At 57.8% G+C, this 66,650-nt stretch overlaps 4 protein-coding genes across 5 annotated transcripts in view; 3 read left to right on the plus strand and 1 right to left on the minus strand.

Annotated features, from left to right (window-relative positions):
• Positions 1–1,135: 1,135 nt before the first annotated feature.
• On the minus strand, positions 1,136–15,821 carry NYAP1 (neuronal tyrosine phosphorylated phosphoinositide-3-kinase adaptor 1). 2 transcript variants are annotated; one of them, XM_032237827.1, is made up of 7 exons: positions 15,629–15,821; positions 14,996–15,248; positions 7,306–7,598; positions 4,080–5,333; positions 3,556–3,765; positions 3,065–3,174; positions 1,136–2,299 (listed from the first exon to the last, which is right to left on the minus strand). In XM_032237827.1, exons 2-7 carry the CDS (start codon positions 15,193–15,195, stop codon positions 2,039–2,041), a joined length of 2,328 nt encoding a protein of 775 aa, XP_032093718.1. In that variant the 5' UTR covers positions 15,196–15,248; positions 15,629–15,821; the 3' UTR covers positions 1,136–2,038. The 2 variants fall into 2 exon arrangements, with proteins under 2 accessions (XP_032093718.1, XP_032093719.1); XM_032237828.1 differs by having other exon boundaries at positions 14,996–15,251; positions 15,629–15,713.
• A 1,281-nt stretch (positions 15,822–17,102) lies between these two features.
• On the plus strand, positions 17,103–28,832 carry TSC22D4 (TSC22 domain family member 4). Its single transcript, XM_032237830.1, has 4 exons — positions 17,103–18,998; positions 19,815–19,978; positions 26,433–26,484; positions 28,051–28,832. The coding sequence occupies exons 1-4, from the start codon at positions 18,225–18,227 to the stop codon at positions 28,249–28,251; spliced, it is 1,191 nt and encodes a 396-aa protein (XP_032093721.1). The 5' UTR covers positions 17,103–18,224; the 3' UTR covers positions 28,252–28,832.
• Positions 28,833–42,686: 13,854 nt separating this feature from the next.
• On the plus strand, positions 42,687–43,853 carry LOC116523032 (stress-associated endoplasmic reticulum protein 2-like). The gene is made up of 3 exons (XM_032238188.1): positions 42,687–42,819; positions 43,118–43,190; positions 43,405–43,853. Exons 1-3 carry the CDS (start codon positions 42,736–42,738, stop codon positions 43,443–43,445), a joined length of 198 nt encoding a protein of 65 aa, XP_032094079.1. The 5' UTR covers positions 42,687–42,735; the 3' UTR covers positions 43,446–43,853.
• A 2,355-nt stretch (positions 43,854–46,208) lies between these two features.
• The window catches only part of SRRT (serrate, RNA effector molecule), a 22,242-nt gene continuing 1,800 nt past the window's right edge, over positions 46,209–66,650 (plus strand). The window contains exons 1-17 of the mRNA XM_032235429.1: positions 46,209–46,315; positions 48,984–49,115; positions 51,584–51,712; positions 52,180–52,326; positions 56,105–56,293; positions 60,580–60,749; positions 60,985–61,163; positions 61,691–61,786; positions 62,174–62,285; positions 62,371–62,537; positions 62,630–62,691; positions 63,902–63,980; positions 64,112–64,303; positions 64,705–64,875; positions 64,973–65,126; positions 66,031–66,224; positions 66,334–66,490. Coding sequence (XP_032091320.1) covers positions 48,997–49,115; positions 51,584–51,712; positions 52,180–52,326; positions 56,105–56,293; positions 60,580–60,749; positions 60,985–61,163; positions 61,691–61,786; positions 62,174–62,285; positions 62,371–62,537; positions 62,630–62,691; positions 63,902–63,980; positions 64,112–64,303; positions 64,705–64,875; positions 64,973–65,126; positions 66,031–66,224; positions 66,334–66,490 — 2,317 coding nt within the window. The 5' untranslated portion in view covers positions 46,209–46,315; positions 48,984–48,996. The remainder of the gene's footprint in view (positions 46,316–48,983; positions 49,116–51,583; positions 51,713–52,179; positions 52,327–56,104; positions 56,294–60,579; positions 60,750–60,984; positions 61,164–61,690; positions 61,787–62,173; positions 62,286–62,370; positions 62,538–62,629; positions 62,692–63,901; positions 63,981–64,111; positions 64,304–64,704; positions 64,876–64,972; positions 65,127–66,030; positions 66,225–66,333; positions 66,491–66,650) is intronic.

Genomic DNA, 66,650 nt, shown 5'->3' on the forward strand with positions numbered 1-66,650 from the left:
CCTTCCGGCTCGGTTCCGATTCTGACACCCAGCCCGGGTGGCACAGGGAACGAAGCATGGGCGGGCACCAGAGCAGATGGGAGGCTGTGCCCGCAGCGTGGCATGAACTGGGAAGGCCTCGCCGAGCAGCTGAAAGGATGGAAGACCACTGACCGGTCGCCGTTAGCAACGCCAAATGCAGGCAGGGAGGAGGCTGACCGGTGGCTTCTCCCCCCCCCTTCCTCGACTCTGGAACGGGGCAAGACGGGCCTAGAGAAAGCGGGGTTCCCACCCATATGTGGGTGAGGGGCTGAGCACATGTACATTGAGCATAGAATGGGGGTTTGGCACAAGTTTAAACCATGGTCTACCCTGTGTTTGACCTGCTAGGACCCCTCCAGAGTCCCCGCGTCTCCCAGAAGCCGGAAGAGAGATCCTTTCTCAAGTTTGGTGAACTTTTAAAACGGGTGGACTTCAACTCCCAGAATCCCCCCAGCCAGCAACGCTGGGGCAATTAAGAACCACAAACTTCCTGCGAAAGGACAGGGAGTTAATTCACCCACCTCGCTTGTCTTTCGACAACCGCAAAACCCTCACTCCGTAATTAACAACTGCAACAAACTCTTGCCCCCCCCCCTGCCCAAAATCAGATCCAATCCTTATTTCCCTTCAAACTTTCTACTTTTTTCCGGATGGGGGGGAAATCATTGGTTTCGGGACAAACCGGCTAGTAAAAATGGAAAAAGACTAACGGCAAATTGTCGTCTCCAGCAGAGAGGAGTTGATCCCCCGTTGGTCCCCCCTCTGAAAGGGAAGCGACTCCGGAGTGGGAGGGGGGGGGGCATTTTATTTATCTGCTAACTGCTTTGCCACACACACCCACGCGCCCCCTCCCCAATTTTGCTTTTCCATCGGTTTTGAGAGTTTGGGAAATGGCGTTTTAGGATCCGGTCGCAGGCCCAGAAACAGCTGTTGGGCTGGATCTGGAAGAGGGCCGACTTTAGGACTGAGTTTTGCTAAGAAGGGGACCTTCGGAGCTTTCTTAAGAGCGCACAGGAAGTCCTGGAGTTACGACGGTTTTTTCACGGACCGCTCACCAAGTTGAAAGGCAAGTGAGGGGGGGGGCGTTTTTTTTAACGACCGTTGCAGAATTTCCACACGGTCAAAATTCGAACGCTTGGCAAACTGACTCCTATTTATGACGGCGTCCCGGGGTCACGTGACCCCCCTCCCTCTTGCCACCTTCCGACAAGCCAAGTCCATGGGGGAAGCCGGATTTGCTTAACGACCAAATGAGCAACTTGTCAACTGCACTGATTCCCTCAACGGCCGTGTCAAGAACGATGGTCGTCCAAGGAGGCAGAATTCACTCAACAACCGTCTTGCTTGGCAACAAGAAATTTTGGGCTCAATGGTAGCCGTAGGTCGAGAACTACGTTGACTCGGGAATGATTCCTCCGCTCTCATCCACCGGTTTCTCTTTCCCATTCTTTCTCTCTCTCTCTCCGTCTCTCTCTGAGTTCTGGCAGAAGAAGAACTCGGCCCCCTCGAGTCTCCACATCCACACGGCTTCGAAAATGGAAGGATTTGCAGGCCTTGAACGGGGGGGGGGGGCCTCCAAAATTGGCACACAGCCCTTTTCCCATGGGCGTTTTGTTTCAGGGGTGGAAGAAAAACCGGCGTGGGTGGGTGGGGGGCTGTAGCTTTTGGCCCAGAAGGACACCTTAGCCCCTGTACTGCGCCCCCCCCCCCCGCGAAGACCGGTCAGAGATGGTCCACCAGTCGCTCGGCACCAACACTGCGGGCAGTGGTGCTTCCGGCGTGCCCGGCCTCTGATGCCCAGGTGCCCCCTGGCGTGGAGGCGAGGGGCTTCTCCCCCTGCCGTGAAAGAAACGTGGGTCCCCCTCCCGGCGTCCTTCCAGCTGCCGTGCGGGAGGGGCAGCCCCCCCCAGTCTCCGGAGGGTCCCCAGCGGGAGACACGCGGCCGGCGGTCAGCCCTGCCACCCGTCGGGCTCGGCCGGCACAAGGCACCAGTTCTCGGGGCTCAGCCCCTGCCCGCTCAGATGGCCGTGTCCCAGAGCACCGTCTGCTGGCGGCGGCAGGGCGGCGTGCCCGACTTGCGGCTCTCCGTGCTCCTCCGCCAGCTGGGCAGGATGGGCATGCTCTCCTGCTTGCAGAGGCTGCGCTCGGGGGGCCGGTGCCGGGCTTTGATCTCCTTGCAGAGGCAGCGTTTGCGCTCGATCACCTCCAGCAGCTTCCCGTCCCTCTCCCGCGAGCCCTGCAGAGCCTCCGGCGGGGGAAGCGGGGCGTAGGGCAAGGCCTGCAAAGAGGAGGGGGGGGCGGTTAGGAGCCCGCTCGGAACGCCCTGCCAGCCTGCGTGGCCTTTGCCACCCCACCCACCCACCATCGGCTTCCGGTCGGGCATCGGGGCCTCCCTCGCAGGGGGGAAATCTGGCAGGAATCGGGCAGGAAGGCTGCGGGCACACGCCACAGGAAGCGGGTTGGCGACTGAAACCAGCCCAGCCGGCAAAACCTGCTTTCAGAAACAAGTGGGGGGATCTATGTGGCCCTGGACACACACACACCCCGAGACCGGGTCCACCAGGGCGGCCGATGCCCCTTCCCCCATCCTTTGCCCCCTCGGGCACCTGCTCGATGGCTACTCTTCTGCCGGCATCTCCCTGACCCAACTAGGGAACGTCATCCGTGTCGGATGATGTCCATCAATTATCGTGACACTGATGAAGTCCGCTAGTTGGGTAATAAAATGTCTGTGAAAAACACGACCAAGGCCAGAGAGCACCAAGGAGACCCTCAATTCTCCTCCTGGCACTGAGGACCTTCCCGTGTGGTGCCCTGAAACCTCTGCAAGGAAACCCCCCTATCCGAGAGACCCCCCCACCCCTCCCTCCCCACAGCGGACCTCCTGGGCTTCCACATCATTTCCCATCCCTGAGATAATGGAGCTTCTGCAAGTCATTCCTGCCTCCCGGCGGCTTGTCCCATGGCGCTGGGTGGGCTCTCCCCTCCGCCCTGAGCAAAGCCTCCCCCAGGAGCCCCTCCCCTTTCTCCCCCCCCCACCTACCGGGCTGCCTGGGTCCCTGGAGTGGCTGCAGAGCCTCTGCGTGTGGGTCACAGCCTGCCGGACGCCCGAGGTGGAGGCCGAGCGGCCCAGGAGGTAACCGCCAGTGAGATCTGGGCAGGGGGTGGAAGGAAGAGACCGGCCAGTCCTTTTGCCCAGCTGAAATCCCACCCCCACAAGAGCCAGGCTGTAGGCAGGAAGCGCCCCCCCCTTCCCCCATAAAGCAGAATCCTCCCACGGTCTGCCCTCCGGCCCCTTCAGCAAAGAGGGGAACAGCAGAGGGAGAGAGAGAGAGAGAAGGGGGGAATGTGTGTGTGTGTGTTGCCTGCTGCAGTCCTCCTTCCCCGGAGGGTCAGTGGCCTCTTGGCAGCTGCATTAGGGAACCCCCCCCCCTGCAGCCCCCAACCAGCCAGAGACCTACGGGGGATCCCCTGCCCCTCCCCACTGGCCAAGAAGGAAGACCCACCCCCCTCCAAGCTCCACGGCTCACTCACCTCCGTTGCGGTGACAGGCAGGGAAGGTTTGGCAGGGGATGGGCAGGTTGGTCCTGCTGCCGCCGGGCGTCTTGGCTGCCAGGCACTCCAGAGGGGGCGCACGGACCGGGATGCTGGACTGTGGGTGGGCGGGCACAACCTTCTCCTCCTTCTCCAGTTTGGGCTGAGCCGCTTCGCTGCCCTCCCACGTCTGGGGTCCGTCTGGGGGCTCTGCGAGGGCAGGAAACGGACAGGCAGAGGAGGGGGCACCGGCAGAATGCCCAGCTCAGCCCCCCCTCCCCATGCCCTGCCAGAATGATGGGGCACAAGGACAGAAATTGCCCCCCGATAAATCAGCAGACAAACCCCTCGGAAACGCCAAGTGGGAGAAGACCCCTCCCCGCAAATTCCACCCTTCAACCCCCCCCTCTTCCTGATCAGCCCCCAGTTCATGCCCCTGTCAAGGCCAAAGCCCCTTCCCCCCACCACCCTGGGCCTCTCTGTCTCCTTCCACCCTGGCCCCCAGGACCCTCGCCCACCCTTACTGTCGGCCTCCTTCCCCTTCCGCAGGCCGGCCCTCCTGTGCAGCATCCAGCCGAAGGCCTCGTCCTCTGCGGCCGGCCGGGGGCCGCACTCCTCCCCGGCCACCACCTGGTGGATGCTGGCGAAGGCCCTGTCCCGCAGCTGGATTTTCACGGCCGAGGAGGCCTTGGTGCCCAGGCTCTTGATGCTCTCGTAGGCCGGGGGGCGCTTCAGCCCCGCGCAAGGCGCCGGGTAAGTCCAGACCATGCCCAGCGGGGGCGGCTCGGGCAACGAGGAAATGCGCTGCACCTGCCGGCAAGCGGGCAAGGGGGCCGCCCGGCTGCACAGCATGCCCTGCAGCACCGCGATCTCCTCGGCCTTCGGCTCGGAGGGCGCCGTGTGGGTGGTGACCTTGACCGCCGAGTAGACCATGGTGTAGGAGACGGCCGGCTTGTCTTTCCCCGGCAGCCCGGAGGAGGCGGAGGCCGCTGGCGGGGCCGGGGTGGGGGGCGGCTTCGCGGAGGGGCAGATCATGCTGTGAGAGGCGGGCAGGTCCTTCTCCGTCTTGCTCTGCCCGGCCGGCTGTGGGGGCAGCGGCGTGGAGTGGCTGCGAGCCCGTCCGGAAGGCGCCAGGGCCGGGTTCTCGCCCCCCCGCTGCTGGTGATGGCTGGGCACCTGGGGGGTCATGGGGGCCGAGGGGGTGTCCTTGGGGTGGCACAGGACGGGCAGCTTGGAGCCGTCGGGGGCTTTATATCCCTTCTTGCCCTGGGGGAAGGCCAGCAGGGGGGCCCGGTGCTGCAGGAGGTTGGGGAAGGGGGGCGGGATCTCGCAGGGGGAGGTCTTGCTGCCGGGCGCGGCCTTCGCGGCCTCCTTCTTAGGCGGCCGATGCCCGGGGAAGGCCAGGGCTCCGTTGGGGCGGGGCTCCCCCCCTTCCTCGGTCAGCGGGTACTTCATTTCTTCGTAAATGGCCTCGCTCTCGTCCGAGTCCTCCTCCGCAGCCGTGACTCCTTGCGAGGGAGGCCCGGGGCCCCGGAAAATGTCCCCCACCATCTCGATATAGACCGGCTCGTCCTCCTCGGCATCGGAGCCCTTGGCCTGGCTGTGCGACCCGGGCCGGCCGTAGCGCTGCAGGCCGCCCGCTGGAGCAGGACCCGGGAGGCGCCCGGAGTAGGTCTCGTCGAAGGAGACGGAGAGATGCGTGTTGGGGCTGCGTTTCGGCTTCTGTGGAGGGACCTTGCGGGCGGCCTCTCGGCTCTCCACCCCGGCCTTCGGGCCCCCTGGCGGAGAAAGGGAGGAGAGGATGGCAAAAGGCCCCCTTCCACACCCACCCAGGAGCCTGGATGAGGACCCCCCCCCTTTCCCCGAGAGATCAGAAGCCCATCTCTCAGTGTGACAGGATAAGAGAGCTGGAAGGGACCCGGGAGGCCTTCTAGTCCATCCCCCTGCTCAAGCGAGAGACCCCACACCATTCCGGGCAAATGGCTGTCCAGTCTCTTCTCAAGAGTCTCCAGTGATGGAGGGAAACCGTCCCTCCCACGGATTAATTGATCAGGTATTATAGAAAAACAAGAGCTGCGAGGGACCCTGGAGGCCTTCTAGTCCATCCCCCTGCTCAAGCAGGAGACTTTAAACCATTCAGAGAAGTGCCTGCCCAGTCTCATCTTGGAAACCTCCAGTGACGGAGCACCCACGACTTCTGGAGGCAAGGAGTTCCCCTGGTTAATTGTCCTCACTGTACCCAGGAAGTTTCTCCTTAGTTCCCCGTTGCTTCTCTCCCTGATTAGTTTCCACCCGTCGCTCCCTGCCTCGTTTTCTGGTGCTTTGGAAAATAAATCGGCCCCCTCCTCTTTGTGGCAGCCCCTCAAATATTGGGAGAGAGCCGTTGTATCCCCCTTCGGTCCTTCTTTTCCTTAAGGGAGATGACCTCAATTCCTGCAACTGTGTTCCTGCCTGCAGACCCCCCCCCCAATTATCTTGCTTGCTCTTCTCTGCACCAACTTCCGTGTGGCCCTAAATCCTGACCCCTCCGAAAGTCAGGCCACTGACCACTTTCTCTCCTCCCTCATTTGCCCCACTCCGATTTCCTTGGGGGAGGAGGTGCACGTTGCCCCCCCATCTTCCCTCTTGCAGGGTTTTGAACAAGCCTTACAATTATTCTAAGATCAATTTATTTTATTCTACTCTTATTTCTCCACACACACACACACCCCCCATCAAAACCCAACGACTGGGAGCAAGAAACGGAACCCCATTAAAGAATAGAAGTGAGACCACTCATTTCGAAGGTCACGGGGGCAAAAGTGGTCACCCCCTCCCCAAGAAGGGGAGAGGCCAGGGCTGGCAAAGCTTTTCGGCACCCAGTGCCCAAACTAGAACGGGCATGCATGTGTGCCCGCCAGAGTGCCAGAAACCCAAAGACCGGCTGGTTGGCACACATGTGCCTGGTTTTTTTAAACCATTTTTCAGGGCGTTTTCAGGCTTATCTGGGGGCCGTTTCCAGGCCAAAAATGACCTGAAAACAACCGGAAAATGGCTTAAAATTCAGTGTTTCTCAACCTTGGCGACTTTAAGTCCTGTGGACTTCAACTCCCAGAATTCCCCAGCCAGCGCAGATGCGCTGGCTGGGGAATTCTGGGAGTTGAAGTCCACAGGACTTCAAGTCGCCAAGGTTGAGAAACACTGGCTTAAATGATCCAATAATGCCCCCCCCCCATGACCCAAAAATACCCCCCAAACAGCCTGTTTTTTTGGTCATTTTTCAAGCTGTTTTCCAGCCGTTCTGGTGCCCGCAAATACCAGCTGGCGACAGAGAGGGATCCGTGTGCCATAGAGTAGCCGTCCCAAGGACAGGCCCATAGAACCAGGGTGGTTTCAAAGGACGGGAGAGTGGGGCTCATCTGGATCAGGGGGGGACACACCTGGTTCCATAGGGCAGCCCCATACGTGGCTCCGTTTCCCCAAAGGATGGGGGTCCCCTCCCGGACACATCAGGTGTTATGAGGCCAGGTGCCTGAGACCCAGGAGCGAAACGGGAACCAACACAACTTTTGTGGAGCATGGGTTCAAGGGCCATGCCCACTCCTGCATTCTGGACCAGTTGAAGCTTCTGGCTAGTCTTCAAGGGTGGCCCCACGAAGAACACATTGCAGTAGTCAAGCCGCAAGGAGAGCCCCCCCCCTCTGCCACGAGGCCAAGCTTCTCTCAAATCCCTCCCCCCCCCTCTGAAATGCGTCCGAAGCGCCATCTCACCTCCTTTCTTGCTTCCCATCAGCTCCAGGGCGCTTCGGGCCTCCGTGCTGAGCTTCGTACTGGGGTGACGCTTGGGCTTGGCGGGCGGCTTGCGAGATCCCACCACCCCCTCGGCGGGGCCTCTGTCCACACTGCCCACCGAGTGGCAGGAGAGGGAGCGGGGCGCCATGCTGCTGGCACAAGGGTGCGGGGCGTGCTCCTGGGAGGCGGGCATGGTCATGAAGCCCATCCTGAAATGCCGGCGGAAGGAGGCCACGTCGCGCACTTTCCCCACGCTGGTCTCCTTGGCTGACCTGCAAGGGGGGGGGGAGGAGAGGAGGGTTAGGGGGGGCCACGTTTGCCTCCCGGACTGTTGGCGCTGAAGGGACTCTCTAGTCCGCCAATCCTGGCAACTTTGTGTCCCAGAAGAGCGGCTGGGGAATTCTGGGAATTGAAGTCCAGAAGTCACCAAGGTTGGATGCTCCTGTCGTAAACAAAGATGGCGTCTGTTTGGGCTTCCCCAGGGGATCAACCCTCCTGGATCTCAAGCGGGGGGGAAGCTGAGTTTGTGCAAATTGCACACCAAGGCTCTGATTCTCCCCACATCCCCTGAGTCTGGAGCCCAGACCCCCCAGCATTGGAATCCGTCTCCCGCACCCTCTCATTCCCCGCATGGCAGCCATGAGAAATACGCTCTGGCGTCTCGGCCTGCAGCTGGCAAAGCCTTGGGGGCAACCGCTCAGCCCTCCCCAGAGAGGCTGCTGCCCCCCCCCCAGCCCCACTTCTCCTTGGCACGGGCGAGGGGAGAAGTCTCCGCCGCTCCCTTCTGCAGAGACAGCGAGCCTCGCCAAGTGGCCAGTCTGGCACCCCCCAGAGTCCCATCGGAGCCAGGCGGGAAGGAAGGGAAGGCGGCTTCGGACATCCCCCTCTCCCTTGGGGCAGGCGGGAGAAAGAGGAAGGGGCTGCACAGGATCAGCTCCTCCCCTCCTGTGGGCCACCAAACCTGCCCCCCATCCCCCCCGACTCCCTGGCCTGGGATCCCACAAGACACACAAAGTGGGTTAACACGGCAGGAGGGCCGCACGCCAAAGACACACAAGGCCTGAACAGCCACAAAACATTCCTGCTTAGCACGATGCCTCCCTCCCTCTCCGAGCATCTTAAGTCGGCTTTCTCATCTGGTACCCCTGTGAAGAAGAAGAAGAAGCCCCCCACCCCCCGGGATCAGCCCCACAAGAGGCCCCCCGTCAGTGGCTGGCGTGGGGCCGGCTTTCTCGCCCGCACCACCACCGGGCCACGCAGTGCCCCTTCCCTTCCCGTGGTCCTCCCTGCCCCTCCCAGCTGGCAGGTTTGGAAATCTGTCCTCCTGTCCCCCATCCCTCCCCAGGCTTTATTCGCAGGAGTGAAGGGTCTGGGTACCAAAAGAAGAAGGATGCAGCAGGATGCTGGCGGATGGCCCAGCCGTTTCCATGGAAACTGTGTCTGGGTGACCTGCAGGAGAGCCGGCAACATCAGTCTGTTAACCCCTTGGGTGCTGCCAGCTAGGAAGGGAGGGGGGGGGAAGAGAGCGAGGGGCTCCCGTTCCTTCCCCCCCAGCCTTGGAAAGCATCCCCGAAAACCGAAGACGCGGCAAACACACAACAATGGAGTCCCGTCTCTCTCCTTCTCTCTCCTCCTCTCTCAATCTTGGCAGTTTCAAGATGGGTGGACTTCAACTCCCAGAATTCCCCACCAAGAAAGATCTAGACCAGTGTTTCTCAACCTTGGCAACTTGAAGATGTCCGGACTTCAACTCCCAGAATTCCCCAGCCAGCGAATGCTGGCTGGGGAATTCTGGGAGTTGAAGTCCGGACATCTTCAAGTTGCCAAGGTTGAGAAACACTGATGTAGACCGAAAGTGCGAAGGGGAGGGTCCTGTGTCCCAGGACCAGTAAGAGTGGCACAGGAGAGGCTGCCCAGAGGGCCCCAAGCCTTGCGTTGGCACACCACGCATGTTGAACCACCGGCACCCAACCCCTGATGGGCATCCTCCCCCATGAGGAGCCCCCCAAGCCACACCGTGCTCCGTGACGTTGTGGGAAATGCCTGGAAGTCAATGGAGGACGCCTGATGCTTTGGGGTGCCCCCCACCCCTGAAAGACAGACCCACAAGGAGGCCCCGTGGAGGGATCCTTCCCTGGGAGCTTCCGATGCTGTTCCCGTCTGCCAGGAGCCCAAATGGGGGCTGCTTTGGAGCAGAGACCCTTCCCTGCCCTTCGGCTTTCCAGTGGCAAGCCATCCCGGGGGTCTTCAGCCCACCTTCTGCAGGAGGGGCCCTGGGAAGCCTGCAGCGGATTGCTGATTCCCAGCGCTTCCTTGACCCGACACCAACCATCCCCATTTAGAGAGCCGAGGTGGCGCAGTGGTTAAATGCAGCACTGCAGGCTACTTCAGCTGACTGCTATCTGCAGTTCGGCGGTTCAAATCTCACCGGCTCAGGGTTGACTCAGCCTTCCATCCTTCCGAGGTGGGTGAAATGAGGACCCAGACTGTGGGGGCGATATGCTGACTCTGTAAACCGCTTAGAGGGGGCTGAAAGCCCTATGAAGCGGTATATAAGTCTAACCGCTATTGCTATTTAGAGGTTGGTTGGCCCTCTATCAGGCGTGGCTTCAGATGGGTGGACTTCAACTCCCAGCGCTCCCCAACCAGCGCTGAGTAACTTGAGTAAGACTGGTATAGTTGGCAGTAGCAAAAGCCCTTCAGCTTCGGTGCCCCTTCGCAGCCCTCTCTAAGCGGTTTGCAGAGTCTCGCCCCCAACAATCCGGCTCCTCATTTTTACTGACTTCAGAAGGACGGAAGGCTGAGCCCACCTTCAGCCAGTCAGGATCGAACTGCTGGCAGTTGGCAGAATTAGCCCGCAATACTGTATTCTAGGCACTGCGCCATTACGGCTTCCTTCCTTCTCCTCATTTCCATTCCTTCCTTCTCATCTTCCTTCCTTCCTTCCTTCCTCCATCTCCCCTTCCCAAGGAATAGCCCTTAGACCTATATACCACTTCACGGTGCTTTCCAGCTCTCTCTAAGCGGTTTGCAGAGTCAGCCTCTCGCCCCCAACAATCCAGGTCCTCATTTGACCCACTTCGGAAGGACGGAAGGCTGAGCCCACCTTGAGCCGGTCAGGATCGAACTGCTGGCAGTGGGCAGAGTCAGCCCGCAATACTGTATTCTAGGCACTGCGCCATTATGGCTTCCTTCCTTCTCATTTCCATTCCTTCCTTCTCATCTTCCTTCCTTCCTTCCTTCCTTCATCTTCCCTTCCCAAGGAATAGACTTATATACCGCTTCACGGTGCTTTCCAGCCCTCTCTAAGCAGAGTCAGCCTCTCGCCCCCAACAATCGAGGTCCTCATTTTACCTCGGAAAGACGGAAGGCTGAGCCCATCTTGAGCCGGTCAGGATCGAACTGCTGGCAGTGGGCAGAGTCAGCTTGCAATGCTGCGTTCTAACCACTGCGCCACCACGTCTCTTTGGTCAATTAATCTTTCATTAGTGAATCCTGCTACGACTATGCTTCTCTTGGACATCCTAAGCTATGATTCTATGACTCAACCTATGGGAGGATTAAAAGGACCGATTCCCGGTCCTTGTGTGCCCAGCACAGGATGCCCGCATTGACAACAGGCTGGTGAGATCATCACTTGGGTGACTCGATCCCCTTCCTTGGGTCCAATGCCCCATCCATGTGGCAACATAAGGACACCAGGAGTCCCACTTCAACCCCAGGCCCCATTTCCACTCGCCGCCGGAGGATCGTAAAACACCACAGCCGCACTCGCAACACAACACAACCGAGGAGGAGCCGCCACGCTAAGGATTTGGCACAACAGGCCAGCGGAAATCTCTTTCTGGCTGTTGGGTTTCGGAACCCTTGTGTAACGTTCCCAGCTTAGAGCCGAAGGTAGAACAACAGAAGGACAAAGTTAGAAGGGGGGTTGGGTTTCGCCCCGTTGCGCGAACGCAGAGAAGGTGAAATGCGTTACAGAGCCAGCGAGTTGGAAGGGACCTTGGAGGTCTTCTAGTCCAACCCCCTGCTCAGGCAGGAAACCCTGGGTTTGCTGTTCAGTTTATATCCTAGTGCAGTGATTCTCAACCTTGGCGACTTTAAGTCCTGTGGACTTCAACTTCCAGAATCCCCCAGCCAGCATAGCTGGCTGGGGAATTCTGGGAATTGAAGTCCACAAGACTTAAAGTCGCCAAGGTTGAGAATCACTGTGCTAGTGGCTTGCTCTGCCCATGGGGGGCAGAGCGGGGGGGGGAGGCTCGTCCCGTTCACTGTTAGTCTGAGGTTAATCACGGAGTTCATCACTGCTCAGCTGGGGGCCCATGGCAGGTGGGGAAGGGGCTTCCATCTTTCCCTTCCCATTTTGATGGCCACTTTGGCACAGTATGTAGACGCCTTTTAGCTCTGTGTGTCGGTTGATGGCCAATTTCTCAGAGTGCCCACACAGACAGGGCAAGCACTGGGACATAAACCAAGAGCAACCCCCCCCCCCACTCCCTTCTAGCGCTGATGACATCCCCAAGCTGGGTAATGCAACGCCTGTGAGAAAACCAGGCGGTTCAGGGACCACCGAGGACCCCACAGTCCTCCTCCTCCCCCTCTGCATAACCCCCCCATCCCTTCTAGCGCCGATGATGTTCCCTAGCTGGGTCGGGCAATGTCTGTGAGAAAACCTCCAAGCTCAGCTCCCCCCTGAGCCGCAAATGTTCCCCCTTTATGGCTTCCTCTAAGGCAGCCCAGCCAGAAGCAAGCCCCTCTTTCTTTCCCCCCTTTCCCCAAATGGGCTCCTTGCTCTGCTCTGCCCCGTGGTTGCGAAAGGAACGTTTCGCAGCCGAAAGCTCTTAAGGGCAGCCCCCCCCCCCCGGCGTCTCCTTCAAGCCCATCCCAGCAGCAGCTCCCCAGAAGCAGAAATTGGCAGAAATTGCCCAATTCATGGACTCCTGATTGGAATTAAGCCTCTCTGCTCTCCCCCCCCCCCCCCAGCCTGCAATCTTAGAAGCTGTTTGTTTGGAGAAAGCCAGATTCTGTGGGAAAGGAAATAATGGCTTCGATACTTAAATGTGGTCTGAACACCCTCAAGCCCTTTTCCCCGCCCTGAATGGGCCAGCCTCGGTGGAGGAGGGGCCCCCCCCCCGGCTCTTCTCTCCTACCAGAGTTGGAAGGGACCTTGGAGGTCTTCTAGTCTAGCTCAAGCGGGAGACCCTGAACCATTCCAGACAAGTATCTGTGCGTTCTTAAGAACCTCCAGTGATGGAGCACCCACCACTTCTGGTGGCAAGGAGTTCCACTGGGACATCGTCCTCCCCGTTCGGAAGCGTCTCCTTAAGGCCAAGTGGCCTCCCCCAACTCCCGCCCCTGCCGGAAGTCCCGGGGAAGGCGGCATCCTCAGGGGACGTTTGAAGGGGATTTGGGGGCTCTCTGCAAAAGGAAGGAAGGAAGGAAGGAAGGAAGGAAGGAAGGGAGGGAGGAAGGAAGGAAGGAAGGAAGGAAGGAAGGAAGGAAGGAAGGAAGGAAGGAAGGAAAGATGCTGCAGAAGGAAGGGGGCCTGAGAGAGGAAGGGATAAGAAAAGGGTTTGCCACTGCCTGGCAATGGGGAAAGCAGCCGGGTTAGCACAGCAGGGAGCCATGACTTAAAACGGTTCACTTAGGGACCATTCAAAGTTACAACATCACCCCAAAAAGCGGCTTAGGACCCATTTTTACACTTAACGACGGTCACAAAACCTCAACTGCTCATATTTATGACAGTCGTGGTGTTCCGGGGGGGGGGGGCTCACGTGATCCCCTTTTGCGAGCCAAGTCAAAGGGGGGGGGGGAAGCCAGATTTGCTGCTCACTTAAGGAGTTCAGCGATTCACTTAACCACAGTGGCAAGAAAGGTCGTAAAACAGGGGAACATTCACTTAACGACGGCCTCACTTAGCAGCATAAATGTTGGGCTGAATCGTGGCCCCGAAGGCTGCCTGTGCTTCAGAGCCCCCCCCCCCAGCTTCCTCAAAGACAGGGGAGGCCCCCAAAGGCCCCACCGCCATGCTCTCCCATGGAGAGGGGGCTGGAGGGGAGGCCTGAACCGTTCTATCCCTAGCCCCCCCCCTCTTCCCACTAACTTCCACGACGGCCACAGGGGTGGGGAGGCGGCACCAAGGGGGCCGAAAGGGGCAGAGGGAGAAGCGGTGGGCATTGGCCAGGTCAGCTGGAGACTGACCTCCACTCCCACCCAGAGAGGGGCTTTTGGAGGCAACCGGTGCAAATTGGGGGATTCACAACCCCAAGATTTCCTCAGTTCAGAGGCTGCAAACAGGGCCTGCAGGAAAGGGGGGTGGGGGCTTCATACTGGCCTCAGCCCTCACAATTTTGTCATCCTTAACGCTCCAGAGCAGACCGTTCATGAAGACGTGTCAATCCCTGGGCAAAAATGTAAGTATAGAAATATAAGACCAGCTAAAGAGAGAGAGAGAAGGAGGGGAGGGAGAAAGGAAGGAAAGGAAGAAGAGAGAGAGAAAAGAAAGAAAAAAGAAAAGAAAAAAGAAAAGAAAGAGGGTGGGAGGGAAAGAAAGGAAAGGAAGGAGGGGAGGGAGAAAGGGGAAAGGAAGGGAAAGGAAGGAAGAAGAGAGAAAGGAAAGAAAGAAAAAGAGAAAGAGGGAAGGAAAGAAAGGAAATGAAAGAGAGAAAACAAAAGACAGACTCAATGGACTATGAGGCCTTTTCTCTACCATTTCATCTGCTGTCTTCCTATCCTGAATCCTATGCAGTTTGTCCGCGGGGAGGGGAGAAATGCACCCCACAATTCGAAAGCCTGACCCACAACAAAGAAGAAGAGATCTGGGTTTCTCTGCTCCAAGGACCATCATCCACAGCCCACAGTTTCCACAGCCAAGCCACACTCCAGGCCTCAAAACAACCGAGACGTGAGCCTCATGTGGCACCGATGCCTGGCAGGAAATCAGGTTGGCACCCAGGCGCCCCTCAAGCGCGCCACTCCAGCACCCAAACACTCTACGTTGCTGCCACAAAATACGCTCAGCTTTTCAAGAGAGGGGGGGGGGCTCACCTGAGAGGACCAAAGCGGAGCATCACAGCTTCGCTGAACAAAACAGGCCCCCCCCCCCTCTAAATCAGCCAGAGGGAAGCATTACCTGCTGGATATTCATTCCCTCGTCATCCTTCGCAAGCCATCAGCTCAGCCCCCCCCCCCCCCCAAATCACTGCCAGGGGGTGGACAACAACTTCGGGACCTGTGGACTTCATCTCCCACAATTCCTCAGCCGGCCGGTGGTGGGATTGCTGAGGGCCCCCCCCCCTGGTATATCTACCCAGGGCTAATTGTGGCCCTTGGCCCCATCATCCCCTTCCTCACCAGACAAAAGCCGCCCCTTGGAGACTCAGCCCAGGGCTGGGGAGGGGCTGCTCAGCCCCAGGGAGGGAAGCCCAGACCCCCGGGCCCTTGGGAAACTGAGGCCCCCTCCCCACTTTGGATGAAGAAGCCGAGCAGGGGGGAAGGGGGCTACAGAAGACGCGGGGGGGGGGGGGCTTGGAGGGAGGTGGGCTGCTGGGCCAGATGGGCAGGGCCCAATCCACCAGCGGCTTCCCTTTGGCCCAGGTGGGAAGGGGTTCTCCAGCCGCCCCCCCCCCCCCCCGTCCCCTGCCTGCCGCCGCCCCGGAGCGCTCACCCCCGCTTGGGCTCCTCGTCCTTGCCCGGCTTCCAGTCCACCTTGCCGCTCTTCCGGTAGAGCAGGTTCATGTCGCTCCGCAGCCGCCGCAGCTCCTGGGGGTGGCAGGTCTGGCTCAGCGCCCCGTAGCACCAGCAGCCCCGGGCCTCGATGAACTGCAGGAAGACGGAGACCAGGGCTTCCTGGGAACCGGCGCTCATCTTCCGCGGGCTGGCCAAAGGCGGGCCGGGGGCGCCCGGAGGAGGGGGCGCTGCTGCTGCGGGGGAGAGGCGCCGTTAGCCAGAGCGGGGCGGGAGGGGGGGTTGAGAGACGGGGGGGGGGCAGCAACCAGGCCGCCTCTGAGCCCGTGCAGAGCGCCCACCCGGGACGCCCCCCCCTCCCTTGCGGCTGACCTGCTTTGCTGGAAAACAATACAGGCCGGTGGAGAGGGGGGGGCGCTCGGGACGGTCTCCCCCTCCCCTCCCCTCCCCTCCCCTCCCTGCTTGTCCGAACCGGCGAAAGCAGAAGCCGCCGGACGGGGAGGGCTCAGCCAGCCCGGGAAGATGCCAGGCGGGGGGGGGGGGCGAGCACGCCAGGCCCGCAGAGCCCCCGCCAGACAGCCGAGCATCCCGGTCCCTCCCGCCACCTACCTACCTGCGGGGCGGCGAGTCAGGGGGGGCCGCGGGCGGGGCGGGGGCCGGAGGGCATCGCTCCTCCGACGCCGCCGACGCCCCGCTTCTCCTCCTCCCGGGCGAGGAGGGGGCCGGGCGCGGGCTCAGGGGGGCCGTCCCTCCATGGCGCCGCCGCCGCCGCGGGGCCTGCGGGAAGGGCGCGGTCCTGGCCGGGGCTGCGGGGAGAGAGAGAGCGAGAGAGGGGAGGGCTGAGCGGGGCCGCTCCGCGCGCACCGCCGTCCCCGCCAAGCGCCGCCTCCAAGCGCCGCCGCCGCGCCGGGAGAGGCACCTGCTCCGCGACGCCGCCGCCCTCCGCCGCCTCCCCGGCCGTTGCTCCGGCGACGCCGCCAGGCGGGGCCTCGGGCGGGGATGGCGGCGGCGGGATGGCAGCGGCGGGGCTCACCTGGCGGCGGCTGCTCCCCGCGCCGCTTCCTCCGGCTGACGCAGCGGCTCGGCGCGCCTCCCGCAGCCGGGAGCGCGGGCGCAGCGCGGGCGGAGGGGAGGGGAGACCCCCGCCTGTCGGGAGCGGAGCTGGAGAAGGCCGGGCCGCCTTCCCCGGAGCCCCGCCTGGCCCGGAGCCCCTGGCGGCCGGAGGGGGCGCCCCCTCGTCTCCTGCGGCGCCGCGGCATGGCCCTGCCCGACGGCCCCCGCCCGGCCCGCCTCCCAGGGCGCCCCCGGCCGCGAGAGGAGGCGACGGAGGGCAGCCCTGGGCGGAGGTGAGCAGCGACTCCCTCCCCTCCCCTCCCTTCTCTTCCCTTCGGGGGGGGGGGCCGCGGGACCAGGCTTCCCCAAGCTGGCGCCCGCTGCATTGCCCGCTCCTGCCCTCCGGGGAGGGGCGCCCGCGACAAGCGCGCCCGCCGTCCTTGTCGTGCCTTGGGCCGGAGAGGAGCGGGCGAGCGGGGCACGGAGGGGTCGCTGGCTCAACGGGGCCTGGGGGTCGCCTCGAGGACGCTCGGCTGCTGAGATGTCGCCACCAGCGGCCTCGGAGATGCTGGGCGGCCCGCCGAAGCGGAACGGCGGCTTCCCGGCAGCGTTGAGCGAGGCACCGGCTGTCCACGCGGCAATCCGGACGGCCCGGGCACTTGCGGGTCCCAGGAGCCGGGCGAGAACGCCTCGCCCGCCCCGTCGGTCCGGATGGACGGGTCTGGCGGCGGCCGGAGGAAACCTTGCCCGGCTTCGGCCACCGGCCACGGGCGGCGAGGCGTCCCGACCCCCACCTGCCGGCCGAAGGTGGCCCAGCGGCCGCCGGGCGAGCCGCGCCGCCTGCCCGAAGGAAGAGGAGCGGGGCTGCGCTTCGGCCACCAGGGGGCGGCATCGCCCCACCGGAGCCTTGACGTGAGGCCGGGGAGCGTTCCCGCCGCGACTGCCCGCGACTGGAACGGGGGGGGCGGAGGGAGACGGGGGCCTGGGGACTTATGACCGAGGCAAAGGAGGCGGAGGGATGGGGAGGGAGACCCTCCGGTTGCACCCCGGTCCAGAAGCCCCGGTAACGAGCTGGGAGACCCTCGGGAGGGAAGGGCGACCCCCAGTCCCCACAACGGGAGAGCGGGGTCCCTCGGCTGGACCGCTCTCCTCGCCCAGGCTCCGTCCGGGGTGGCGGGCAGGGCCAGGGGGCGCCATCCCAGCGATGCTGAGGCGCCTGGGGGTTCCCGGCCCCCGAGGGGGTCGCCGGCTAGGCGGGACCCCCTCGCGAGGCCGCCTTCTGCTTCTGCCCTCCTCGGGGGCTTCCCAGGCTGGCAGCCCCCGGATGAAGGGACGTCGGGGCGGCTGCTGCTGGCTGAGCCGGCGGCGGAGGGAAGCGCGCCTTGGGCTGGCCCCAGCTGGCAGAGGGGGGGCGTCACCCAGTCAGCTGGTTGGGAGGGGGCTGGACTTCCTGGTGCTGGGACTTGTCAACAGCCGAAGCAGGCGGGCGAGCAGCGGCAGAAGGAAGGGAGGCGAGCCAGCTCAAGGCAGCCACCCAGCGCAGCCCCGGCCTCGCCTTTGCCCACGTCGCGAGGGGCGCGCGTGGGCCGGGTCGTCCTGCCTCGGGAGCGGGGGGGGGGTGGTGCCGCCGCGGGGTTAGACCGCTCCTGCCCGGTGGTGATCGCAGAGCTCCCAGAGCAGCGGGGATGCCCTCCGGCCCAGCCCGGGCATGCCCCCGAGCGGAGCCCACCCCCGACGCCCCCTGAGCCGCACTCCGCGCCGGGATCGAGGGGAAGCGAGGAAGGAGCGGGCGCCCCGCCCCGCCGAGGAACCGGAGCCGCCGCCGCCGCCGCCGCCACTGGAGAAAGTTGCAGCTGGGAGTGAAACAATGCGGGACGCCTGCCAGGCAAATGCCCCTTAAGCTGCTTTTGGCACTGCCCGGGGCGCGCCGACCTCTCGCCAACCCGCAGGAGCCGCCGAGTGCCGGTGTGTGTGGGGGATTGCAATCCCACCGTCCCCAGGCGAAGGACCCCCGGGGTCTTTGGGGCCCTGCCCTGTCCTCCACTCAGTCCAGGGGGCAGCCATGGCTCGGGGGCAGCCGCTTCAGCAGCCCTGCTAGCCCCCCCCTCCCGCTCTGTTGCCTGGAGAGCTGCTGAGACCCCCGCCCGGCCAGGACCATGAGCGTGGGGAAGAAGAAAAGCGGCTTCCAGATCACCAGCGTCACCTCGGATTACGAGAAGGAGGGCCTGCCCGGAGGAGATGCCAAGGGCCCCTCGGCCAGGCCAGTGGCGGGGCTGCCGGACGAGCCCTACCCGGTGGAAAACGGCAGTCACCATCCCAGTGATAGCGGGGCCCCCAAAAATGGGCCCGCGACTCCAGGCTCCCCGGTTTCGGCCCCCTCGCACCCGGGCTCCCTCGGCAGCGTCTCTGGTTCCCGCTTCCGTGTGGTCAAGCTGGACCATGGCTTGGGAGAGCCGTACAGACGCGGGCGCTGGACTTGCCGGGACTTCTACGAACAGGAGATGGACCACCACCTGGCGGGGCGGCTGGCAGACTCTGCCCGGCAGCCTCAGTCCCTGGATTCACGGCTGGAAGTGGCCGGCCTGCTGGCGAAGCCCTCCTCGCCCTTCAGCCCCCAGATGCCACGCCGGGGAGGGCCCTGCCTGCAGTCCCTGCTGGTCCTCCCGGTGCCCTCGGCCCCGGCCCACCAGGCCCGCTCTCTGGGGGGTGGCCTGCCTGTCCTCCGCTCCGTGAGGACCCCTCCCAGCCCGGCCTCTCTCCATAGCGCCCGAGGGGTGGCAGAGACGCGGCCCCTGGCGCCAGAGGAAGGGGCCCCAGAGCCCGGAGACCCCCCTCAGCCCGGCAGCATCCCGGTGGTGAGAGTGGAGGAGCATCTGCTGCCCAAAAGTGTCACCCAGCTCATCCCAAGGGAGGCGGAAGAGCGGCACAAGGTGAGGCTGTGGGGGTCTTGGGACCTGTGGAGGGGAGGGGGGATCGCAGCCAACCTCCCCTTTTCCCCAACCGAGGACGGGCACCAAGAGAGGCCAGAGAAACTCCCCTTCACCAACGTCCTCTGGCCTCCGGATGACCCTGCCTTTTAACTTGGACTCCGTTCTTCCCAGAGGTTTGCCCCCAGCAGTCACCATCCCAGTGCCCGTCCTTCTAGGGGCAACGCCTCATCCCCGCTGGGCCCATGGAGACAGAGCCCCCCCCCTTGTGCCTGGGGAGGGATGGGCCCCGGGGTGCCAAATCCCTCTGCTGCTCCCAGGGGAGAAGCCCTGGGCCTGCACCTCTCTCCACGGAAGGAACCTGGCAGCCCACCACCCTTGGTGCCAAGGGGACAGAGGGCTTGGGGGAAGGGAGGGGAAGGGCCCGGGTGCCTTGGGGGTGGGGGGAGGTCCATTCAGGTGCCCTTGGCCAGGAACCGCTGCCCATTTTGTCTCACAGCAAATGTTAGTGTCCGAGCGGGGTCAGGCTTGGTCCGAAGCTCTTTGGATGCCAGAGGGCAGGGGCACCGTGGCTTGCCCTGCCCTACCCAGCCCTCAGCCTCTTCCCCTGCTTCTCTGTCTATGCAAACAGGCAGCCCCCTCCCCTTAGAGGAGCCCCCCACCCCGTGACGGCTTTCCCCTTCTATGCCGGCCCCACGTCCAAAGGGGGCCAGGACAGTAGGCCCCTTTCCCCCCAATTCCTCTCCCTCCCTGCCCCGGAGAGCCCCTCTTGCCCAGGGAGACTCAGCTCTTTCTCCCTCTCTCCCCCCCCCCCCACAGATTTTGCCCCGAGAGACCCGCTCGCGCCCGTCTTCCCCGGCCCCCCTGCTCTTCCGCGATGCCAGCCCCCACCGGAGGACCTCGGACCCCTTCGGCGTGGCCCGCTTCAACCTGGCCCGGTCGGTGTTTGGCATGGGAGCCTCCCACGACAGCGACGATGACAGGTGGGGGCAGGAAGGGTGGCTGTGCGGCCTGGCACATCTCGGGAGAGCCGTGCCCCGTCTTGCGGGGCGGTGGGGGGGTTGTAACCCCAGGGTGAAGAGGAGTTTGGGTCTGGCCCTCCACAGCTCCCTCTGCCAGGTGCTTGGAGGCCCCCGGTGGGTGAGGCTGGAAAGGGGTGGGAGCATCCAGGGGGGACAAGGTGTACTGGTGGCACCTCGGAGGGAAGCAGCGGCTTTCTTCTTGCCCCCCCTGGGCACCTGGCTCTCTGCAGGGGCCTGGGGCTGCCCTGGGCATGGGCAGCAACCCTCTCAGTTCCCCTGAACTGAGGCTTGGGCAAGAGGAGGAAATGGGGAAGGAGGGGGCCAGGAGGAAGGAGTGGTTGCCAGCGCTGGGACGGGGAGAGGGGGGGACAGCCTTCACACACACCCCCTCGGAAGTGGCTCCGGGTGCTGCAACAGTCGGCGGTCAGGCGTGGGGCCAAACGCTTTCTCTCCCCGAACCATTTCCCTTCTTCGGAGGGGCGTTGCTTCACCTCCTCCGCTCCGGGCGACGCCCTCGGTGGCTTCTCTCTGGCGCAAACAATCGGTGTCCTGGGGTGGGGGGCGGAGGGTGATGGGGAGGGAAACGAGAGATGGGGAGGGGCGGGTAGAGTTTCAGGATCCGGCCCCCTTGGGCCGCCTCCCAGGTAGGTGAGGCCGGCGCCCTCTCCAGACCCGCCTGCTGCTATTTCCATCCTGGCGCAGCGGAGTGGGCCAGAGGGGGGGCGGGGACGACAGAGGAGAGTCTATTTCGAGCCTGACCCACAGCAGCCTTCAGCCAGCCCAGCCCCAGCAGCCTCTCTGGAACTCTCCTGCGCCTGGTTCAGGGCCCAGCAGCCAAGGGAGCCCCCCCTCCTTGCCCTCCACCCACACAGAGAGAAACCTGACTGCCCCTGGCTTTCCCTTGCCCCCCCCCCCGCCCCTGCTGGCTGCTGCGGGTAACAGCTCTTTCATCCATCAGAATAGAGCTAGAAGGGACCCTGGAGGTCTTCTAGTCCAACCCCGGGCTCAAGCAGGAGGCCCTGCGCCATTTCAGACAAGGACCTGTCCCTTCTCTTCTTAAAAACCTCCAGGGATGGAGCACCCACAACCTCTGGTGGCGAGCGGTTCCACTGGCTAATTGTCCTCCCTGTTAGGAAGCCCCTCCTGAATGCCAGCTGGTTCTCAGTTCAGCCCTGGCTGCCCCTGAGCATTTCGGATCCCACCGACGGCCGTTTAGCTCCTGGGGGAGGCAGGGGGGACAACAGGTGCTCTAGCAACCCCCCCCCCCACTCCCCTCCACCCCCATCCATTCCTGGTGCTTAGCCTGCTTCCATTCCCTGTCCAGGAGGGGCCCCGATTCCCATTTATGTTTCCCTTTCCCCCCTCTGGTGACTTCCAGGGGCCCCCACCCCATTCCCCCCATGCCAATCCACCCCCTCCCTTTTTAGCCCACCCCACCCCCCAGGTCGCTCAGAGGCTTGGGGGGCTTCAAGGGCAGATGTAGCCCCTGATGTAGCCTTCGGATTTCTGTCTACCTCCGAGCCCCCCCACCCCCTGTGAGCCCCCTGCCCTGCTGGCTTGCTCCTGCCCAATCATCTCTGTACTTCCCCCCCCCTCCCCAGAAGCTTAATGGGGGCCACTATTAAGATACAGCACTTAACACCCAGCACAGATTCAGTCTAGCACCCACCACATTCCTCCCGGGGGTGACTCTACTATTCTTAGCCAGGTTAAGTGTTGGGGGGGGGCATGGGGTAAAGCAGAGAAGAAATGAGAAGGGGGGGGGGTAAACTGGAACAGGGCCTGGTGGGACGTTGGCAGGAGTAGGCGGGGGCGAAAGAGCCCAGAATAAATCCTTCCAAGGCTTAAGAGGCTGGCATCTGAGCAAAGGGGGGGGGTATCAGTTGACGGAAGGGCCTTCCCTGCCAGCTCTGCTCTCTGCTCCACAGCGAGCGGGGGGGGGGGGGAGGCTCCCTTCTGGAACAGCACATCTTGTCTTGACACTCAGCCTCTCCTTCCCCACCCTCCCCTCTCTGATGCCAAACCCCCCCCCAGCCCTCCCGGGGGGCCTCATTGGCCTCGAATGCCCAGCCGTGGGGTGGGGGTGGGCTTTGGGCTTTAGAGAGGGCTCCGAGTTCTCCTCTCGACCCTTGGCAGGGAATAGGTTGGAGGCTTTACTCTCTGTGCATGCTCAAGGGACAGAATCCAGGCTCAACCTGGCAAGTGGCCAGTTGGGGGCACTGTGAGGGAGGGGGGCTTTGAACCAACTGACCCACGGCTATCCATCTATCTCCATCCATCCATCTACCTATCCTATCTCTCTCTCTCTCTCTCTATCTATCCATCTCTCTCTCCTATCTCTCTCTCCCTCTATATATATCCATTTCTCTCTCTCTCATCTATCCATCTCTCTCTCTTCTATCTCTCTCTCCTATCTCTCCATCTCTCTATCTATTCATCTCTCTCTCTCCTATCTCTCTCTCCCTCTATATATATCCATTTCTCTCTCTCTCATCTATCCATCTCTCTCTCTTCTATCTCTCTCTCCTATCTCTCCATCTCTCTATCTATTCATCTCTCTCTCTCCGATCTCTCTCTCTCCGATCTCTCTCTCCCTCTATATATATCCATTTCTCTCTCTCTTATCTATCCATCTCTCTCTTCTATCTCTCTCTCCTATCTCTCCATCTCTCCCTCTCTCTCTCCATCTCTCTATCTCTCTATTCATCTCTCTCTCCCTCTATATATATCCATTTCTCTCTCTCTTATCTATCCATCTCTCTCTCTTCTATCTCTCTCTCCTATCTCTCCATCTCTCTATCTATTCATCTCTCTCTCTCCGATCTCTCTCTCCCTCTATATATATCCATTTCTCTCTCTCTCATCTATCCATCTCTCTCTCTTCTATCTCTCTCTCCTATCTCTCCATCTCTCTATCTATTCATCTCTCTCTCTCCGATCTCTCTCTCCCTCTATATATATCCATTTCTCTCTCTCTCATCTATCCATCTCTCTCTTCTATCTCTCTCTCCTATCTCTCCATCTCTCCCTCTCTCTCTCCATCTCTCTATCTCTCTATTCATCTCTCTCTCCCTCTATATATATCCATTTCTCTCTCTCTTATCTATCTATCTATCTATCTATCTATCTATCTATCTATCTATATCTCTCTCTTATCTATCCATCTCTCTCTCCTATCTCTCCATCTCTCTCCATCTCTCTCTCTCTCTCTCTCCATCTCTCTCTCTCTCCATCTCTCTCCTATCTCTCTCTCTATATATATCCATTTCTCTCTCTCTCATCTATTCATCTCTCTCTCTTCTATCTCTCTCTCCTATCTCTCCATCTCTCTCTCTCTCCATCTCTCTCTCTCTCTTCATCTCTCTCTTATCTCTCCATCTCTCTCATCTCTCCATCTCTCTCTCCTCTCTCTCCATCTCTCTCCATATCTCTCCATCTCTCTCTCTCCTATCTCTCTCTCCCTCTATATATATCAATTTCTCTCTCTCTCATCTATCCATCTCTCTTTCCTATCTTTCTCTCCATCTCTATCCATACCTCTCTCTCTCCATCTATCCATGTCTCTCTCTCTCTCATCTGTCTGTCTGTCTGTCCACAAAATTGACCCACTTGTGGCTGAAGGAAATTGAGGCTGTGGTGCAGTTGCAGTTTACAGGCAGTGCTTGACTTATGACCATCATTGGGCCCAGAATCTATGTTGCTAAGTGAGACAGTTGTTCACTGAATCACCACAGATGTTAATTGAGTAACACGGTCATTAAGCGAGTCTTGGTTTCCCCGGTGACTTTGCTCATCAGAAGGTCACAAAAGCGGATCACGCGACCCACCTGGGACTCTGCGACCGTCATAAATGTGAGTCAGTTGCCAAGCATGTGAAATTTGAACAGGTGACCCGGTCGTAAGTGTGAAAAACAGTCCCGAGTCGCATTTTTTCACTGCCGTCGTAACTTTGGAAGGTCACTAAATGAATTGTCGTAAGCCGAGGACTACCTGTAGTGTGGGCACAAAGACCCCTCTGCCCCCCACCCCATAGTCAGCTCACGTTGGCCGAAGGACCCTTCCCTTTGATTCTCCCTCCTAGATCCTCCCCCTGCCCTCCCCTCCGTGCCCCACGGATTCCTTCGCTCTGCCATCCGCTGGCACCGTTGCCCAGGCTGGGGGGCAGGCAGGGCCTGGGCCCTCATTCAAGGGGGCCGGTGCTGCTGGGTTATGCAATGCCCTTGGACTCCTTTCCTTGTTCCCATGACGACGTCCCACCCCCGGCACCCCTCCCTCCCTGGACGGGGACTGGCATCAACAGAGGTTCCTTTGTGCAGCCCCCACCCCCACCCCCTGCACGCCTTCTGGGCCACCTCTGAGCCAAGAGCCGTGGGGGGGGGGAGACACGACAGCGAAGGTCCCAGCGCCACTTCCGTCCTGGGCGCGGGGGACGGAAGAGAGTGAGCGGGCAGAGGCACGGCTGCTCTGGCGCGCCTGGCAGCCTGGGCAGCTGAGGCCCCAGTTGCTGGCTGGCTCCGCTTCCTCCCGAGGTTGGGGAACGGGGCACGCTCCCCCCCCCCTGCACCCCAGCCAATGAGAGTGAATGAGAGGGGGCCGAGAGCCCGGCACAGAGATGGCTATTTATGCTGAGCCAGGAGCCTGCTGGCCGAGCGAATGCCCATTGCCTGGGCCATTTGGGGGCAGCTGGGCGCACCGACGGCCTTTTCCCAGGCCGGCCGATGGATTGGGGGGCACGGAGGCTCAGGAGGGCCGGCGGGTGAAGGCCAAAGGACGCGGCAGGAGAAGGGGGAAGGGGCCGGCCCAGCAGGGGGGTGCCAACGCCAGGCCCCCCGCAGAGAGCTGGAGGCAGGGGAGATGTCTCTGGATCGCCAACGGGCGTCTGTCCGATCGCTGGTGACCGCTTTCGAGTCTCGGTGGGAGCGCCCCGGCTGTGGCTGCTGCCTGCTCCCTGACCCGGGGGCCTCCCTTCGCCCCAGGCAGAGGGGCTGCACCTCCCCGGCTTCATCCAGGGAGGCCTCCCCAGCCGCGCGGGCGAGGAAGCCGAGGGAAGCCCGGAAGCTGAGTAGCTGCCGCCAGAAGGAGGCGGACCCCAGGCTGGTCTCCCTCCTGTTGGTCCTGCACAGGTAGTGGGGGGGGGGAATCTGGGCTGTGGGTGGGGAGGGGAGAGGGGGCGGTCAAGAGGAGGTTCCACTGGAGGAAAGGATGGTGTCCAGGCATTCAGGCTGCGTCTGTCACTCATTGCTCTCCAGGGTGGACTCTGGGTGGGCTCAGAAGAGGGTCAAGCGGGGCGTGGCAGTGCCAGGGGGATTGTCTCAATAAAGGGGAATCTGTGTAGTTCAGGGCAGAAATGAGGGGCCCTTGGTGGTCTCTGAGCTTGGGGGGTTTCCTTGCAGACGTTTCATGACCCAACTAGGGAACGACATCAGGGCTAGAAAAGAGGGGGAGGTGTTGGGAGGAGGAAGATGGGGGGGGTTGTTGGTGCTCTCTGAACTTGGTTAGGGTTTTATCCCCCCAACGAAGGATCTTCCCTAGTTGGGTTCAGAGAGCACCCAGGAGCCTCTCGCGCTCCCCCCCCCGTTAATCTGCTTCTCTCCCTGCTTCTTGAACAGGGGGAATTGTGGGAGGGGGCTCCTCTCATTCTTAAAACAACTGAGAAACCCAAAGGGCTTCTGGTTCTGTTCCTTCCTGGGGTTGCTGTATCTCTGGGCCCCCTATGGAGAATCGCTGACTTCAGCTCGGGCCACCTGGACCCCTGGGGGGGGGGGCAGGGGAGGGGAGGGGGAGAGGGGGGAGCCAGGGCAGGTACCCTCTCTGGAAGTTGCTGGAGGTTTTTTAAGAAGAGACCGGAAATGTCGCAGGGTCTCCTGCTTGAGCAGGGGGTTGGACTAGATGTCCTCCAAGGTCCCTTCCCGCTCTATTCTGATGGGTTAAAGAGCCACGACCCATAGCAGCTGCTCATGCGCAGGTGGAATGGCTGCGTGGCCTGGCCTCCGTTGCTGGGGCCAGAGTGGCATAGGAGGGGGGCAGTACAAGCCCCCCACCCTCTTCAGGCAGGAATCCCCAGGCCACTCCTGGCCTCCCGTGCTGCCTCGGGGGGGGGGGCTCTTCCTCTGCCGTTGAGGGTCCCTACGGCAATCAGGCACCTGCTTCCCTGGGGCTCCCAGCCCTTCTGTTCCTAGTCCAGCAGTGGGCTGGACTAGATGACCTCTGAGGTGCCTTCCAACTCTTGTTCTTCTGGTTTTTGCCTGGCTGGCTGGGAGCAGAAGTGACTCTGGGGGAGCAGAAGCCCTGTGGGGCAAGCCTTGCGGGGGGGAGGGAGGGGTTACTGGCACAAATCAGAGCAGGTCCCCCTTTTTGGGGGGGGGGGGTCAGTCTGATTCACGGGTGCCTCCCCCCCCTTCTCTCTCTCTCGTAGTGGGACCAACAGCAGCATGATCGCCATCGACAACAAGATTGAACAAGCCATGGTGAGTCAGAGGCAGGGCAGGAGGGAGGGTGGCGCTGGGCAGGCGGGCACGGCGCTTGGTGGGCCGAGGCTGGCTGCAGTGGGCAGCTTCTGCCCGGGAGCTGCCAGTCCCTAACCCAAATCCATTTCTTGGGTAACGTTTCTGGAGATTCTCGCCCATCCAGCTGGCTCACGGTGGCCCCAAAGGTGCTTTTTACACTCTCAGCTGATATTTTTCCTTGGAAAACATTTCGCTCCCCATCCAAGGAGAACCCAGGAAGCTTCCTGGATGAGGAGCGAAATGTTTTCAAAGGAAAAAAAATCTCAAGATTTTCAAGTCGCCACTTGAAAAGCCTCTGTGGGGTTTCTGGATGGGATTCTCCTGGCTTTATAGGCCCCTGGCAAGGCCCAGATGAGGTCACCGCTCCAGGGGTGAAATGCCAACCGGTTCGGCCAAACTGGTAGTAAAAAAATGCTACTGGTTCACAGAACCTGCAGCAAAAAATACTAAAAGAAGTAAAAAATAATAAAAAAAACCTGTCACATAGCTGAGCTTTGAAACTTTTTTTTTTTTAAAAAACTTTTTAAAGCATTTTTTTTTACTATAGGTTCTCCGGAAACGCAGGGGTGTGTGTGTGTGTGGGGGTGTCCATTGCTGAGAAAGGAAGGAAGGAAGGAAGGAAGGAAGAAAAAGAAGAAAGGGAGGGAGGGAGGGAAAAAGGAGAGGAAGGAAGGAGTACAAACCAGGCATTAGACGCAGCTTCAGAGGATAATCCGGGGCTGGAAGGCACCTGGAGGTCCTCTAGTCTGACCCTGCTCCAGCAGGACATTGTTAAAGTGTCTTTTGATTTCCCCCAGTTACATGGCTACATAGCCACGCCCACCAAGTCACATGACCCCCCCCCCAACAAGCCACGCCTCACCAAGCCACGCCCTCAGGACCGGAAGTAAAAACAATTTAGATTTCGCCACTGCACTGCTCCCTCCGGTCAGTTGGCATCCTCTGTGGGAAGAGCCCGCGGGCGGGTGAAAAGAAGGACCAGGGGGTGACATGACAGCCGTCTCCCAATATCTCAGGGGCTGCCACAAAGAAAGGAGGGGGGGGTCCGTCTGTGCTCCGAAGGCCCTGAAGCAGTGTTTCTCAACCTTGGCGACTTTAAGTCCTATGGACTTCAACTCCCAGAATCCCCCAGCTGGGGGATTCTGGGAGTTGAAGTCCACAGGACTTAAAGTCGCCAAGGTTGAGAAACACTGCCCTGAAGCAACCAGGGTGGGGGGAACTCATCCAGGAGAGCAGCAAGCTAGAAATAAGGGGAAATGTCCTGACAGTGGGAAGAGTTAACCAGTGGAACTCCTTGCCACCTGAACTTACGGAGGCTTTTAAGAAAAGACAGGACAGGCACGGGTCTCAAACCGAGTCGGGTTTCCTGCTTGAGCCGGGGGCTGGACTAGAAGACCTCCAGTGCCCCTTCCGATCCTGTCGTGCTGGCTGGGTCAGAGGCTGGAGGGGTGCGGTGGGAGAGGGGCTGGCCTTTGGGGCTCCCTGGGGAACTTGACCTCTTCCTCCTCCTCCTCCTCCCCCCCCCAGGACCTGGTCAAGAGCCACCTGATGTTCGCTGTGCGGGAGGAGGTGGACGTCCTGAGGGAGCAGATCAAGGACCTGTCCGAGCGCAACGCGGCCTTGGAGAAGGAAAACAGCCTCCTGCGCTCCCTGGCCAACGCGGAGCAGAGCGGACACTTCCAGGCTCAGCGCCACGAAAACAAGACGTCCTCCAGCGGCTCCGCGTGACCCCGGATGGACGGACGGACGGACGGATGGCCAGAGAGGAGCTGCTGCTGCTGACCCAGAGGAGGAGGAGGGCCTGAAGGGGGGGGGGGAGCTCTCCAACGCAGTCCCGCTGATGTGAACTTGCCTCTTTGGGGTGGGGGGTTGGGGGGGGTCGTGCACACGTGTGTGCGTGTGTGTTTGTGAAACCAGCCTTTGGGGTGGGGGGGTGGGGGGAACTGGGCTACTAACCCACCACGTGCCTTCCGGGGGTGCAACTTAACCCCCCCAGCTCTGAAAGGAGCAGAATAGACTTCCTAGCAGGGTGGAGGAGGGGGGGGAACCAGATTGGGGGGACCCCCCCCCTCGCAGGGATTTTCCTCCCCTAACCTGGGGGGGGAGGAGTGCTCCACTTGCTTCCCCCCCCCCGACATCCGAGACGGAAGTGGGAGAGGACTTTTTAAAGGTACGACGTACATGGTTCGGAATTGTGGGGGGGGGGTGCAGAATGGAGGCCGGAGATTGTGGCGCTGCCAATCCTTTTATATATCCAGGGCCCTTTTGCAGTATTTCAGGTTATTAAAAGTACCTAGCTGTTAAAAGTCGCTCCGTGGTGCCATGGGGGTGATCTGTGGGGCGGGTGCGGGGGCGGAGTAAAGATGATGCTGGAGGTCCCAGGAAGGAGGGGGGCTTGGCCAGCCTCCGCCTCGCATGGCAGAACGGGAGGCACAGAGCGAATGCCTCAGTGGAGACCCTCCTCCGTCGTCCGTCGTCCAAAAGGCGACAGGGGTTTTTCCTCTCCTTGCAAAAGGTTTTCCTTCTCTGGGACGAAATGAATAACCCCCCAGCCAAGGAATTCCAGCCGCCCCTTTGGAAAAAGCCCCCGCGGGAGAGAGGCAGGTGCACTGGAAACCCCTCTGCCCCCCCCCACTCACCAGGGACGGCTCAGAGAAGAGCCGCAGAGGAGCCATTGCAGCTCCTTGGTGCCTCCCCCCCCCATGTCCTTCCGTGCCCTCCTCCCCCCCCCGCGAAGCGCTCCCAAACGCGAGCCCTTCGTCTCCCCTTGTTTTGACCCCCCAAAGGCAGCGGCCCAGCCTGAAACGCAGCCATTGTCCCTTGGACGGAGCACGTGGCCGCAGGGCGAGCAGGAGGGTGGGCCGAACAGCTGGGGGAGTCCGGCACGTGGACGCCCGCCAGCAGGGCAGGGTGACAAGGGCATTGTTGTCCGCCGTGCCCCGCCTCCCCCTCCCTCCCTCCACTGGGATCACGGTGTTCCCGAGGGCAGGGAGAAGGAACAAGGCCACCCTCTTTGCCAGTGGAACGTGCCCGCGGGGTTAGGCCAGGATGGGGCAAAACCTCCGTCCCACCGAGATTGCCGGTTTTTCAATCCCACACCAAGAGCCCCCCCCAACCCACTCCTGCGTCCTTTTACTAAGGGGGCAGCTCTTGGTCTGCGGATCCCCGCAAGAGCGAAGCTGGTGAGCCTTGCCAGGCTGCCTGGGAAACCCACGGACGCTTCCAATGGCCACCGAGAGGGAGGCTTCCCTGCGTGGCCAGAACCACGGGTGGAGAAGTCAGCCGGTCACAAGGCCTGGGACACAGAGCCTTTGGCGAACTGGGCCAATTCCAGCTGCCGTGCTTCCTGCAAAGCCGCCCCCCCCAGCCCCGACCCTCGGCCCCGTCCCCTGCTTGCTTCAGGGGGGACAATGGCCGTGTTGGTCCACGGAAGCTTCAGACTCTGGTATCCCCGGCAACCGGTTGCCTAGCGACCAGTCTCCGGCACATCCCTTGGGGAGAAGACCATGCCACTGCGCCGGCTCTCCCTGCTCGTCCTGGCATGGCTGCCTGCCAGCCGGGCCCAGCTGAAGCGGCAGAGAGTGGGTGAACTGGAGCCGGCTCTGGGGGGCATGCAGGGGTCTGCCTGGCCCCAGGGGGGTGACGACCCCACAGAGGAGCCCTTGGTGGTGCTGCCGTGGGCTCTGCTGCTGGCCTTGGCCGCCTCCCTCGTGATTTACCTGCTGTTTGCCAAAGAGCCCGGGGTGAGCAGCTCGGGGCCCCCTCCCCCCTCCGGCCACCGGGAAGCCCTCCGGCCGTTGTCCCTCCCCGCTGCGGATGGGCCTCCATCAAGGACCCCCATGTAGGCCGGGCACGGCATATCTTCCCCCAGATAAGCAGAGAGGCCTTGAGCGGGAACTTCCAATTGCAACGGAAGGGAGGTTGGACAGGTTTCCCGGTCTAAGGGAGGGTTTCATCACGAGAGCCCCCCCCTCCTGGATTTAAGGAGTCCAGAGGGCAGCTCTCCTCTTGCCGGTCAATCTTGACCGTCTGGCAAGGGTGGACTCGGCCCCATCCAGGTTCCAACTGCCTTTGTCCAGCCCATCTGGGGCCCTTTTTTTTTGGGGGGGGGGGCACCCCAGTTCCCATCGTTTCCCCAGAGAACCCAATCTTCTCCCCACCTCCACAGCCCCTCTTGGCCCCTTAACAAGGCACCTGCAGGTTCTCCGATATATGCAGGTCCTGGTTTTGCCAAAAGGCAACTGGACTTTTTCCTGGTTCTTCTTTGAAAAAAGTTTTCCTTCTCACCCGCGAAGAGATTTCAGCCGAGAAATAAGGAGGAGCTTTCTGACCGTGAGACCAGCAACCCTCCCACGGAACAGACATGTTGCCTTCGGAGGTTGTGGGAGCTTTCAAGAAGAGACTGGGCTGCCCTCGGTCAGAAATGGCACAGGCCCTATGCCAGTGTTTCTCAACCTTGGCAACTTGAAGATGTCCGGACTTCAACTCCCAGAATTCCCCAGCAGTGGTTAGGACAGTGTTTCTCAACCTTGTCAACTTGAAGATGTCTGGACTTCAACTCCCAGAATTCCCCAGCCAGCATTCGCTGGCTGGGGAATTCTGGGAGTTGAAGTCCGGACATCTTCAAGTGGCCAAGGTTGAGAAACACTGCCCTATGCTCTGGGGTCTCCTGCTTGGGGCGGGGGGTTGGACTAGATGACCTTTAAGGTCCCTTCCGACTCTCTCCCACTGTTAAAGAACTGAGGAAACTTCTGGGATGAGAAGCGAAGCCTTTTCAAAGAAAAACAAAGGAAGAAATCCCAGTTGCCTCCTGGGAAGAGACAGAGACGGAGGAGGGGGGGACCGCCCAAGCGCAGGGCGGAGGAGGGGGATGGTGGAAGGGAGTCATGCCAATCCAAATTGCCCCGGGGGCCCTCTCTCAGTCGCAGGGGTCTCTAGGGCACCTTCCCTGGTGAGCAAAACCCCACCACCCTCAACCCAAAACCTCTGTTCTCATCTCGCCTATTCCAGCCCGCGATGGGTCGGCCGTGGCCCCTGGCGCCAATTTCATCTTGGTTTAAAAAGAGGAGCCTCCTGTCCCTCTTCGGAGAGGCCCCAGAGGTAGGCTTATTAAGGGTCTCTCCCCCCGCCCCACCAATCCCCACTTTCAGGGCCCAGTCCTTGAATTTCCCCTCCCCGAGAGGGAAGCTCTGATCCAGGGCACCTGGCTGTGTGGGGGGCCACCCCTGCGCTTCCCCCCCCTTGCAGGCCGAGGACGATGCGGGTGCAGACCCCGATGCCCAGCTGGAGGAGACCCTGCTGCGCGATGTCTCTGGAGTGCTTCACATCATCCGGCTGCGGCTGTGGAAGATTGTGCGAGAGAGGCGGAAACAGCAGCAGTTGCCGCACGAAAGCCAGTGAGGGGGGCAGGACGGAAACTGCCCCGTCGGCCGAGAAGGAGATGCGCCCTGCTCTGCATAAAGGTTACGCTGATAGGGAATAAAGAGGAATTGAAGCAAATGGGAGGAATTGACGTGTGTGTGTGTGTGTGTGTGTGTGTGTGTGTGAAGCCAGGACCTGCCTCCACCTGCTGCTCCTCTCCAAAGGCCACCGTGCCCACAGGATCCCTTGCGTTTCCCAAGAGCCGAACCTATGGCTCTGCGCTGATTACGGGTTGCTAAACGCAGCCTGCCGTCTACCTTGCTTTACCCTGCCGCAGCCGGCCCTCCTCCGGTTTCTGAGGGAGGCCCCCACTTCCCTTCCAAAGATGGGGCAAGAGAGAGGCTGGGTCTCTGCTGCAGACCTCCCCCTTCCCCAACTCAATCCTGGCACGGTGGGTGGGTGGGGGGAAGAATGGATCCGGAGCAATCATTTCCCACACCAAAGTCGATATAATCAAACAAGCCCATAGCTTGATTGCGAGCACACAGCTGTGGCAAAAGCAAGCAAGAGGTGTGCATTTGCAGCCCTGGGTTTTTATTTCGGGGGCGGGATCTGTTTGGGGGGGGAGCCCAGCCCTATGGGAGAGGATGCTCTGATCCAAATAGGTTGGGCCTCTTCGGATAGACGTCGGTTTGAAGCTTCCACTTTCCCCAGTTGGACACTACGTGGAACGGACTGATTTCGTCCATTAATTTCGGGATCGACATTGAAAGTGGCTAAGGATCCTACGGAGATTTCCCACTCTGGGCACAATGAGAATACATCTGCTGGATATAACTCCGCATTGGCAACAGGAAGGGCAGGCGGCCAATAAATACTCAGCTGCATTCAGTTGCCCAGATTCCACCCCGATGGGAGGGATTACGGGGCCGTCAAAAGAAGGGGATTGAAAGTGGCAAAGGAGCTGCCCCCCCACAGGTAGTCCTCAACTCACGATGGCAATTTCTGTTGCTAAGCGAGACCTTCCTTAAGTGACTTTTGCCCCATTTTGCGACCCTTTTTTGCCACAGTTCTTAAGTGAATCACTGCACTGCACATGGTTGTTAAGTGATTCGGGCGTCTCCTTTATCACACGAGACACTCCCCCCCCCTCTGGGATTCTGCGTCCGTCATAAATACGAACCAGTTGCCCGCCGTTTGAACTTTGATCATGTGACCATGCGGTCGTAAGTGTGGGAAATGGTCATAAGTCGCTTTTTTTTCACTGCTGCAGTAACTTCAGTCCTTGCATAACCTGCCCGCCTGTCTGTTCTCCTTAGAGAAGCGAGGGAAATGGGGAAGGTGTGGCCACGTTTATCTCCTTCCCTTGGCAAGCTCTCTCACGCAGCGGGAGCGCCAAGCCTTCCCTGCCCCTCCAGCGCCAGGCAGCCAGCAAAGGGCTGCCCAGCTGGCTTCCTTGCCCTGGCAAAGGGCCATCTTCCTGCCTTGGGAGGCCCCAGAGCTCAGGAGGGAAACAGAGGAGGGCCACGCCAAGGCCCCTCTCCTCCGCCCTCTGCTCGCCCAGTGCCACCACTCCATAGGTGCCCCTCTTGGGTGCCCAGGGCAGGTGCCCATGACCCTCCCTGCCCCCCCCCGCCACTTTTGCCCTCCCAAGGCCTGCCCGGAGCCGGGTGCCCGGCCTGGAGAACCCGGCTGAACTGACTGCTGACAGGCATCTTTCAGAAGGACGTTAATCAGTCCCGGGTTTAATTAAAGATGGCATTTATGGAGGGAGGTAATTGTACGGTAGGCAGGCTATCCAAACAGGAGAGGGAGATTGTTTGGATCCCGCTCTACCCACCTCACCGTCAGCTCTGCCACCTTACGCAGCGGGAAGATGAGTCAGGGCTGCCTCGAACAACCCACGAAGCCGGTTCGGACTCGGAAAACGGAAGGAAAGAAGCATTCGTACAACAGTCTTTACCCTTCTGTAAATAGCCCGCGTTTCACAGGGATTCGCACTCGGCCTTCCCTTCTCTCAATCCAGAGCCACTTCTTATTCATCTGTTTATCCAAGCAAAACGTTTCCAGGACTCTCTGCCCCATTTCGCAGCCACTTTGCCCTGGCATCCTTCCTTTTGCCCTCCTCTCCTCCTTCCATCGCGCGACGCCTTCCGGGCCGCATCCCGCAACGCTCACTTCCATGCCCCGAGGTGAGAAGCAGAAGGGCAGAGTGGGAAGGGACCCTGGAGGTCTTCTGATCCAACCCCCTGCTCAGGCAGGAGACCCTGGGCCCGTGAACCCATGGCCCGTGTGCCCAAAGTGGCACGCAAAGCCTTGTCTGTCCGTCTTCTGGGTTTCTGGTGCGCGTGTGTCCGTGATGATCAGCCGTCCTTCGTGCACGCGGCACTGCCGAAAACTGGTGTGTGCGTGCGTGCCCAGCCAGCCGATTGCCAGACGCGCACGCGTGCCAGAACCTGGAGGTTTGGCTTTTCCGAAGCGTGATCCCTTCGCGCGCGTGTGGGGCAATGCCGAAAACCGGTCTGCGCATGCACACCGCCAACTGATGGTTGGGTGCGTGTGCACGCTAGGACCCAGAATTTCAGCTTTTCCAGAGCGCGGCCCTGACGAGCGTGCGACGAGGCCAATTCAGACAAGTGGCGGTCCAATTCCTTCTTAGAAACTTCCAGTGATGGAGTCCCTTTAACCTCTGGTGGCAAGTTGTTCCACTGATTACCGTAATTGTTATTCCTGCCAGGAAATTTCTCCTTAGTTCAGTGTTTCTCAACCTTGGCGATTTTAAGTCCTGTGGACTTCAACTCCCAGAATCCCCCAGCCAGCAGAGCGAAAATTCTAACAGGAACGGAAGAAAGAGGAATGAAGAAACCGTCTAATTCAGTGTTTCTCAATCTTGGCAACTTGAAGATGTCCGGACTTCAACTCCCAGAATTCCCCAGCCAGCGAATGCTGGCTGGGGAATTCTGGGAGTTGAAGTCCGGACATCTTCAAGTTGCCAAGGTTGAGAAACACTGATCTAAAATGATGTCGCTTGTTTTCCTGGGTGTGTTTCATAGTATTCTAGTGTATCCAGAATAATCCTTAAGGACTTATGACTGTTTGTCACACTTAATGACCGTTGCAGCATCCCCATTGGCCACGTGATCAAAATTCGCACACTTTGCAACCGGCTCATATTTACGACGGTTGGAGCGCCCTGTGGTCACGCGATCCCCTTTTGCGACCTTCTGACCAGCCGGATTCACTTAACAAACCGTGTTACGGCAGTGATTCACTTAACAATGATGGCAAGAAAGGTTATAAAACGGGGCAAAGCTAACTCCATTTAGCAATAGAAACTTTGGGCCCAGTTGCGGTTGTAAGTCAAGGACTGCCTGTAAAGGCGGCATGGTGGTGGAGAGGAGTAAGATTTTGGGGCTAGATAAAGGAGCCAGGCAGCCCCCCCCCCGCCCGCCCTCCTCCCCCCCCACCAGGCCTCGGCAGCAAATAAATCACGCTAAGCACTGGGTTGGGTCTCCCCATAGAATCTGCCGCCCTAGAAGCGTGCTTGGCACGGAGGCCTCTGCGGCTTCCTCCTCCGGGCCAGACCACACGGGGGCATGTGCCACGGGGGCCCCACCTGCGCTCTGCCCAAGCGGGCTCTTCCTGGGTGGGGGCAGGGGGCAGGCGTGCCCTGGCAGAGAACAGCTTTGGGGGTGTGTGTGAAGAGGCGGTGGAGGAATGGGGGAGCCCCAACATCTTCCCGAACTGGGATTTCCCCCTTTTTTGCAAAGATGTGAGTTTTGTGCAGGGTTTGGGCCCCCTCCTTTCGCCCGCCTGTGCCGGGCCCACCTGCAGGGGAAGGCCGTGCTGAGCTCTCTGGCACCGGGGCCTCGGCAGTTGACGGAAGCCCAGGAAGTCAACGGGGTTTTGGCATCCAATCCAGCCCTGGAGGGAAATCCGTTGCGGTAGGAGAAGCCGTTAAGGAAGTTGGCAGCCTCCGCCGTTCTCCGGGGGCAGGGAAGGGGCTGCCTCTCCCAGCTGGGAAGGGTCCCCGGGAGCTTCCTGAGGTTGCCCGGCTTGGCTGGGGGTGCCAAGCGCTTCATTCTCGGGTATCGTGAAGGAAGACCCCCTGCTGCGGTTCACCAGAGACCCCCCAGCCCCTCCCCACCTTACACCCCCTCTCTACATTGGCTTCTTTTTTTCCCTTCATCCGTTGCCCCCATGCAGCCAGGAAGGAGTCCGGTCACGTTTCATGTACCGGCAGTCCTCGACTTATGGCCGCAATTGAGCCCCACATTTCTGTGGTTAAGCGAGACATTTCTTAGGTGAGTTTTTCCCCGTTTTGCGACTTTTCTTGACACGGTTGCTAAGTGAATCATTGTCACTGTGAAGGTAGCCCCATGGTCGTTAAGTGAATCTGGTTTCCCCGTTGACTTCCGCTTGTCAGGAAGCTGCCACTGCAGCCGTCGTAAATGTGAGTCCCTCGCCTGCGGGGACGGATTTCTGGTCACCGTGACTGTGGGGAGGCCCGAACAGTCGAAAGCATGAAAAGGGGCATGGACTGTTGTAAAGCGAGGACGAACGGTAATGGAATGAAAAGGGGCTATTGAGGTGGTTAGGACACTGTTTTCCCAAGCTCGGGTCCCTTTAAGATGCCTGGACTTCAACTCCCAGAATCCCCCGGCCAGCAAAGGGAAGTGACCCAAGCGTGAAAAGGAGAGTGTATGTTGTGCTGCTGTTGTGTTGAACGGTTGTGTAAATCTTTTCATTGAATAAATTGTGCCCTCCTCACCACCCCCTGCACTGGGCAGCACAGAGGAAGGACGACGGCCGCTAACCGGATGGGTTTTGTCGGATCACCCTTATCGGGGGGCGAAAGGAGTCGGTTGCATCAGAGCCCGGGGGAAGAGGGGGGGCTGGGCAGAGGGCCTGGCAGTCCAGTGGGCCGATCTTGGGGGGCTTGGGGTGGCATGGCTTAGCAGTGCATGGGAGGGGGGGGCTGGTTGCTGTGCTGCCCACGTTGTGACACACATCTTTTGTGTCCGTTCACGGCACTTGGAGCCCCGGAGATGCTGGGATTTTGGTCCCTCCCTCTCCAATTTCGAGGCTGGGCCCTCTCAGAGCCTGGGGGGCTGCCAGCGGGGCACCCTACAACCACCCAAGGCTTGGATCTCCTGGAAGGGGGAACGGACCCTCTCGGGCGTCGCTGTTGTGCTTCCCTGCATTTTGGGGAGGGCAAGAGACTCTCCTGGCAGGGATGCCAGCCCAAGCAGCGCCTGTGCCCTCCAAGCCAAGGCCCCCCGGAAACCCCACCCGCCTCTGCCAGACCTCTGCCCGTGGCCGCCTTTAAGGGCGCCCCGAAGCTGTAGGGTTAACTCCTCGCATTTAGGGGTGGTTTTATAGTCACGATCATGTTTCATTCCTACGTCCGTTGCCACCTCCCCATAGTCTCCCCGTGAGCCAAATCCAGAAGCTTGGAGGCAGGTTCAAGTTTACGACGGTTGCCTGGGCTCCAGGCGATGGGGGGAAGCCAGATTCACTTAGCGACAGAACAACGGCAGCGATCCACTTAACAGCCGTGGCAAGGAAGGTTGCGAAAGGGAGCCAAGCTCACTTCACGCCTCACTTAGCAACGGGAGCGTTGGGCTCTGTCCTGGTCGTAAGCCGAGGACTGCCTCCAAGAAGAGACGGTGCCCAGGCTGGAGAGAGGCAGAGGGACGCGGGGGTGGTGGTGGTGTGTGCCTTCCATTGGCCAGGCCGGGCTCTTCCGCCTGCCTCCTGCAGGACTAGGAACTTAAGCTGCCTTGGTGGGGGGTGGGGGTGTTATTTGCCCAGCGGGCAGAGGGGCAGCCGAAACCGGCCTGTCCGGAAAGGCTGCTCTGCTGATGGCGCTGTGCACGGCTGCCTGTGTGGTTCCCTGGCCTGGGGTTGCCAGGTGTTGTGGGAAGCACTGCGTGCCAAGAGGAAGCTGGGCACGAGGAACCGCGGGGAATGGCGGTCAGGGGGGCCTGAGGGCAACCTGGCTGGTTTCTCTCCCACGGGGGGGTGGTGGTGGTGGAGGGGGGGGCTTCCCCTGCAGGAGCCATCCTGCCTTTCCTTCCTTTTAGCCCCCCCCCCACAAAAGGTAGACTGCGCCTGTCCAGGGGAGTTCTATTGCCCCGAGTGCCTCTCCAGAGCGAGGGACGCCTTCTCTCCTGCCTTGGTCCTTTTTAAGACTTCCAGAATTCCCCAGCCGGCGATGGCTGGGAACTCTGGGAGTGGAAGTCCCCGTGTTTCGAAATGGCTACTCCTGCTTTAAAGCCCGGAGGAAGGCAGCCTCGGCCTCTGAAGACGCGGGCAGGAGCCGGACTGTCTGGGGCCGAAGTCTGGGATGGGCACAGAGGCAGCTGCCCACAAAAGAGGCCACCGCCACCCTCGTGCCCAGGACAGGAGCGTCCGATGTGGGGGAGGGGGTGGCCTCTACTTCTCCAGCCCCCCCACCCCCAGGGGAGCCCTCTTTCCTTGCCCCCCCTTCCCCCCAGCAAGCACGGGCAGTGCCCGCCCCCCCCTGCTCAGTCCTGCCCTTCCAGTTGCTGACCACGCTGCCCGCCTTCAACTGCTGGATGTGGCCGGTGGACGCGGGGGTCCCACAGCTGACAAAAGCTGTCGTAAGTTGCCCCCCCGCACCCCAGACTGTGCAGACGACCCCTCCACCCTCCCCTGGCTGCCTTGGGCAACGGCCACAGCCTGCTGGTCAGCTGCCCGAAACCACAGGCTTGAGGGGACAACAGGGCACTCATTCATGACCTGGGGAGGGGAGGGCACCGGAGCCAGGAGGCAGCTCTGGGGCTCGGCTGGGACCTGGGGGGAAGTTGGAGGAGCACACGGCGTGTGTGTGTGTGTGGGGGGGTGAAGTTCTCCCTGCCAGCCACCCTTGGTCCAGCTGTGGGGCAGGTGGCAGGTCGTGATTGGCCGAATGGGCGGCTCTGACCCTCCCTCCTGCCCCCAGGAGCTTGGCAGTGGGGTAGGCGTGTGACCCACAGAAAGGAAGCATGGAGGGGACGGCCGCAGGCTACGCGAAGGGCAATGAGGAGGGGGAAATGGTCAGTGCCTCTCGCTGTGGGGGTTTCCAGGCGTCGTATTCCGGCCCCCTGGCACAGCGCTTGAGGCTGGCACTTGTTGCCTCTCCCAGCGGCTGCCATCGATCCCCCTCCCCAGGAGCCACCAAGGGCCCAGGGTCCTCCTGTGCGGGGCCACCAGCATCTGCCTGGGGTGGCTCCTCGTGGCCCCTGGGGGGGCTGCCCTCTGCCCCACCCTATTCTATTCCTCTCTATTCTATTCTTTCCTCTCCTATCCTATCCCATCCCATTTCTCTCTATTCTATTCTATTCCTCTATTTTCTATCCTATTTTCTATTCTATTCTATTCCATTCCATTCCTCTCTATTCTATTCCTCTATTTTCTATCCTATTCTATTTTCTGTTCTATTCCATTCCATTCTTCTATTCTATTCCTCTATTTTCTATCCTATTTTCTATTCTATTCTATTCTACTCCATTACTCTCTATTCTATTCCATTCTTCTATTCCTCTATTTTCTGTCCTATTTTCTATTCTATTCCATTCCTCTCTATTCTATTCCATTCTTCTATTCCTCTATTTTCTATCCTATTTTCTATTCTATTCTATTCCATTCCATTCTTCTATTCTATTCCTCTATTTTCTATCCTATTTTCTATTCTACTCCTTTCAATTCTATCCTGTTTCTATTCTATTTGTTTACAATTAGCCCTTGACTTATTACCACAATCAAGCCGAAGCTTTCTGTTGCTAAGCGAATCCCGCCCCATTTTAGGACCTTCCTAGCCAGTTCAGTGAATCCCTGCAATCGTTCACAGTAAGTAAGAACGGTTCTTAAGTGAATCCGGCTTCCCTATCGACTCTCCTTGCTGGAAGGTCGCAAAAGGGGAATCCCAGGACTGCAACCGTCAGAAATGCGAGTCCGGTGCCAAGCGCCCCTTAAAGACCCCATCCGGGCACCACAGGGAGGCTGCCAAGGTCGTGGGTCACTTTTCCCCCATGCCAGTTTAACTTTGAACGGCCCCTGTGAGCCGAGGGCTACCCTTCATGCCCTGTTGTGGCCATCCTCTTTTCGGCCCCCCGAAGCCCCCAACCCCCGTGACCGTGGGCTCCCTCTCCTGCAGGCCTCTTCCTGGCCTCCCTGATGCTGCTCTGCCCGCTGCCCGCCCTGGACGGGCTATTCCAGGTAGGCCCTTTGCCTGCTCCTCGCCCGCATGGCACAGGGGAGGACGTGAGGTACGTGGCCAGAGGGCTCCGGGCTCCCCCCCACCCAGGCCCTCCCATTTGGGCCGCTGCCTCCAAGGAGGGGCGGCAGATAGACGTGGCTGCCTCCCTCCGGTGCCTGCCTGGAGCTGATAACGGCTACGGGGAGGGGAGGGGGCTCGACCCAGAAGCCCCTGTCCCTGGTGCCAGACGCGCCCCTTCCCCACGAGAGAGGGGGCCCCTTGGGGGGGCCTCCCAGAAGGAGCTCTGGGTCTTGGGCAGGGGGTGGGGGGCATCCCAAGGCTGCCGATTCCGCAGCTCCCGGGGGGATGGCGCCCCCTCGGCCCCAGGACTTGGGGGAGATTACAGGGATGGGGAGCCAAAGTGACACATACAGGTAGTCCTCAACTTACGACCACAAATTTCGGTTGCTAAGTGAAACATTTTTCAAGTGAGTTTTGTTGCATTTTACAATTTTTGTAAGTGAAAAAGAGAGGAGAGAGTGAAAGAGGGCAGAGAGAGAGGGAGAGAGAGAAGGGGATAGAGAGGAGAAAGAGAGAAGGAGAAAGTGGAGAGAGAGAGAGAGGGAGAGAGGGAGGGGGAATCACTGCAGTTGTTAAAGGAGTAACATGGTCATTAAGCGAGCCCAGCTTCTCCCTTGACGTTGCTTGTCAGAAGGTCGTAAAAGGGAATCACGTGACACCCCCCCCCCAGACGCTGCCAACCGTCATAAACGAGTCAGTTGATAAAACATCCAAATTTTAATCGTGTGCGTGACCACGGAGATGCTGCGACGGTCGTAACTCTGAAAAATGCTCATGTCATAAGTTTCTTCAGTGGGATTGTAACTTTGAATAACTAACCGAGTTCACCGTCATTAAGTGAACTCTTTGCAAGTGGAGGAGGACTGCCTGTGTATTTTGGGCGGGAGGGGGGGGAACCCGAAAGGAGCAGGAACCAGCCCCTCCCTGCCTGAGTCGCTACCCCAGGCAGGAGCCCAAGAGGGCACAGGCCTCACCGGGGAATCTCTCCGCAGCTGGCCTGCGTCCCTTACGAGTGGCGCCTGGCCCTGGCATTCAGCAACCTGGTGCTGTCCCTCTGCCTGGAGGTAAGCCCCCCACGCCCCCACTCCCCTCGCTTGAGTGGGGAAGGGAGAGCCCACCTGCCCCCTACCAGTCTCTCCCCTGGGCCCCCAGAGCTTCGTGGGTGACTGCAACGCCCCTTGGCAGGGGCTCTGCTGTGGCAGGCCGAAGGAGGACCCTCCCAGGCAGGCAGCTTTCCCACAGGTGGATCCCTTCCGGGGGGGGGGGGGGGGGGGAGGAGGGGACCTGCCACTTGGGAATCCGGCTGCTGAGCTGCAAGATGACCAAAATAAGGCATCCCCCTCTCATGGGCCTGGAATATGCGGGGAGGGGGGCGAAGAGGAGGGAGTTCCCTCCTCCCAATCTGGCTGAAGCACGCCCCCCCCCCCACGCTTTGTAGCCAGAGAGACCCTGTGAGTGGAAGGGGGGGGCAGACCAAGGGCTGACTGAAGGGATCCTGATTGGATTATAGCAGCCCACAACGTTTGTGGAGTTGCACAACCCCCTGGGGGTTTTGGGGGGGTGGCTAGGAAAGGGAGGGGCCCTGGGGGTCCCAAGTGACCCTCTGCAGGCTGGAGGGGGTGAGGAGCTCAGAAGCTGTGGCCCCCTCAGCCTGGCATCCGTCAAGGGCCCCAAGTGCCAGGACTGCTGCCCCCTTGTGCCCTTCCTGAAGCCCAGCCAGGCTCTCTCAGGCTGCCACCCCTTCTCTGCCCCACAGCTGGAGCTGGGGGAGACGGCCCCTGTCTCTTCGCCCCCCCCGCCCCGGGCAGAGTACCAGCGCCTGGCTCAGGAGCTCCTCTTCCACCTGGAGTGGCAGCCGAAGACCAGCACGCAGGCAAGGGGGGCCCTCCCGCCGAGACCCTCGCCTGACTGGGCCCTTCTGGTTGGCACAGAGTGGAGACCCCTCCCCACCCACCCAAGCAGGATGCCTCCCCAGCCAAGACTCGAAGGGGCCTCCAGGAGCCGCCATGGCCCTCTGTCTCCCTTCCCAGAATCCCCCTCCCCAGGGGTGGGAGATAGAGGAGATGGGGCGGGGGGGGGGGGTCTGTCCTCTTTGGCTGAATCCATTGGATCCGAAAGTAGCTTGTGGAACTTGGGGAGATCCCCTGCTCCCCCCCACCTCTTCCCAGGAGACCCTTCCCCCTCTCCTGGAAGCCCTCCCTGTGCCACCCCCTCCCCTTTTTCCCTCCAGCCCCATCCAGACGGCCTGCGATGACCTTAAAAGGCTCTTGCTCTGTGCTGCTCTCCCAGGTTTTTTGGGGGGGGGCGAGGGGGCGATCCAAGGGGCGGGGGGGGAGTGGATAGAGTCCTGGGGGGGGTCTTTGGGGGGGAAGAGTTGCAACCCCTTCCCCTGCTTCTCGGGGGAGCCTGGCGGGGGTCTGGGGGCGGGAGGGGGCGCCGGGAGGGGCTGGGTGCAGCGGGGGGGGGGAGGCGGTGCCCCCCGGGGGGCGGGGGGAGCGCTGCGCCTGCGCGGGGGGACTCGGCCAGAGGCGCCACGACAGCCGCGCAGCCCCCGCTTCCCCCTCGCCATGTCCGGCGTGCAGCGCATGAAGGTGGCCAATGAGCGGCACAGCAAGAGCATCACGCAGCGCGGCGGCCCCCACCGAGCCCCGGTACGGGGAGGGGGGGGCTGGCAGGGGGAGGGGAGGGGGGGCTGGCAGGGGGAGGGGAGGGGGGCTGGCAGGGGGAGGGGAGGGGGGGCTGGCAGGGGGAGGGGGGGCTGGCAGGGGGAGGGGAGGGGGGGCTGGCAGGGGGAGGGGAGGGGGGCTGGCAGGGGGAGGGGAGGGGGGGCTGGCAGGGGGAGGGGAGGGGGGCTGGCAGGGGGAGGGGAGGGGGGGCTGGCAGGGGGAGGGGAGGGGAGGGAGCAGAGGAGGGGGCAGCTTTTAACCCCCCCCCCCGCCGTCTCCCCAGACCCCGCAGGAGGAGAAGGCGCCGGTGGGGCCGTGGCTGCTGGCCCTCTTCGTCTTCGTGGTCTGCGGGTCAGGTAGGCGGCGCACCCCTCCTTCCCGCGGGACCCCTCGAGGTCATCCAGGCGGCCCCCGCCTTCCCTGCGGGCGCCTCGGGCTCTCTGCACGCGCCCAGGAGCCCGTCCGCCCCCCCCCTCCTTGCGACTCCGGGGAGGGGAGGGGGGGCAAGGGAGAGGGTCTTGCTGGGCTGGCCCTGACGCCCCCTCCCCTCCTCCGGCTTCTCCCTGCCAGCCATCTTCCAGATGATCCAGAGCATCCGGCTGGGCGGCTGATGGAGCGGCGGTCCCGGCACCGGCAGACCTCAAGGGACTCTTGGACGGAATGGGAAGGGGGGGGTCTCGTTTTCCGGACCCTCCCCCCCTTTGGAAATGTTTACAGCCATGAGCGTCGTCTTCCTTTGCTTGCTTGACCCCCAAGCGACTCCCGCCTTGGACCCGGCGGCCCCCCCCCCCCGGTCTCCCGGGGGTCTCTCGGGGTCTCGAACTGAAGGACGGGGTGACAAACCCCCCCCCCGCCCAACGGGGCACGCCTGGCCCTGGGGGAGAGGGGGCTTCCTGAGGAATTGAAGCGGTTCCCGACGAGGAGAGAGCAGGGGGGCATTTGGGGGGGCCTCTGCAGCCGGGGGTGGGTGGGGAGGGGGCGCCTGCTCTGGAAGCTGCTGCTTTTGCTCCGTCTGTTAAGCCCACCGGTCCTTTTTCCCCTCGCCTTCTCCCGTCGAGCTGCTGAATAAAAAAGTCTTACCATCTTGGGCGGTTTGCCACCAGCTGAATCCGTGTCATTTTGTAAGAAAGGGCTGTAAGCCCCCCTCCCCAAAAAGCCCAGCCTTTCCTGCCCTCCCCAAGGGGGCTTCCAGAAGAGAGGGTCCAGGATCCCTCAATGCCCCCCCTGGTTCCTGCCCTCAAACCAGAGCTCAAGGGTCTTTTGGGTCACCAACATGGGAAGCCCATAAAGACCCCCTCCCCATCACCAACAGTTGGGTCATCAAGGATGGGGCTTCCCGAGGGCAGCTGCCTCCACTTCTAGCTCCTCAGCGAGAGGAGAAGAGGGCTTAAAGAGGGAAGGGGCTTCTGCTGAGCCAACCTTTCAGTCCAGGAACTTGCAAGCCCCTCAGAACAACAGCTGGAAACTCTGAAGATGCTCTTGGCTCTAAGGCAGGGGTCTCCAACCTTGGAAGTCCACCAGTCTTAAAGCGGCCAAGCTTGGAGACCTTTGCTATAAGGAATAAGGCAAGTGTTTCTCAACCTTGGCCACTTGAAGATGTCTGGACTTCAACTCCCAGAATTCCCCAGCCAGCATTTGCTGGCTGGGGAATTCTGGGAGTTGAAGTCCAGACATCTTCAAGTGGCCAAGGTTGAGAAACACTGGATTATGCAGTTGTATTAACCTCTAAGCCACAAGCTCTCCTCCCTTATCAGCTGAGCCAGGGGAATGATTAAGCATTCGCTGGCTGGGGAATTCTGGGAGTTGAAGTCCAGACATCTTCAAGTGGCCAAGGTTGAGAAACACTGGATTATGCAGTTGTATTAACCTCTAAGCCACAAGCTCTCCTCCCTTATCAGCTGAGCCAGGGGAATGATTAAGCATTCGCTGGCTGGGGAATTCTGGGAGTTGAAGTCCAGACATCTTCAAGTGGCCAAGGTTGAGAAACACTGGATTATGCAGTTGTATTAACCTCTAAGCCACAAGCTCTCCTCCCTTATCAGCTGAGCCAGGGGAATGATTAAGCATTCGCTGGCTGGGGAATTCTGGGAGTTGAAGTCCAGACATCTTCAAGTGGCCAAGGTTGAGAAACACTGGAATAAGGTATTATTCTGGACAGAGAAAGAGAGAAGCTTCCCTGAGGATGGGCTCCAGCACCAGCCCGAAAATTCAGCGTCCTAGTGAGCGACCCAGATTGGCTCCTGCATCATTTATAATGGGACCCTGTCTATTTGCCTTCGTTCGCGCAATAGGGTTGGCTGTTGGCGGGCTAGGGGGCGAGTTTGTCCTTGCTCTGAGTTCGAATCCTTGGAGAGCCAAGAAGGATGAGCGTAACCTTGAGGGGAGAAAGGTGTGAGGGTCCCAAGCCTTTTTCCTTGCAAAACGTCCCACGAAAAGTCTCCGGAACTGACTTTTGAGCAAGGAGAATAATCCAAAGCCTCCATCGGAGGGAGTTCCATCTCTGGGCACTGCCAGTGGGTCTCTATTTGGGAATCCTCCTGGGGCTTTCCCCTCCCTCCCCCCCCCCAACATTCCTGGCTCTCAGCCCTGGAATTTCTTGGTGGTCTCCCATCCACGTGCAATCCCAGAGCTGCACCCGCCTAGCCTTTTGCAGACGAATCAACTGCTGTGGTCTAAAGACATCATGAAGGAAGCAAGAATTTCCCACTTTCTAAGCTTGCAATTGGGGGGGGGGGGGAGGAAAGCAGAACAAAAGTTTTGCCAAGTGTGTAAAAACTGAAAATAGTCCCGGAAGTCCCTCCTCCCTCCACGTGGGCAGGAAGAGGCGATCGGAAACCCCGACAGTGACACCTTGTGGGGTGGGGGTGGGGAGGTGACTCTTCACTTTCCTAGCTCTCCGGTCGCGCGCTTTGGCGGGCTAGTCAACTCAGTCGCCGCTCTAGGCTTCCCTCGCCTTTGTGGTGAAACGCGCCTGGCCCAAGCGATTTGCGGAAATAGAGCTGTGCGAGGCTAGACCGTCCCTTCTAAGCCAGGGGTCTCCAAGCTTGGCCATTTTAAGACTTGGGGACTTCAACTCCCAGAATCCCTCAGCCAGTTTTGCTGGCTGAGGAACTCTGGGAGTTGAAGTCCACGAATCTTAAAGTTGCCAAGGTTGGAAACCACTGATCTAAGCAACACTCTCTCTCTCTCTCTCTCTCTCCTCCTAAGTGGGCCGACATCCACATGGCTGGGGATGATGGGAATCCCCCCCACCCTCCTCCAAGCATTGCACAAGACCTGGTGGACTAGAGAACCGTCAGTAATCCGCTTAGCCCCGCCTCCCTCTGGTGGGGCTTCCGGCGCATTTAAACCACGTCTGGGAGGCGGGGCCGGAAGTGCGTCCTGCAGAAGCGGCGGGCTTCCGGCGCGGGCAGCGAGGTGACCGCGCTATACCGAGGCCGCTCTCGGACCCTGCAGCCAGCGGCGCCTCGGGTCGTCGCCGGTGAGGAACGAGGCCGCATCGTCTCCCCGCCGCCATTTCCTTCGCGACCCCCACCCCCACCCCCTGGGCGGGAAAGAGCCCCCCCCCCCACCGCCGGGCCCATCATCCGCGGCCGGCGCGGCTGTGCCTTCTGGGGCCCCGGGGACGGCGGGCCTTGTCCCTCCCCGCGGCTCTGGCCCCGCTTCCCTTCCTTCAGGGGGCTCGGCTGGCTCGAGTAACGGACGGCTGGTGCGGGAGGAAGGGAGCTGGCGCTGGGCCAAGGATATTGCTTGATGGTGGGTGGGTGGGTGTGTATATAGAATATATAGAATATATAGAATTTTTGGGTGATAAATAAATAAAGGGAGACTAGAATAGATCTATTTCAAGCAATTTAGTTCCATACCCTTACTGGGATTCGAACCTGGGCTGTTTTCAGTGATTAGGACAGTGTTTCTCAACCTTGGCCACTTGAAGATGTCCGGACTTCAACTCCCAGAATTCCCCAGCGAATGCTGGCTGGGGGATTCTGGGAGTTGAAGTCCGGACATCTTCAAGTGGCCAAGGTTGAGAAACACTGTCCTAACCACTGCTGGGGAATTCTGGGAGTTGAAGTCCAGACATCTTCAAGTGGCCAAGGTTGAGAAACACTGGATTATGCAGTTGTATTAACCTCTAAGCCACAATCTCTCCTCCCTTATCAGCTGAGCCAGGGGAATGATGAAGTGCTTTGTCAAGGCACCTGGTGTGCCCAAATATGGGAGGGAGCGTACTGCGCACATGCATGTGTTTGTATATGTGCACACACAATATGCATACATATACATACATACGTGTATGAATTGTATTTGTACAAAATTGGAAAAGGGGAAAAAAATTCAGAGGGAGAGGTAGTTAAAGAAATATTAGACTGTGCAGAATGAACAGGTTAACGTTGGCAGTTAAAGAGAAGGAAGAATCGGCGTATTCTAAGATATTATGGGGGTGTTTTTAATCACTGGATAGAAAACGAATATAGACGAAGAGAAGCAGTAAATTGAATAATTTGGAAAAAGAACGTAGAATTATAGGGGAGGAATTATGTAACCGTTAAATACGACGACGCAAAGATTGTACCCAGGTGACACACTGTAAGATTAATGATGTAAGAGTGGTTATGGGGGGAAAAACCGTGTGTGTGGGCATGCATATATGTGTGTGTGTGTGTGTGTATATATATATATGTTTTTTTTTTTATTTGTGCTGAAGGACAGATGATGGAAGCAGTTAGCTTCCTCCCATAATTGGGGCTTACCAGGGGTTGTAAAAAATCTTTTATATATATATATATATTTATATTTATATTTATTTATTTAACCAGGTGTAGTGTTAAAAGAAGAGACCGACGTTGCGCTCTCCGGAACTTGAAACATATTACCCACTTAACAGCTTTCATTAACTTCTGCTAACATGTCAGAGTGTTAAAAACTACCATTGATGAGATATCTGCCTTTATACAACATCGATCGATTTGGAATGGGATGTGATGGGCCTATCCACCCGCCTCACACTTCAGAATTGTTCTCAAGTGGGTAATAGGTTTTACGTTCCAGAGATCACAAAGGCTGTCTCTTCTTTTACGTGTGTGTGTGTGTGTGTGTGTGTGTGTGTGTATGCATGTAGATGTACTACACGGGTAGTCCTCGAATTACAACAGTTAATTGAGTGACTGTTCGAAGCTCCCCTGGCATTGAAGAAAGTGACCTAAGACAGATTTTCACACTTGCTGCATCCCCAGTTGTCACCTGATCAAAATTGGGAAACTTGACAACTTAACTCATAAGATATGACGGCCGCAGCGTCCGGGGGCGGGGGTGTGTGCCACATGATCCCCTTTTGCGACCTTCTGATGAGCAAAGTCATTGGGGAAGCCAGATTCACTTCACAGCCAGGTTACTAACTGGACGACTCGTGATTCAAAAGCTGGGGGCAAGAAAAGTTGTAAAATGGGGCAAAATTCACTTAACAGCAGAAATTTTGGACTCAATTGTCGTAAGTCAAGGACTGTGTGTCTATATATGTGTGTGTGTGTGTGTGTGTACACACACGCACATATAATCAATGTATTCTCATTTTTTCTTGTTTATTTTCTTCTATTTCACTTTCAATTTGTTTCAGTTTCCTTTTCCTTTTTTCGTTTTTATTGTTGTGGCTGTGTAGAGGAGCCTCAAGTTGTAATAGGCAGCAGATAATAGTTAAAGGGCTTTTTTCTTAACGTAAAACACAAGTAAGGATGTTGGAAAAATGGGAAAGGAAAGAGAGGGAATAAAATGAGGGAAGTTGAGGGAATAATGAAAAGGAAGGAAAGAGCAGTGGCTTCCGATTTTTTTTCCAGTGCAGTGAAATCCTTAATAAAGGTATAATATCAACTTTTTAGTTTTGTCAAATCCTGTGATATCGTAAGCTTCCCAGAGTCGCTCAACAGTGAGATGGGCAGCTTATAAATTTAATAATAAATAAATTCCTGTCAACAAAGATCCTTCCTCCACCCCCACCCCAGGTTCTTGAAAGGCTTCCTGGTTGCTAAGGGAGACGAAGGGATGCAGTTTGGTGCTCCTGCCCAGCGTCCTTCTGCCCCTTCCAGGCAACCCACCCATTTCCCCTGCGGGAAACCGACTGATCTCGGCCTCATTCCGCCCCTGTCCTCCAGATGAGCCACCGCAATGGGAGACAGTGACGACGAATACGACCGCAGGCGCAGGGACAAATTCCGACGCGAGAGAAGTGACTACGATCGCTCTCGAGAACGAGATGACCGGCGCCGAGACGACTGGAGTGACAGGTGATCCCCGGAGAACAGAGGAGGGTGGAGAAAGGGCCGAGCGAGCTCCTCTTTGCTCTTTGGGGCCCCTGGACAGGCCTGGCCTCCAATTCGGAACGTAGGTAGGAGGAACAAAGGAGGATATTTTTAGCTCAGGGTCGAAACCAGGAGTCCTCGGTGCTTTATGAGCTGGCCTGTTTCATGACCCCACTAGGTTACATCATCAGCACTAGAAATGCAAGCCCCTCTCTCTTCTAGCGCTGATGATGTCCCTCAGTTGGGTCTCAAAACGTCTGCAAGGAAACCCCCAAGCTCAGTGAGCACCAAGGACCCCACAGTCCTCCTCTCCCTCCTCCTCTGTAAAGTTCCCATGGTTCGCCCATGAGGCCAATGGTGAGAAAAGACAGGAGACAACCTTTCTCGGGATGGAGCGACGACCCAGATTGGGGGTCTGGTAGCCCCTTTTATTGAGATAGGACAAAGGCAGGAGGAGCAATAGCATGTGGTTAAAAACAGCCTGTAAAAGTACAATTTCTAATCTACTGCTCAGTCTATATATGGTCAAATCCTGGGCGTCATTGGTAGGGCACATCTCAGGATGTTATGTTATGAACTATCAGGATGTTATGGGGTTTTAGGAGTTTGTTTTCTCCTGTGTGGTTCAGCGTGGCTCTGCATGCCCTGGTATGAACTGGGCCATGGGGGACACACACCTACACAAGGAACTATATTACAACACTCCTCCTCTCCCTCCTCCTCCTCCTCCTCCTCCTCCCCGTAAACCCCTCTCCCTTCTAGCATTAATGATATGACCTAGCTTGAGTAATGAAACAGCTGCAAGAAAACAGACCCCCTGATACCCCTCCAAGAACTCAAGTGCCCTATTTTTTGGAGTATAAGACGCTCCCAAGTATAAGACGCACCTAGCTTTTGGGGAGGAAAACAAGGGTGGGGGGGAAATCTGCCTCTGCCTCCCAGCAATTTGCCTCCTTGCAGCAAACAGCAAAGAGTACAGGCAATATACACTGTTTGTGGTGTTAACATTTCAGACTAGACTTGTACAGATGCTGTTTAAGATTGATGTGGCTTTTATTCTCTGCTATTGAAAAGGAGATACAGTAGCACTGGGCCTCTTCAGACGAAGCCTTTATTTTAAAAAGCTGCTTCATTTTGTTAAGTTGACTAGAACAATAATAAAGCAGTCTATAAAAAAATAAGTCTGATAATTTGAACATTCTACAGGCATTTATAGTAACCTCCTTGCAGCAAACAGCCCGATTAGCACAAGGAAAAAAAATATCTGACTCTGCCTCCGAGCAATTTGCCTCCTGGGGCAAACAGCAAGTTTCACTTTCAATTTCAGCAGGGGCCTCCCGATCACCAGCTGTTTCGGGCTGCAGGGATTGCCATAGCCCTGTGACGGCGAACCTGTGGCACACACAGCCCTCTCTGTGGGCACGCGTGCCATCGCCGGCTGCTCTTCTGGTTTCTGGTGCGCATGGTTTCCAGCTGGTCTTTGTGGGTGCTGGGGCACCCAAAAATGGCCAAAAGAAATAGGCTGTTTTAAGGGCTGTTTTTCACCCCAAAACAGCCTGAAAACAGACCCCCAAATGGCCAAGGAACAGGCGTGTGTGCCCACGCACACGCATTCCGATTTTTTGCACTTGGTGCCGAAAAGGTTCGCCATCACCGCCATAGCCTATTGGAGCCTCTGCAAGCCCCATTTTCGCCATTTGCTGCAAGGAGGTAAATAGCTGGGAGGCAGAGGCCAAAGGTGGTGAGGACGGTGGGTGAGCTGAGCTACATTCGGTATATAAGACGCAGCCAAATTCTCACCCTCTTTTGGGGAGAAGGTGCGTCTTATACTCCGAAAAATACAGTAGATAGAAATATATGCAGGGTTTGCTAGCAAAGAGGCCTGCCCGAAATCCGTTGCGGCTTCTTCTACCCGTGGGTATGGAAGGAAAGGTTCTTTGGGTTCCACCACAAATCTGCGGTAGACTAAAGCGCGCTCGACGAAAGCACGTACGTGACGTCATCACAGCGCGACAAAAACGGCACGCTGTGAGCGGTAAATTTAAAATTAACGCGAAAACCGTACCCTAACCCTAACCCCAAACCTAACCCTAAACCTAACCCTTAACCTAAACCTAACCCTAACGCTAAACCTAACGCTAAACCTAACCCTAACCCTTGCCTTTATGTGAATCGGCTTGCTTTAATTTAATTTTAATTTAATTTATTTTTAATTTTATTTGTCGCACTGCCGATGACGTCATGTACGCGCTTTGATCGGGCGCGCTTTAGTGGACCACGGTTTTGACGGGTCACGGTTCTTTGTCCTGCCAGCAGGGGCTAAACCATTGTCTTACTCCAGGCACTCGGGGGGGGGGGTCTTTTCCTGTCGTGTTGACGGTTGTGAGGCTTCTGTATGCGTCCTGCTGCCTGGAGTGCAGGATGCAAATGCTGACCCTCCTTCCTTCCGCTAGGGAATGGGACCGAGGCCGGGAGCGCCGGAGCAGAGGGGAATACCGGGATTACGACCGGAGCAGGCGGGAACGCTTCTCCCCCCCGCGTCACGAGCTGAGCCCGCCACAGAAGCGCATGAGACGGGATTGGTGGGTTTTCTTGCCGCGTCTTCTACGGGGCTGTTTCTGCATTCGGCCAAGTACCACGCGCCCTCAACAAGTGGGGGCCAAACACCGTCACCCTGATTGTGACCGTGGGGCCGAAAAACGAGCGATCGAACGTGCGGGGGAGCCTCAAGGCAGAGCCTGTAATAGAGATTCCCCTGGTTTCCTGACTGCGACAAATGGAGTAAAAAATAACATTTGCAACTGAAGTGTAATCTTCCTGTTGAGATTTCAGGTTTTACATTCTGTGTTCCCCTGTTCCATTTTCCTGAAATGCGATGGGGATGTGCCCTACGATAAGGAAGAATTTGTGTCAGGCGGGCGTGGGGTCTGTCTCCCCCCCACGGGGAGCTGAGCCTCCTGCTCTGGGGGTTTCGCTGCAGGCCCTTCCCTCGCGGGAGGGAGGCCCCTTCTGAGCCCGTGTGAAAGGATCTCCTCCCTTCCTTCCGCAGGGATGAGCACACAGCAGATCCCTACCACTCTGGCTATGAGATGCCTTACAGCGGGGTCTCCACGGGCCCCTCCTATGGGCCTCCCCAGCCTTGGGCACACCCGGAAATGCATGTGACCCAGCACCACATCCTCCCCATCCAAGCCAGGTAAGCTGGTTCTTGGGGGCCTTCTCTCCCCTCCCTCCCTCCCTCATCTATCTGTCTGTTTATCTATCATGTATCTATCTTATTTATCTCTCTATCATCTATCAATCTATTGTGTATCTATATCATTTATCTATATTTAACTATCATGTATCTATATCATTTATCTGTCTATGTATCTAATGTAGCTATCACCATCATCTATATTTATCATGTATCTATCTTATATCATCTATCTATCTATCTATCTATCTATCTATCTATCTATCTATCTATCTATCTATCTATCATCTATCTATCTATCTCCATCCATCCATTAAACCTTCTATCTATCTATCTATCTCCATCCATCCATTAAACCTTCTATCTATCTATCTATCTATCTATCTATCTATCTATCTATCTATCTATCTCCATCCATCCATTAAACCTTCTATCTATCTATCTATCTATCTATCTATCTATCTATCTATCTATCTATCTATCTATCTTATCTATCTCCATCCATGCATTAAATCTTCTATCTATATCTATCTATCTATCTATCTATCTATCTATCTATCTATCTATCTACCTACCTACCTACCTACCTACCATCTATCTATCTATCTATCTATCTATCTATCTATCATCTATCTATCTATCTATCTATCTCCATCCATCCATTAAACCTTCTATCTATCTATCTATCATCTATCTATCTATCTATCTATCTATCTATCTATCTATCTATCTATCTATCTATCTATCTATCTATCTTATCTATCTCCATCCATGCATTAAATCTTCTATCTATATCTATCTATCTATCTATCTATCTATCTATCTATCTATCTATCTATCTATCTATCTCCATCCATCCATTAAATTATCTATCTATCTATCTCCATCCATCCATTAAACCTTCTATCTATCTATCTATCTATCTATCTATCTATCTATCTATCTATCTATCTCCATCCATCCATTAAATTATCTATCTATCTATCTCCATCCATCCATTAAACCTTCTATCTATCTATCTATCTATCTATCTATCTATCTATCTATCTATCTCTCTCCATCCATCCATTAAATTATCTATCTATCTATCTCCATCCATCCATTAAACCTTCTATCTATCTATCTATCTATCTATCTATCTATCTATCTATCTATCTATCTCCATCCATCCATTAAATTATCTATCTATCTATCTCCATCCATCCATTAAACCTTCTATCTATCTATCTATCTATCTATCTATCTATCTATCTATCTATCTATCTATCTATCTATATCCATCCATCCATCCATCCATCCATCCATTAAATCATCTATCTATCTATCTATCTATCTATCTATCTCCATCCATCCATCCATTAAACCTTCTATCTATCTATCTATCTATCTATCTATCTATCTATCTATCTATCTATCTATCTATCTATCATCTATCTATCTATCTATCTATCTATCTATCTATCTATCTATCTATCTAATCTATCTCCATCCATGCATTAAATCTTCTATCTATATCTATCTACCTACCTACCTACCTACCTACCTATCATCCATCTATCTATCTATCTATCTATCTATCTATCTATCTATCTATCTATCTATCTATCTATATCCCACCTTTATTATTTTACAAATAACTCAAGGTGACAAATATATCCAACAAGCCTGCCTCCTCCTGTTTTCCTCACAACACCCCTGTGAGGTGGGTTGGGCTGAGAGAGAGGGATCGGCCCAGAGTCACCTGGCTGGCTTTCATGCCGAAGGCAGGAGTAGAACTCACCATCTCCTGGTTTCTGGCCTGGTGCTTTCGTAGCTGAACCAATCCTGGGTGTTTGATTAGTTCTGAAATGCCAAAGGCATTCCCAGGCAGGAAAAGCTGTGTAAGTCCACAGGGTTGATTTAAAGGACTTTCCTGAGAAGGAAGCAAAGGAGGCCATTTTGATTGCAAATCATCTATATCAGTGTTTCTCAACCTTGGCCACTTGAAGATGTCTGGACTTCAACTCCCAGAATTCCCCAGCCAGCGAATGCTGGCTGGGGAATTCTGGGAGTTGGAAGTCCAGACATCTTCAAGTGGCCAAGGTTGAGAAACACTGATCTATATTTTGAGGCCAAAAGCCATGTCTCCTCTCTTGCTCATCTGCGTGATTCTTCTAAAGGAGGAGGCAGCACAAACGCTCTTTGAGAGAGGGGAGTTTCTGAAAATCCTTTCGGGTATTCTGCAACTGAACTCTTTTCCTTTTGCCCTTTTGGGCAAAATCCCCAGGGAATTTTGGGGATTCCTAGGGAACATTTCAGAGCCAGCTGCCCTCCTGACCTTCCTTGTGGCAGTCGAGATGCCGCTGGGAAAGGCCACGGCATGGCTGGCGAGCTCCTAACATCAAATGAGGAAGAAGGCTCTCTCCATATTCTTCTTGCTTTTAGGTGTTGCTTGAGCTCGCATTTTACTCTTTTATTTTGCGTGCTTTTTTCCTTTAAGCAAAATATTCCATTCCATTCCAATTCTGAACTCTAGTCTATATTCTTCTTTCCTGCATTCCATTCCATTGTTAGTAGAAACAATGGTTTCTATAGTGGCCAAACCTACCATTTTAAGACTTGTGGACTTCCAATTCCAAATCCAATTCTTAGAACCGACTTTGAGCCAGCCACCAGGTGATAGTGAGTTCTAGCCCCGCGATAAGCAGGAAATCTGACTGGGTGCCTTTAGACCAAATCACCAGGAGACGCTCCCCTAAGTCTTAAAGTTGACAGCGTTGGAGAATAACTCTTGGCTCACAGGCACTGTTTTCATTTTATCAAAATTTCTCTTGCTTTGATGCTTTCCATCTTCACTCTGCCTGCTTTCAACTCCCTATGTATTCTTTTTTTTAAAAAGTTTTATTATTTTTTAGTTACAAAAATAAACATCCCAACTTTCCTTAAGCAGCGTGTCGTCTGGGTACAAACATCTCTGTGTAACATCGTCCCTCTTTTGCCACAACTTTCACGTTCATATTATTATTTCCCCAAGTTTAGTGTTATAATATATTGAGCATTTAAACGTTATAAAACTCTCCATTTTTGTTCTTAATATCTTCTAGTAACAATATCATATCATCATTATTCTCGTCGTGCACACACTAACAGTTTTCATCTTATTTATGTCTCTCTCTAAGTGTATTATTTTTTTAGCTTTCTTCATTTCCAAACTCCTTTTTTCTTTCTCTCCAACCACTGCTGGTGGGAGGTGCCATCTGTAAAAGATCTTATACAAATTCTCTTGACATGCAGCTGACATTGTTAATTTGTAGTTCCTATCCCACAATTTCTGCCATTTGTCCAATTCTATTGTATATGCCAAAATCTTTCGCCCATGCTATCATTGTCCCTTGTTCCTCTTCCAGTTTTATGCTCAATAGGTAATTAGGCCAGTGTTTCTCAACCTTGGCAACTTGAAGATGTCCGGACTTCAACTCCCAGAATCCCCCAGCCAGCGAATGCTTAATCATTCCCCTGGCTCAGCTGATAAGGGAGGAGAGCTTGTGGCTTAGAGGTTAATACAACTGCATAATCCAGTGTTTCTCAAATGCTGGCTGGGGAATTCTGGGAGTTGAAGTCCGGACATCTTCAAGTTGCCAAGGTTGAGAAACACTGAATTAGACGGTTTCTTCATTCCTCTTTCTTCCGTTCCCGTTAGAATTTTCTAACGGGAACGCTACCTTGAGGCATAAAACAGCGGGAAGGAAGTGGCGGCTGCCGGCTAATCCCTGCTCTTCCTCTTCCTCCTCCCCTCCAGGTTGGGGAATATCGCAGAAGTGGACCTGGGCATCGCTCCGCCCGTCATGAAGAACTTTAAGGAGTTCCTCCTTTCCTTGGACGACTCCGTGGACGAGACGGAGGCCGTGAAGCGCTACAACGACTACAAGCTAGATTTCCGCCGCCAGCAGATGCAGAATTTCTTCCTGGCCCACAAGGACGAAGAGTGGTACGTCTCTCGTGGGCTGGGCTGCCCACCTCGGAGGGCGGGGGGGGGCCTCGCAGGCGGGCAGGTCTCCAAATGTAAAAAACCCCCGGAGAGAAGCGGAGGGGTCGGGCATTATACTAGTGGTCGCTGGGCTGAGACATTTTAGCAATGTTTTTTTTTCTCCCTTTCGTTTGTTTATTTCCTGGCCTTCAGTGCCACCCCAATCCTGGCTGCTCTGGACAATGCATCGGCAGCCCTCGACTTACAACCGCATTTCTGTCGCTAAGTGAAACATTTCTTGAGTCCGTCCCCCCCATTTTACGAACCTTGCTTGCCACAATTAAGCCAATCGCTACATTCGTTAAGTTAGTAACCCGGTCGTTAAGCGGATCTGGGTTCCCTGTGGAATCTGCCTGCCGGAAGGTTGCAAATGAGGATTATGTGACCCCAGGACTATTGTGGCCGTCATAAATACGAGTCAGTTGCCAGGCGTTTGCTGTAACAGTTTTAAGTGCGGAAACGATCACAACTCACAAAGCGGTAACTTTGAACGGCCAGTGAGTGAACAGTTGTAAGTCGAGGTCTGCCTGTACACCCCCCAGGTCCTCAGATGAAAAGCTGGAGGGCCCCCAGGCAGCCAGGCCCACTCAGCGCTTCCCCTCCAGAGGGTTGCCTGAAGGGGAGGGGGCTTTCTCAACCATTCCTCGGGTTTTGCATCTAAATAAGCCAGCCAAGGGAGCCCCCCCCCCTCTTGACTGAAGAGCAACGTCCCCTCTGTGAGCTGAAGGAAGGGGAAGCCCCTTCCCCAAGGAGCTCCCGCCCCTACCTTCCCCATCAACGCCTAGAAAGAGCGCCTGGCCAGCATGGGCTCCTTCTCAATTGGGCGGCCAAAACCAGAGGATCCGTTAAAGCTGGGAAAGTTTAGGGGGAAGTTTAAGGGGGGGGGGAGATCAGGGAGGGAGGGGCCCAAGGCTTGAGAAGCAGACCCTCCCCTCCCCTCAGCAGCCTCTGGGGCTGCCCTTCCTCTCCTCCCTCCCAGGCCTGGAGAGAAGCCCACCGCTTCCGCCCCAGAAGGTGGGTCTCTGCTTCCCGGCCCTTTTCAGCTGCCGAAATAGATAGATTTTAATCGTTTCCTTTTCTTGGCAACCGGAAGAATTGGGCCAGAGTTTCTCCGGAGCCCCTGGGCTTCCCTGGGTCGCCCTTTCCCCTCCTCCTGAGGGCCGAGAGGCCCTTGAACCTCCCACCACCACCACCCTCTCCCGGATCCTGCTTGGCTGCCTTAACCACCACACCAAGCTGGCTTGATAGATGAGGCCGCCCGCCATTATACAGGCAGCCCCTGACTTACGACCTGGGCCCAATGTTACGTCAACTAGGCATCGGCTAAGCGATCTTTGCTTCACTTTACGACCTCCCTCACCACTGAGTAACACACTTGTTGAGTGGCTTCCTCCATTGACTTTGCTCATCGGAAGGTCGCAAAAGAGGGGGGTGCGAGACACACAAATAAATAAATTTTCAAATACTCAAATACAAACACACACACGGGATGCTACAACTGTCATAAATATGAATCAGTTGCCAAGCGTCTGAACTTTGATCCCGTGGGGATGCAGCAACGGTCGTAAGTGTGAAGAAAGGCTTGCAAGTCGCTTTTTTTCAGTGCCGTCATAACTTTGAGCGGTTGTAAGTCGGGGACTGCCTGTATATCTTGTTTTACGGCTGCTGTGTAATTTCCCTGGATGTCCAAAGGATCTTGGGTCCTCCTTCCTAGGAGGGGATCCTGTCCAAGGGGGCATATTCATAGCTGGGGGGGGGGGGGGAGAGGTGCTAGAACAGTGTTTCTCAACCTTGGCAACTTGAAGATGTCTGGACTTCAACTCCCAGAATTCCTGCTTCTGCTGGCTGGGGAATTCTGGGAGTTGGAAGTCCAGACATCTTCAAGTTGCCAAGGTTGAGAAACAGTGGATTAGGCAGTTGTATTAACCTCTAAGCCACAAGCTCTCCTCCCTTATCAGCTGAGCCAGGGGAATGATGAAGGGAGGTGCTAGAACAGTGTTTCTCAACCTTGGCAGCGAATGCTGGCTGGGGAATTCTGGGAGTTGGAAGTCCAGACATCTTCAAGTTGCCAAGGTTGAGAGACACTGTTCTAGAACTACAGGAACCTGGCCCAGAACTGCCCCCCTCCCCATTGAGTGCCCCACACTAAAAAGATTCACTTACCACAGGGCAGGCTGGGAAAAAGGGGGAAGGGGCTCCTTGTTTTCCAGCCTGAAGCACGGGAGAGCGGACGGCCTCGGCTGCTGCGGGTTTCCTCCTGGGAAACTGCTGGGGGTCATTTGGGGAGGGGGGGGGCGCAGCTTCAAAGGCTGGAAAACGACAGCCCAGAATCCCAGGTTTTCCCAGCTGGCGTGTTGGAAGTCATGGGAAGCGTTACCCCCGGTGTCTGCGTCAGGAAGGGATCAAAGGGGTCTTTATGGAGATGAGATGCAGGGCCTCCCCCCAAAACCAGAGGGTCCTTTGAGAAGGATGGAGGCGGGTTGTCCTTCCCCCCCCCCCCCCCATATTCTGTGGGGTGTAGCTGACGTAACCCGTGTCTCTCTCTTTGCTTTTAACCGCTTTTGATTTCCTTCCTAGCTTTTTATTTTATTTTATTTTTTTAATTTCCTTTTGTTTCGGATGTTAACTGTAATAACACGGCCTTTTCTCCCCTCCTCCCACGAACCTCTCGCAGGAGTCTCCAAAAATCAGCCGTCCTCAACCGGGAGAATCCAATAAATAAATCCAAACACACTCAAGAGCCTTGAATCTGGTTTTCTCTTTTTTTTTTCCATTTTTTTTTTTTCCTCTCTCGGCTGGTGGATATATTTTTATTTTTTCTTCCTCCTCCGTAGCTTAGCCAGCCAGGGCCTTCACTGTGCACAATGCAGTGAGTAGCTGAATGTGAATCCGTAGGAGGTAGACAGCTCAGGACCGTGCAGGCGGCTCCTCCTTTTTTTCCAAGTCCTGCACCCCAGCACGAGAGAGAGAGAGAGAGAGATTCCATTGTTCCTAAATCCGGGCGGTTTTTCTTAAAACCCGCCGAAGAAAACTCTCTTCGCTTGGAAGGCTCGCAGTGTGGCTCCCTCCGTGTATGTATGACGTGTTCTGTCTTCTTAAAAATCAGAGCTGAGAGAAAGGAAACTAACATTTCTAAGGGCTCGTTTCCGGTCGGCCTGGTCACCTTATATAGAAAGCTTTGGCTCCGTCCCTCCCGTTCAATTCCTGTGTCCCCGTCCCGTCCCCCACTTGCCTGCTGCTTTCACAGCCCTCCCACCGGCGCCTCCGCATCGGGTTTGGCGCCCGGGGGCTAGCAGAGGGCCTATCCCCAGCCCAAGCTCCCCCCCACACAAGGCGCCGGCTCTCTGACCAAGGCGCGCCAGGAAGGTTCTGCTGATCCTTCTGGGGGAGCCCCGAGAGGCAGGCTTCAGGAGGGTGGGCCGTGTCTGGGGGGGCAAGACCAGGGCTGGGAGTGGGGAGTGCAAGCAAGCATTTAGAAGCCCTTGGTAACTTTGAAGGGCTTTGGACCTCAACTCCCAGAATGGGGGATTCTGGGAGTTGAAGTCCAAAGGTCTTGACGTTGTGGAGTGGCAGCCCCCTTGCTCTAGGCGGACGCCACAAAGCAGCGGCTCCGTGGAGGTGTCCTAAGGGGGGGGCTGAAATCCAGAGGGGAACCGAGCGATGTTTTGTGGGGCCAGGGATGGGGTGCGATGCACTTCCTTGCCCCTCCCTCAAAAGTCTGCCTTTGCCCCCCCCCCCATATGACGGGAAACGCCCTCGCTCATCTTCCCCCACCTCCCCAGATGCCAGGTATAGGGTGGGGACGATGGGCATTGGCATTCTCAAGCATCTTTTAGGCGCCCAGGTGGAGCCCCTGAGCTGATTAGGAGAGGCAGCAAGGGAGCCGCGTTGAAGGTTCAGGAGGAGGAGGAGGAGGAGGAGGTGGCACCCCGGCTGCCCCCCGTTGGCAGGAGAGCCCCCAAGATCTGCGCAAAACAGCCGGGCTGCTGTTAACCAGGATTTTTGAGTGTCCAGTATACAGCCCGCCTCTGGCTGGTTCTTTTAAGGTCTTCAGGTCCCCCCCATCCGTCGGTCCGTCCCCCACAAGGCCCCCTTCTTCTCCCTGCCACTTCCTTCCCCAGCTTTGCATGTGTGGACGGTGCCCGAGGGGCAGCGCGCTCCGTTCCCCTCCGGCTAAGGCGTGTCTCCCTCTGCCTTCTTCTCTGTCTGTTTCCGCTCCCTTCCCTCCTCGCTTGGACCCCGTTCAGGTTCCGGTCCAAGTACCACCCAGAAGAAGCCGGACGGAGGAAGCAGGAGGCCCAGAATGCTCTCCAGAACCGGCTTAATGTCTTCCTTTACCTGATGGACAATGGCTGGTTTGAAGGCCTGCAGCTGGACATCGACAAGGCCAATGCCATCATCAAGGTCCTGGACGCCGGTAGGTGCCCAGAGGCAGCGGGCCTGTGCCCGTCAGTGGGTGGCTTGAAGCCCCGGAGGAAGCAGCCACAGCAGCCCTCTTGTTTGTGGTTCTCTCGCCCTTGAAGGGCCATCCTGGGTCTTCCGTGGCGGGTGACGCCTGGGGAGGGACGGGGCAGAGCTGGGCTCCTTGGCCCCAGGGAGGACTGGCGGCTCTGCGGGTCCTCCGTCCGGTTAAAAGGCTTTGGCCTCCCCAGCTGTCATCAAGATGGAAGGCGGGACAGAGCACGACCTGAAGGTCTTGGACCAGGAGGAGGAAGAGGAGCGTCCGGAGAAGGCTGAGCCGGGGAAGAAGGAGGAGAACCGGCTGCTGGAGCAGGAGCGGAAAGTCTCCTGCGAGAAGGAGGAGAAGAAAGAGGAGGCCAAGAAGGCCAAGGTGGGGAAAGGGGGAAGGGAGGAGATGCTGGCTGTGTGTGTGTGTGTGTGTGTGTGTGTGTGTGTGTGTGTGTGTGTGTAAGAGAGACAAGATCAATGAAAGATCAATTCAAATCCAGAAAGCAGAGACAGATAACTGAGGCAGCCGGATTCATTAACTTCTTTATATAGAGAAAAATAGTTGGATAAATGTACAATACCAACAGGTGATTCTTCCAAGGAAACACAAGGCGGGAGAGCTACAGGCAAACACAAGCAATTAGCTTCCGTTCAGCAGACGAGCCCAGGCAGGCTGCTAGTTTACTTCTCAGAGCAGCGGACTCCTTAAGTTTCTGTTTCAATTCCCAGCACAGACTCTGCTCTGTTTTAACCTCCCATTGGCTGGCTTAGTTGCTGTGCCCTTTCATTGGCTGACCTTGTTCCCGTGTCTCTCCTGGTCATGAATATTTTAACGGAGCCGAGGCCTCCTACCGCCCGCCCCGACTGAGGAGCAGGCCGGGCTCTGACTGACCAGGCCTCTTTTCGCAGACTGCCGAGGAGGAAGCGGCGGAGGAAAAAGGCAAGAAGGAGGAAGAGGAGAAAAGGGGGGAGAAGAAAGAGGAGCCCGAGAAGGAGGCAAAGAAGGTGGGTGACGAGGGAGGGCCCCCTCCGCCCCCACCAGATCGCCATCAGGTCAACCCTTGTTTGGACACAAGAAGAGGGAGGGCAGCCAAACGGGGTGACATCTTGGGGGGGGGGGAGAGAAATAACCTGGTGTGTCCCAGGAGGAAACCCCCCCCCCATCTGAAGTGAAGAGAGGGGGCTTCAGCCAGCTGGGGAACACCTGGAGGCTTCCTAATCTCCAGCTCTTTTGGGGCGGGGGGGGGAAGTAATAGGACTGTGGGGACACATACAGCCCTTCCCTCTCCCTCCCTCCCCAGAGTTCCAAGCCAATGAGACAGTGGGGAGGGGGGGAAGGTCTTTGGCCCCCAGGAAGCCTGTGGGACCCTCTTCCTGCCTTCTCTTTCCCAGACCACCCACAAGCACAAGCGGAAGCGCAGCGGGAACGACAGCTACGACGAGGGGAGCGTTTCGGAGTCCGACAGCGATTCCGAGAGCGGGCGCCCCCAAGGAGAGGACAAAGGTGAGTGGGGGGGGGAGGGTCTGGGGGGGGAGGGTCCCGGCAGGCCCCGGAGGGAGAGGCCCGGCCTGACCCGCCTCCTGTGCAGCCGCAGACAAGAAGCCCAAGGAGGAGCCGGCCGGCCCGAAGGACGCGGAGGGCTCCCCCAAAGGGAAGGAGAAGGACGAGGAGCCCAAGCCACGCGCTCTGCACAAGACCTGCTCCCTCTTCGTGCGCAACATCGCCCCCAACATCCCCCAGGCGGAGATCGTGGCAGTGAGTGCGGCCCCGGGGGGAGAAGTGGGGGGTGGGCGGGTGGAAGGATTGCGTAACCATCTCAACACACAACCCTTTTGTCGCTTCCTCAGTTCTGCAAAAGGTACCCCGGCTTCATGAGAGTGGCGCTCTCGGACCCTCAGCCGGAACGGAGGTAAGGGTCAGCGGTAGCCCCCCCACCCCCACCCTGATTTTTAAGTTCGGGGTGAGCTTTATTGAAGCAGTGACACACACACACACACACAGGGCCTGGCGGGAGGAGGTGCGGTGTGCTCAGTGGCAGCTCTTTCCCCTTGTTTTAGAAAAGACACCCCCCTCCCCCCCCCAGGTGAGGAAGGCTCACAACAGGGGTGAAATAAGGATTGTAAGCCACCCAGAGTTGCCCCGAGTCAAATGGGGAGCCAGTTAATTTTATGGGAGGGAGGGAAAAGAACGAAGGAAGAAAAGAAAAGAAAGAAGAGAATAATGGGGAGGGAGAGGAAAAGGAAAGGAAAGGAAAGAAAGGAGGAAAAGAGAAAGAGGAAGGAAGAGGAAGGAAGGAAAGAAAGAAAGGAAGAGAATAATGGGAAGGGAGAGGGAAAGATAAGGAAAGAAAGAAAGGAGGAAAAGAAAGGAAGGAAGAGAAAAAGAAGGAAGGAAAGAAAATAATAGGAAGGGAGGGAAAGGTAAGGAAAGAAAGAAAGGAAGGAAAGGAAGGAAGGAAGAGAATAATGGAGGGAGAGGGAAAGTTAAGAAGGAAAGGAAGAGAAGGAAGGAAGAGAAAGAGGAAGGAAAGAAAGGAAGAGAATAATAGGGAGAGAAAGGTAGGAAGGAAGAAAGGAAAGAAGGATTCAGATTTTTTCAGATTTCAGATTTAATTTATTTGTATGATAAGAAGGAAAAGAAAGGAGGAAAGGAAAGGAAGGAAAAGAGAAAGGAAGGAAGGAAAGAAAGGAAGAGAATAATGGGAAGGGAGGGAAAGGAGGAAGGAAAGAAAGAAAAAGGAGGAAGAGAAACAGGAAGGAAGGAAAGAAAGAAAAGAAAGAAAATAATAGGGGAGGGAGGGAAAGGTAGGAAGGAAAGAAAGGAGGAAGAGAGAAACAGGAAGGAAGGAAGGGAAATATTTTCTCTCTTGGTCCTTTCCTAAAACCCGGAAGCGCCAGGGGCAGAGAGGCCTGGATTCCTGCCAGGGCCTGGGTCCGCAGTGCCCTTCCCTCACCAGACGGCACCCCCAGAGGGTTTCCCTCTTTCTGGAGCTGCGGTGCTGTCCTGGCAGGGGAGGGGCGCTGCGGCCCCTTGCAAACGAGAGGGGTGGGGTTGGCTTTTGGCCCTCTGCCTACCGGGCACCCAGCAGAGCCTCCGACCGGCCCTTCTCCCGTCCCCAGGTTCTTCCGGAGGGGCTGGGTGACCTTCGACCGCACCGTCAACATCAAGGAAATCTGTTGGAATCTCCAGAATATTCGGGTAAAGTAGAGGAGGGGAGGGGGGGGCCCTTCAGAGTCACTCACTTCTCTGGTGGGCGGGGGGGTGGCAAGGCCTCCCGCGTGGGTGTGGGGAGAATGCCGGCTGCCTCACCTGCCTTCCCCCCCCTCCAGTTGCGCGACTGTGAGCTGAGCCCCGGCGTCAATCGGGACCTGACTCGCCGCGTGCGCAACATCAACGGGATGACGCAGCACAAGCAGATCCTGCGCAACGACATCAAGCTGGCGGCCAAGCTCATCCACGCCATGGATGACCGGACCCAGCTGTGGGGGGCCGGCGAGGCCCAGCTGCCCTCCGAAGTGTCGGTGAGTCTCGGGGAAGGGCGCTGCGGTTTTTACGACCTTTCTTTGCCGCCGCCGTCGAGTGAGCGGGTAGTCGCACGGTTGTTCAGTGAATCCGGCCACGCCTTGGCCCCAGGGACGCTGCGACGGTCATAAATATGAACCGGTTGCCAAGCGAGTGTCCAGATTTGGGTCCCATGACCCCAGGGACGTTATAGCGGTCGTAAGTGTGAAGAAGTGGTCATTGGTCACCTTTTCTAGCGCCTTTCTAACTTGAAACAGTCACCCAACGGACGGTTCTTAGCCGAGAACCCCCTGCGTAATGCCGGCGACTCTGGCCAGGGGAGGGGGCTGCGGTGGCAGCCAGGCAGAGGTGCGGGCGAGTGTGGGGCTGCCCCTCACCTTGCATCCCCCCCCTCCCCCAGAATCTGCCCTCCCAGAACCCCATCCTGAAGAACATCACGGACTACCTGATCGAGGAGGTCAGCGCGGAAGAGGAGGAGCTGCTGGGCCGAAGCGGGGAGCCCTCGGAAGAGACTCCCAAAGAGGGAAACCCGGCCGAGATCACGGTGGAGAGGGATGAGAAGCTGGTGAAGGTGAGCCCTGCGTCCGGGGAGGCGGGTCCCGAGGTGCCTCCCCACCACCACCAGGGGTGCCAGGCGGGCTGAGCCTCTCCCCATTTGTGCCACGCAGGTCCTGGACAAGCTGCTACTCTACCTGCGCATCGTCCACTCGGTCGACTACTACAACACCTCCGAGTACCTCAACGAGGACGAGATGCCCAACCGGTGCGGGATTATCCATGTGCGGGGGCCCATTCCCCCCAACCGCGTCACCCACCGTGAAGGTACGGGGCCTGTCCGCCGCCCGCCACATTCCCTGCCCTCCTCTTTCGTTGAAGGAAGCACGGGGGCGGGTGTGTGTGTGTCTCGCCTTACGACCGATGCTGAGACCAGCGTTTCTGGGGCTAAGCAGGGCAGTTGTGATTTCGCAGCTTCAGTCAGTAAGCGAATCAGGCAACCCCCCCACCCCCATTGACTTGGCTTGTTGGGAACGGCGGCCCCTTGACCCCGGGGATGCAGCAACCCAGGTCCAGGCCTGCCGGACCGCCAGTGCCCGGGTTCCCCTCCTGCGCCTGGAGAGGCCCCAGGAGTCGCAAGGATGGCAGGAGGCCCCTTTCCTCAGCGCTGTCGTGACCACGAATGGTCGCTGAACAGATGGCTGTAGGTCAAGGACTGATGACCCACAACGGAGCCCCAAATTTCCATTGCTGAGCGAGACCGTCGCTAAGTGAGTTTTGCCCCGTTTGAGGACCTTTCTTGCCACGGTTGATAAGTGAATCGCGGCGGTTCTTAGATTGTTAAGTGAGGCTGCCTTCCCCGTTGACGTCAAAGCAGATCACGTGACTCCGGGACACCGCGACCGTCGTAAATATGAACAGGTTGCCAAGGGTCCCCATTTTGGTCAGGTGACCGTGGGGAGGCCGCAGGGGTCGTAAGTGTGAAAAAGGGCCCTAAGTCACTTTTTGGTAGCTTCGAACGGTCACTAAGGGAAGAGATGTAGGTCGAGGACTGTCCCTGTCTCGCTCTGGGCCAACGGGGTAGGGAGGGGAAGACAGAAGCCGCCGGGTGTCGTGTTCCCATCCTGCCTCTGGAGGATCCCCCTCGGCCCCGTGGGTTGTGCCAGGGTGGGGGCTTTGGGGGTGGCGAGGAAGGTGGGGCCCCGAAGGGACGGACTCCTTGCCCTTCCAGTGGCCGAGTGGCAGAAGACCTTTGAGGAGAAGCTGCTGCCCCTCTTCAGCATCCGGGAGTCCCTGTCGGAGGAGGAAGCCCTCAAGATGGGCAAGAAGGACCCCGAGCAGGAAGTGGAGAACTTCGTCACCTCCAACACCCTGGAGCTGGGCAAGGACAAGTGGCAGTGCCCGCTCAGCGGGAAGAAGTTCAAGGTGACCAAGCCCCCCTCCCCCCCTAGCCACCGCCCCCCCCCTTGTCAGACTCCCCCTCCCACCCGGGCTCTCCTGACACCCCACCCTCTCCTCCTCCCGCTCCCTCCAGGGCCCGGAGTTTGTGCGGAAGCACATCTTCAACAAGCACGCGGAGAAGATTGAGGAGGTGAAGAAGGAGGTGTCCTTCTTCAACAACTTCCTGATGGACGCCAAGCGGCCGGCACTGCCCGAGTTCAAGCTGAACCAGCCACCCGTCCCTGGGCAGGGTGAGTCGGGGATGGAAGGAGACCCTCGGGGTCCCTGCCGGAGTCCTGGGAGAGGGCGAGACCTCCCCAGCCGCTCTCTCACCACACGTGGAGGCGGCCGAGGAAACACCCAGCTGGCTCCTCCGTCCCCATGGCTTTGCCGGCGCTCCCCTGTCAAGGG

Source organism: Thamnophis elegans, chromosome Z, assembly GCF_009769535.1.
Source record: "Thamnophis elegans isolate rThaEle1 chromosome Z, rThaEle1.pri, whole genome shotgun sequence".
NCBI classification, from domain to species: domain Eukaryota; kingdom Metazoa; phylum Chordata; class Lepidosauria; order Squamata; family Colubridae; genus Thamnophis; species Thamnophis elegans.

Excerpts from the sequence above, each read along its gene's own strand:
- NYAP1 (XM_032237827.1), bottom strand. The coding sequence starts at position 15,195 with ATGAGCGCCGGTTCCCAGGAAGCCCTGGTCTCCGTCTTCCTGCAGTTC. Across the intron at positions 7,599-14,995 it reads GACGAGGAGCCCAAGCGGGG|GTCAGCCAAGGAGACCAGCG; the intron begins GTGAGCGCTCCG and ends CCCCCCTTGCAG. Across the intron at positions 3,175-3,555 it reads TGCCTGTCACCGCAACGGAG|ATCTCACTGGCGGTTACCTC; the intron begins GTGAGTGAGCCG and ends CCCCCTGCCCAG.
- LOC116523032 (XM_032238188.1), top strand. The coding sequence starts at position 42,736 with ATGTCCGGCGTGCAGCGCATGAAGGTGGCCAATGAGCGGCACAGCAAG. Across the intron at positions 42,820-43,117 it reads GCGGCCCCCACCGAGCCCCG|ACCCCGCAGGAGGAGAAGGC; the intron begins GTACGGGGAGGG and ends CCGTCTCCCCAG. Across the intron at positions 43,191-43,404 it reads CTTCGTGGTCTGCGGGTCAG|CCATCTTCCAGATGATCCAG; the intron begins GTAGGCGGCGCA and ends TCTCCCTGCCAG.
- TSC22D4 (XM_032237830.1), top strand. The coding sequence starts at position 18,225 with ATGAGCGTGGGGAAGAAGAAAAGCGGCTTCCAGATCACCAGCGTCACC. Across the intron at positions 18,999-19,814 it reads AGGCGGAAGAGCGGCACAAG|ATTTTGCCCCGAGAGACCCG; the intron begins GTGAGGCTGTGG and ends CCCCCCCCACAG. Across the intron at positions 26,485-28,050 it reads ACAAGATTGAACAAGCCATG|GACCTGGTCAAGAGCCACCT; the intron begins GTGAGTCAGAGG and ends TCCCCCCCCCAG.